Source organism: Notechis scutatus, chromosome 1 (genome assembly GCF_049901735.1).
Source record: "Notechis scutatus isolate UNSWTSFEM ecotype Mainland chromosome 1, rNotScu1.2, whole genome shotgun sequence".
Classification (NCBI taxonomy): Eukaryota; Metazoa; Chordata; class Lepidosauria; order Squamata; family Elapidae; genus Notechis; species Notechis scutatus.
This window is the reverse complement of record NC_142009.1, coordinates 1,918,425-1,987,164: the sequence shown is the minus strand read 5'-3', so window position 1 is coordinate 1,987,164 and position 68,740 is coordinate 1,918,425. Positions and strand designations below refer to the sequence as shown.

Genomic DNA, 68,740 nt, shown 5'->3' with positions numbered 1-68,740 from the left:
CTGGGATCCAGGCCGGACTGGGGAGGGGGTCCCCATTCCCACAGCCCTCCCCTTGGCAAGCAACTTCCCAACCCACCCCGAAGCAGCGCTGGGGAAGGAAGGGCCTTAGCTGGGGCTGGGAAAACACACCCCTCCCCTAAATCCCTCCGGGGCACATTCCTGCAGTCCGAGGCTCTGCTCTTTCCAGGCCCCACCCAAGAGGGGGCTTCAAAGCTGCTCCCCCAGCCCAAGGAAAAAAAAAACTAAAAAACTCTCTGAGGTTTGCAAACAGCCGTTGTAAGACGCTCCCCCCTCTTCTCCCTCCTTCCGGGATGGTCTTTGTCTTGTGCAGGAGACCTGAGGCCCGCAGGGGCTGGCATCCCACCCACAATGGGGAGAGCCCCCCTCCAGGTCAGGAAAACAGCAGCCCCCCTCCCCAAACCAGGAAATGCAACGTTTTCAAATGAGAGGGGTGGGGAGAGATTAGGGGGTGAGCCCAAGGGGAAAAGCCCCCTCAACTGGCCCTAAAACCCAATGCTCAGAGTTGGGAAGGGTCTCTCCATTGGGCCCCCAACCCCAAGCTACCTGGGCATGTCCAGATACCTGCAAAGGGGGGGGGAGGGGGTTGGGAAGTTGTGGCTCCTGCATTGCACACATAACAACAACAACAACAAGAAGAACTGAAGGACTGGATTTCACCCTGCGAAGCTTATTGTGGTTATTTCAGAGCACAACAAACACAATCCTGTCTGGAAGAGTTTGCCGTCTCGCACACACACACAGGGCTCCTGAGCTGGGAAAAGAGGGGGCACACGGACGTGACCCCCACACCCCCACCGAGATAGCCAGGAAAAACACTGTTTTCACGTGGACCCCAGGCCCTTGTAAGAGTTTGCAACCTCCTAACTTGTTTCCTCCGGCTGTCCGAGAGCCGGTGGCCTCGCCGGCTGATGCAGCGTCCTGTGGCATCCGTAGGTTTGCTCTCCAGCATTGGAGAGTCTCTTGTCCGGAATGGTATAAGGTTAAAGGTGTGCAAACTTGGGAACTTTTTAAGACTTGTGAACTACAACTCCCGGAATTCTGGGAGTTGAAGTCCACAAGTCTTCAAAGTTCCAAAGTTGGACCCTCCGGATGGAGCAGGGGGTTGGACTAGAAGACCTCCAAGGTCCCTTCCAATTCTTGTTCTTCTCTTAAAAAAAAAAACCCCAAAGGATTCCCTCCCTGGGAGGAAACCTCACAATACCTCCAACATTTCCTACCCTGCCCCCCCCGCGACTTTTTCCGACTTCCTAACCCACCTGCACATCTCCTGGTGGTCTCCCATCCCCGGAGCACCCCAATCCAAGGACGACGCCCCCCCCTTCGCTCGCCTGCCCGAAACCGGAGAAAGTCGGCGAGTTTCTGGGCAGGCCGGGACAGCTCCCGCCTGCCAACCAGCCGCTTTCGGGGTTAAATTCCACTTCCCGCCCCGTCTCCGGCTCTCCGGGGACCGGCCGCCCTCCCCTCCCTGGAAACCCGCCCCCCAAAAAAGAGAGGAGGAACCGGGCAGGCAGCATTGCTGGGCGGGGGAACCCCGGGTGAATTCCTCCTTGCTGCCCGGGAGGCGTCCGGACATCGCTCTGCAAACACGGGCGGTCCGCTCGGGGCGGGTGGAAGGCCGTTGCCCGGCCAGCGGGCACCAAACAGGGCAGGGCTGGAGGGGAGGGGGCGGCGGGGTCCCCAGCAGGCAATCGCGGGCTGGGTCCGGCCGGGCAAAGAGGGGAGGCTGACCCCCCCACCCCCAGGGAGCCCCCTCCACCCTCCGGAGGGTCAGGGCAGAGGGGCGAGGAGGAGGAGGAGGAGGGGACCGGATGCCCACCCCCCGACCCCCGACCCCAGCCCGCTTCCCCGCACCGGGCAGGGGTCTCTCTCTCTCTCTCCGCCGGGGGCAGCGCTTGGGGGCGCTCTGCCCATGCCCAGGGGAACCGGGGGCTGGGGGTCCCCTGGTCGGCCGCCCACCTGAGGAACTCCTGGAGGCAGGTGTCGCAGAAGCGGTGCCCACAGGTGGAGACGCGCACGGGCTCCCGCATGGCCTTGGCACACAGCGGGCACAGCAGCCGCCGCTTCGGCTTCTCCAGGAACTTGTAGTCGAAGCCCGGCATGGCTCCGGCGGCTCCTCCTCCTCCTCCTCCGTTGCCAACGATGCGCCCCGCTCGCCCGCAGCCCTGGCCGGCCGTGGGCCCCCAGCCGCCGCCGCCGCCCGCCCAGCGCCGCCGAGCTCCGCGCTCGCCGCTATTGTGTGAGCTGCGGCTCGGGCTGCTGGGGGGAGGAGGACAGGGGGAGGGACAGGCCGGGTCCCGCCCCCGCCCCGCCCCCTGCTGACCCCGCCCCCGCCCAGCCGCGCCTCCCGCCTGCCAGCTTGGAAAGGCGCCCGCGGGCGCCGTGGCTCGCTTCTGCCCAGGCTGCTTGGGGATGCCCGCGTGGAGCCCCCTCCCTGCGGGGGGCAGTCTACCTGGGCAGCCGAGCTCCCAAAGGGAGGAGTCGGGACCCGAGAGACCACCGCCCCCTCCCCGCCCCCGCTGCACTCCGGGCGGGCGTGGAACCTCCCGCGCGGAGGGGGCAGCCTACCTGGGGGGTTTGCCCACCTGGAAAGGCAGCCCCCAGCCTCGCCTCCCCCAAAGGGAGGGGGAGAGCAGCCGGAGCAGGAGAGACCCCGGCCCTCCCCGCTGCGAGACTGGGCGGCAAGGGACGGGCATGCAGGCCAGATCCCAGGGCTGTGGGGGGGATCGTGCCCCCCTGCCCCCCAGGAAAGCAGGCCAGCGAAGGGAAAGCTTCGCCCTTGCAGGCACTAAGTCAGTTGGCAAAAGGAGACTTTTGAACCGAGGTCTCCCCATCCTTGCCAGCTTGAAGAGGTGGGGACTTCAACCCCGCTGGCTGGGGGGATTCTGGGAGTTGGTCCGTTGGTCTTAAAGCATGCTGGTTGGGGGATTTGGGGACTCGAAGCCCACCCCTCTTAAAGCAGAGGAACTCTGGGAGTGGATGAAGTCCACCCCTCTTCAAGCTGCCCAGGTTGACGAAATACTGCCTGGACTCACCCAAAACCTCCATCTGGGTTTAAAAACAGCAAAGTAAAACCACAAGCACAACTAAACCACAAACAGGGCCAGATTGTTTCAAATGCTTCAATCCGCCTCTTCAGACGAATTCATCCCATGCAGTCCTGCTTTTGGGGGGTGGGGGGAGGAAACCCCTTTTCAAAATCTCTTCACCTGAGCAAGGTTTTTCAGGGGGTGGTTTTCATGTGAAGTGGGGGGGGGTCCTTATGATATTCCAGTTTCTGCTAGTTTGCTTTCCAAAGTCTGGCCTTTCTGGGAAGGAGCAGGGAGGGACAGAGGCTGTAGGTCTGGGAGTTGGACCGTTTCCCCCTCCCCACCCACCCGCTTTGCGAAAGCAAACAACCCAGGCCTGGCTGGGCTGTGAGTCCTTGAAATAGGTAACCTGGCAAAAAATATAAACAAGACCTGTTTTAGAGCAGCAGGTTTTTTTTCCCGACTTTTAAGAGGATTGGATTTCAACTCCCAGAATTCCCCAGCCAGGATTCTGGGAATTGAAGTCCACAAGGTTTAAAGCGGGGGGTGGGGGGGTGTCTTCAAACTTGGCCGCTTTAAGACCTCTGGACTTCAACTCCAAGAATTCTTCCTCAGGAATTCTGGGAGTTGAACTCCACAAGTCTATTCTATCTATCTATCCTATCTTCTATCTATCTATTCCACCTCTCTCTTCTCTTTCTTATCTATTCTATCTCTCTCTCTCTCTCTTCTTTCTCTCTTCCCCCTCTATCTATTCTACCTCTCTTTATCTATCTATTCTATTCTCTCTATCTATTCTATCTCTCTCTCTTCTTCCTCTCTTCCCCTCTATCTATCTATCTATCTATCTATCTCTCTCTCTCTCTCTCTCCTCTCTTATCTATCTATCTATCTATCTATCTCTATCTTTCTTTCTTTCTTTCTTTCTTTCTTTCTTTCTTTCTTTCTTTCTTTCTTTCTTTCTTTCTTTCTTTCTTTCTTTCTTTCTTTCTATCTATTCTACCTCTCTTTCTCTGTCTATCTATTCCAGGGGTCTTCCAACTTGACAGCTTTAAGACTTGTGGACTTTAACTCCCAGAATTCTTTCTCCAGTCATGTCAGCTCAGGAATTCTGGGAGTTGAAGCCCATAAGTCTTAAAGCTGTCAAGTTCGAAGACCCCTGCCTTAAACTTTGTGCACTTCAACTCCCAGAATTCCCCACCCAGGCAGGTTGTGCCTAACGGAGGAATTCTGGGAGTTGAAGTCCACAAGTCTTCAACTTGCCAAGTTGGAAGACCCTTGGGCTAAAGCGATGAGGAATGAGAAACTCTGCTTTAGGGAACAATTTTGGGGGTTGGGGTTTTTAATAGGAAGCTCTGTCCAGGGAGTCCTCAACTTACAACCATTTATTCATTGGCCACTTGAAGTTACTAAAAGCACTAAAAAAAAAAGGAAACGTTTTTCACCCAGTTGAGATCACGTGGTCCAAATTCAGAGGCTCGGCAACTGGCGTGTACTTATGTCAGCGTCCCGGAGAGCCACATGGCCACCTTTGGTGACCTTCTGATGAGTAGCCCACGTGGAAGCACTGGTTTCTCTTAACAACCCTGTGACTCACTCAACGACGGTGGTTATTCACAACGGTGGCAGAAAAGAAGTAAAATGGGAGCAAACAAAAGTCAGCAACGGGAATGTTGGGCTCCCTTAACGGTCGTAAGTGCAGGACCAAAAGGGTTTGAGGTTTTGCTCTGCGAGGGGCTTAAATCATCCCTCTCCCCAAATTTAAAACTGAACTCATTTGAAGGTTGTTTGGCTGAAGCTGGAACCTATAGCATAGCTGGGAGGTTGGGCGTTGGTGGGGACACAGACCCCTCCTCTCCAATGGAGGACATCACAGAGCTAGTCTGGGAGGGGGGGGGTCTCCTTGAGTCCAGAGACCTACCCCTCAAATGGTAGAGGGCTGGATTCCTCCCGGGTGGGAATAGCAGCAGGGAAACCTTTTGCCCAATAATGGGTGGGGGGTCTTCTTGGTCAGATTCCAGTCTCCTGTCTCTGTTCTGGGCAGGGGGCATCTCGGAGATATCCTGAGGAGGGGGCAGCCATTTTCAGCCACAGGGATGCTGAAGCCCCCCCAGCCCAGCTGAAGAAGGAGGGGAGGTTGGAGGGAGAGGGGGCTGCCTTTAGCCCAGGGGGTCCCCAAACTTGACCACTTTTAAGATTGGTGGACTTCAACTCCCAGAATTCCCCAGTCTTAAAGGGGCCAAGGTGGGAGACCCCTGCTTTAGTGGAAGCTGGCTTCTCTCCAACTGATTTTAATTAAAAAAAAATCTATTTTCCCCCCTCCAAGCCTGTTTGGACAAGATATTGGCGTCAAGGTCATCTTCTGCCTTGCCCACAAGGCAGGCGTAGGAGGGAAGGAGTGATCCAGCCAAGGACGTTGCCTTGATGGCATCCGAAGGGCGTATCAGTTGCACTATGAAATCCTTCGCACGGCTTCCCTGTTTCCCTGAATTTCGCGTCTTTTGCCCCGCTCTGGGGAAGCCGAAGCAACTCGCCTGTGGCGTTTGTTGGGTTTATGCCCACCCTTTGCCAGTCACACAACAAGCTGACCACAATCAGACTCATTTTCCTCCTTGGGGACACTAATTTTCCTCACCCGGAGGTCGGATGGGTTGATTAATCTATTTATTAAATTCATTTGCCGCCCATCTCGTTTCAAACAACTCTGGGTGGCATTACAGCACAATAAACATTAGAAAGAAGAAAAACAGTAAAAAGCAAAACATTAAAATCACCAGGGTCATGTGACTCCCCCTTTTGCGGCCTTCTGACAAGCAAGATTCACTGAACAACGGTGTTCCTAACTTAACAACCAATGAAGTTTTACAGATGAACAGAGTTGGAAGGGACCTTGTAGGTCATCTAGTCCAACCCCCGATCCAAGCAGGAGACCCTACACCTACACCATTTTAGACCAGATGGCAGTCCAGTCTCTTCTTGAAGGCTTCCAGGGATGAAGCTTCCGCAACAGTGATTTACTGCAGTGATTCACTTAACAACAGGGGTCAGGAAAGTCGTAAAGTGGGGCAAATCTCATTTAACAACTGTTTCGCCTAGAAATATTGGGCTTCATTGTCATCGTAAGTCGAGGTTTACCTGCACAGCCTCCAGCCAAGAAAGGTGGCCCTTGCCCAGAGAGCTGATGCTCGAGCCACTAGGCTGTGGGGAAAAGCAAGGTTTTACACCTGGGCAGGAGAAGCCAAAGGGAGAAGTCCAGGTGAGGCGAGACCTGGCTCAAAAACAAGAACTGGGACCTCGGCGTCCTAGTGGACGATCCCTTGACTAGAAGCCAGCCAGGTGCAGCAAGCAGCCAAAGAAGCGAATGCGATCCTGGGTTGTATAAACAGAGGCAGAGGATCAAGATCCCATGAAGTGTTAGGACCTCTTTAGAAAGCCTTAGGAGGGCCACACCTGGAATCCTGCAAGCAACTTTGGCCACCACCTTACAAAAAAAGATGTTGAGACTTTGGGAAAAGCGCAGAGAAGAGCAACAACTAAGAGGATCGAAGGCCTGGAGACTAAAACGTATGAAGGACGGTTGCAGGAACTGGGAATGTCTCGTCTGATGGAAAGAAGGACCAGGGGAGACAGGAGAGCATCTTCCAGCATCTCAGGGGCTGCCCCAGAGAAGAGGCAGTCAAGCTCTTCTCCAAGGCACCTGAAGGCAGGACAAGAAGCAACAGATGGAAACTGACCAAGGAGAGAAGCAACCTGGAATTGAGGAGAAACTTCCAAACAGGGAGGACAATTAACCAGTGGAACTGCTGGCCACCAGAAATGGTGGGTGCTTCATCACTGGAGGCTTTTAAGAAGGGACTGGACAGCCACTTGTCTGGAATGGTATCGGTTCTCCTGCTTGAGCAGGGGGGGCTGGACTAGAAGACCTCCAGGGTCCCTTCCAGCTCTATTCTGATTCTCTTTCCCTCCAGGGGATTCATGGATTGTTTGCAAATTCTCCGCTCTGACCCACATCCAAGGCCATCAACGTGTTTGTGTTTCTGGAGCCCGGTGAGGCCCCAGCTGCTCATTAACGTCCCTTTTTCTTATCTCGACTCCCCTGATTTGCGGGCTGCCAATACTTCCCACATTCCTCTGCCAAGGGAAGGGAGATGCCCAGTGCCAACCATTGCAAGCCCCCTCGGGGGGGGGGCCCTCCCTGCTTGGGCTTTTTGGTGTGAAATGCTGCTGGGGTTAGAACTCAGAAACATCCGGCTGATAGAATGCAGGTCATTCTCAACTTGCGACCAGAGTTGAGCCCAATATTGTCAGTGGTCAAGCACCCAAAAAAAATTAAAATAAAAAATTTTATTAAGATACAATCTTTAAAAACATTGAACGTGATTATATGGATATTCACTTGGAGTAAAATTAGAAGAACAAGTTAAAGAAACAATGATTGCTTGGGGAAATTTTGGATATGGGATAGATTTAGAAAAATGGCAGAAATTAGGGTCTCAAAACTATAAAATGACAATGTCAACAGCATATAAAGAGAATTTGCATAAGATGTTTTACAGGTGGCATCGACCCCCAGCAAGACTAGCAAGGATGTTCAAGGATAAATCGGAGAAATGTTGGAAGTGTCATCAGATACCCGGATCATATTATCACGGGGTGGATGTGTGTGGAAGCCAAAAGATACTGGACTAAAATTCATACTTGACTGGAAAAAATGACAAAACAGCATCTAGATTTGAAACCAGAAATATTTTTATTAGGTATCTTACCGGAAGATACAGTAGAGAATTGACATATTGGATTATAAATGTTTTAACAGCAGCTAGAATTGTAGCTAAATTGTAGAATTGTAAAAATTGTAGAATTTGCTAAAAATTGGAAAGGGGAAAAAAATTCCAATAGAAGAGGAAGTGATTAAAAAGTAATGGAATGTGCAAAAATGAGTAAATTGACATTAGAAATTAGAGAGCAAGAAGATAAACAATATTATAAAATGTGGTCGTAAGTGTGAAAAACAGACGCAAGTCCCGTTTTTCCCGCACTGCCGTAATTTCAAAACAAACAGTTGTAAATCAAGGAGTATTTGTGATGTCATAAGCCATTTTTCTGATTCCAATTCCCCCAAAATCCTGTAGCAGCGATTGTCCTGGCCTGCCTTGCAGGGTTGTTGTCGGTTTGAGCCCCCAAATCAGAAAGTTGGCTATTCTGCTAACATAGGATCTGTTGTCTTAGTTGTTTCTGACCCTTAAAAGAGGGTCTCCAACTTTGGCAACGTTAGGACTTTGGACTTCAATTCCCAGAATTCCCCAGCCAGCAAAGCTGGCTGGGGAATTCTGGGAATTAAAGTCCACAAGTCCTAACGCTCAAAGTTGGAGACCCCTGTAGACTCAGTGAACATCCTCAACTCTGGCGACCAGAAGGGGATTCAGGACTGGGCCCATCACAGAATAACAGAGTTGGAAGGGACCTTGGAGGTCATCTAGTCCAGGGGTCGCCAACCTTTGGGACCTCAGGGACCACCAAACTCATCATTTTAAATCCTGCAGACCAGAGACCCTGGGAAAATCCCCCAAAAAAGTCTGCAGGGAAATCCCCCCCCGTTTTCCTACCGATCAATTGTTCTTTATTTGGGATCGCAGGATACTGTCTCTAGCTCCGTTCTCAGGGGGAGAGGGAGAGAGAGAGAGAGGAGAGACTTTTGGCTTCGTGCAAGGAAAGCAGCAGAAGCCGCAGAAGTCTTTCTTTCTCTCCCCCAAACTCCGCCAGAAATGAGTCTTTGTGAGCCTCTTGGAGCAGGAGGCCTTGCAGGGTCCCAAAGACTCATTTCTGGCGGAGTTTGGAGGAGAGAAAGAAAGACTTTGGCTGCTTTCCTTGCGTGCAGCCAAAAGCAGAAGAAGAAAGAAAGAAGCGGAAAGAAGCAGCCGCTGGCCAGGCCAGGTGTGGGGGGTGAGTGGGGCAAGTTCTCCCCCTCCACCCTTTTCCCCCTCCCCTCCCTACCTCATGTTGTCCGCAATGCAAGCGATCCAAGCCTTGTGTTCCCGCGCAGCCTGGATCAATTGCTTTGGGGGGGGGGACATTTCTCTGCGGACCAGCAAAATTTTCTCACGGACCATGGCGACCCCTGTTTTATACCATGTCAGACCTGTAATGGGGTGTGTGTGTGTGTGTGTGTGTGTGTGTGTTGATGAGTTCCTTTTGAACGTGTGCTCCCACCTGTCTGCTTTCTGGAGGGTGAGATGCCCGTGGCTGGACAGGGCAGCGGTCAAGGTGGACAGGGGAAGCCCATGTTGGCCCTCGGCCTCCGCAGGACTCTCAAAGGGGAAGGAGGAGACCGGCCCTCTGTTATTGGGGGCGGGGGGTCACCCTCCAAGACTCGGGGCACAGGCAGATCACTAACGTTTCCGATGCGGCCTGGCTGAGCTCCCCCCTTGGCTGGCTGCAGATCAAATGGAGCCTGGCTGGATCTGGACTCCTTCACTTCTCCCGGGAGAAATTAAAAGTACAAAGCCAGCTGCTTCCTCTGGGCTGGGATCCAAATTAAGGCACCTCCCCCCCCCACCTGGACAAAGGGGGGGGTGTTTCCAGGAGCCCCCCCCACCCCCTTGGACCCTGCCAGAAAAAAGGAAGTCCACCCACATCCGGGGTCTCTGGTTCACTCTAACTTTAAGGAAAAAATTTCCTAATCCATTCCTCCCTCCCCCAAAAAAAGGCAATGACATTTTTTGTTATTGTTATTTTTTTCTTTGAAAACATTTCGCTTCCTCATCCAAGAAGCTTCTTCCGCTCTGACCAGATTGACATTAGAATGGAAGGAGCTTCTTGGATGTGAAGCGAAATGTTTTCAAGGAAAAAAACAACAAGGAAGGTCCAGTTGCCTTTTTGGGGGAAATGTGGGATAACTGTGAGAGCTGGAAGACGGAGAATCACCATAAACACACGACTTTCTTGATTTCTGGATCTGGCTCTGCCTTCCCGTTTTCCCCTTTTGAAGGTGGAGCTGTCGCTGTTTCTACTTTCTGAGCCCTTCCCTGCCAATCATCATCATCTTCACTTAATGGCCCCATAATCCCTTGCAAGGGGGAGTCTGGGCAACTGAGTGTTGGAATGGCCGGATGCTCTTCCTGTCACCGATACGGAGTTTTGTTCGGCAGATACATTCTCAGTGTGCCCAGAGAGAGAAATAACTGCCCCCTACCTAGGATCGAACTCACAGCCTCCTGATTGTGACCTCTAAGCCACCTCACCACTCCTCAGCCCTCCCCTGCCAATAGTAACCATTAATTGGACATGCTACAGGTAGTCCTCGACTTACGACTTACAATGGAGCCCCAAATTTATGTTGCTAAGCGAGAAATTAGTTAAGTCAGTTTTGCCCCATTTGACGACTTTTCTTGGCCACTGCTGTTGAGTGAGTTCAGTTGTTAAGTGAGTCACGTGGTTGTTAATTGAATCTGGCTTCCCCATGGGAGGCCGCAAAAGGGGATCGCATCACCCTGGGAACCTGCAACGGTCGTAAGTACATGCCGGTTGCCAAGCGTCTTAATTTTGACCACGTGACCAAAGGGGGGGAGGCTGCAACTGTCCTTTGTGTGAAAATGGTCCAATAAAGTCACTTTTTTCCCCAGTCTCTCTGTAACTTCGAACGGCCACTGAATGAATGGCTATACGTCGAGGACTACCTGAATCCAAGATGGCCACCGACCAAGGCAGAAGAAAACCAGAACTATTATTTCTTTTGTCATTTGGAAACTTTTGTTCATGCACCATAAAGCTGCACCTGCCTTTTTGTAGAAGTGCCTTGCTGTTAACTTGTATGCAGTTTGCACACCTGTTCCACAGTGTGACAGCCCAAAGGGGCGTGGCACAAAGGCAACACAGTCACATAAGTAAGAAAAGTCCCTTTAGTACCTCCAACTTTGCCCTCAATGTCCAGGTAACTTTCGGCTGGAGAAAAATTCTCCCAGGAACAGCCTTTAAGTGGAGGAAATTCAGTCCGAAAACAAAATTACATACAAACTGCAACTAAAAATCCACACAACCCACAAGCTGCAGCAATTAACTTGACAGGGCAGGAGAAGGATTTGCAGACTTCAAAGGCTAACAAAACACACACAGTTGGGAAGATGCCAGGAACCCAGATAAGCCACGACAATAACAGATAACTCACAATTTGCTCCTAACAACTTGCTGCGCGCAGCTTCCCTTTTCAAACACTGTTCCCAGCTGCAGCTAATGAAGGGAATCAAGGCCCTTTCCTCCCCCGTAAGCCACGCAACCCATGTTGCTCCCTTCCCCGTTCCTCCCTGCGTGCCCTAGGATGAAGAGGGGGGTGGGCCTGGGTCTCCCTCTGAACTCCCTCTCCCTTGTTCTACCTCTCCCCTGCTCTGCCCAGCCGGACTTTGCCCTTCCCCAGTTTCCTCCACAGCCAAACGGAGCCACACTCCCGCTCCCTTGTCAGCTGCTCAGCTTCCTCCTCCGAATCAGATTCCGACAGGGGCATGACACACAGGTACAAAGCCAGGTGGGCTCCGATTCTATGTCGGAGGTGCCTCACCTAGGTGCAGTTGCCTGCTCCACCTCATTCTGTTATTTTCAGCCTGTTTTTCCAGACTGACATGATCCTGAACGGTTATTTCTCTGCCCTGAGACATTATTCTACCTAATTTGGGGGTCCTCTGCAGATTGTTCTCCACGGCTTCATCTGAGCCATAAATAAAATTTGGAATTTGGAAGCTAGAATTGACACCTGCCATGACGACGCTCTCGTTACCAACCGAAGGATCAGGAAGGACTCTGCAATTAAGACCCCCAAGCCAGCTCTGGATCCAATGAACAGTCAGGCCCACCCAGCAGAGATTTAACTAAACTGTTGATCAGAACAGTATGCTACATTTTTGCCAAGTAGCTTCCTAAAAACCTTCTTTAGCAGCCGTGCAATTTACCAAGCATGCAGCGGGGGAAACACAAACACACACACACCCAGATTTGCATTGAATCTGAGCTAGAAAAGAATCACTGGGGGTCTCTGAGCTTGGTTGTTTTTCACGCAAGACGTTTCGTTACCCAAACTAGGTAACATCATCAGGGCTATAATGTGTTCACAGGGTTTGCAGAGGCCTCCCTCCCAGAATTGATGGTGTTATAATAAACTATAAAAAAGATGTTGAGACTCTGGAAAAAGTGCAGAGAAGAGCAACCAGGAGGATGAGGGGACTGGAGGCTAAAACATACGATGGAGGGTTGCAGGAACTGGGCCTGGCTAGTCCAGGGAAGAGAAGGATCAGGGGAGACATGATAGTGGTCTTCCAATATTTGAGGGAGGGGCTGCCCCAGAGAGGAGGAGGAAGGGGTCAAACTATTTTCTAAAGCACCTGTAGGCCAAGCAAGGAATCATGGATGGAAACTGAACAAGGAGAGATTCAACCTGAAAATAAGGAGAAACTTTCTGACAGTGAGAAACATCAACCCATGGAACAGAAGTTGCCTTTGGAAGTTGTGGGAGCTTCATCCCTTGAGACCTTCAAGAAGAGACTGGACTACCATTGGTCAGAAATGGTGTAGGGTCTACCGCTTAGGCCGGGGGGGGGGTCGGGCTAGATGACCTAAAAGGTCCCTTCCAACTCAGATGATCTGTTACCCGTTACCTAGTTTGGTAGTGAACCGTCTGCAAGAAAACCACCAAGCTCAGAGAGAACCAAGGAGCCAAGTTGGACTAGATCAGGGATGGCCCTCCTTGGCCTCTTTAAGCCTGGAGAACTTCAACTCCCAGAATTCCCGGCCAGCAAAGTCTGTCTATTATCTCTCCACCCGCCCATCTTAGCTCTATATCAGGGTGTCCAACCTTGGCAACTTTAAGACTTGTGGACTTCAACTCCCAGGAATTCCTCAGCCAGCTTTGCTGGCTGAGGAATTCTGGGAGTTGAAGTCCTAAGTCTAAACTTGCCAGGTTGGACACCTGCTCTTCAAGAGCCGTGGTGGTGCAGCGGTTAAGAACGCAGGACTGCAGGGCTAACTCACTGCTCACCCCAAGAGTTCGATTCTCACCAGGCTCAGCCTTCCGTCCCCTGTGAAGCGGTATAGAAGTCTTAAATGCTATTGCTATTATGGGATGGAGCCTGGGATGGCTTTGGCCGACAGCCTCATTCCCCCTTGTTTGGTTTTTTTCTTGTCATTTGACTATTTACCATTGAGAATAGAGCTGGAAGGGGCCTTGGAGGTCATTTAGCCCAACCCCCCTGCTCAAGCAGATACTGAAATGCTGCTATCCTGTCCCGTCCCCCCCCCATGTCCTTCTTTTCTCTAGACTAGCCAAACCCAAATCCTGCAGCCATTCATATGTTTTTGTCTCCAGGCCTTTGATCATCTTAGTTGCTCTTCTCTGCACTTTTCCCAAAGACTCGACATCTTTTCTGTAATGCAGTGACCAAAACTATTTTGGGCGAGTGCAGCTGCCTGTGTGCTGCCATTTAATTTTTCTCACTGTCATAACTCAGGGTCCCCAAAAACTTGGCCCCTTTAAGACTGGTGGACTTCAACTCCCAGCACAGCTGGCTGGAGAATTCTGGGAGTTGAAGTCCACCAGTCTTAAAGGGGCCAAGTTTTTGGGGACCTTTGGTTAGTCACAACGATGCCTCTGCTTACAAGCACCGTTTGGAAATCCAATCCTATTTCCAGGCTCAATGAGGGTTGGTGAGTTGAGGAACACCTATCATCCTTTTCTTTCCAGTCTTTGTTAGTTGGAAGGGGCTTCTGAGGTCATCCAGTCCAACCCACCGGGTCCAAATTAAACTACAGGTAGCTCTCAACTTACAACAGTTCATTTAGTGACCATTCAAAGTTACAACAGCATTGGAAAAAAGTGACTTAGGATTGTTGTTTTTTTTTTTTCCAGTTATCACTGTTGAATCGCGTGATCAAAATTCAGGCACTTGGCAACCGACTCACATTTACGACTGTCTCAGTGTCACGTGATCCACTCTTGCAACCTTCCGAGACAAAGAAAGTCCACAGGGAAGCCAGATTCACTTAACAACTGATCAACTGCAGTGATTCACTTAACAACTGAGGTGAGAAAACGGGACAAAACTCACTAACCGATGTCGCACTTAACAACAGGAATTTGGGGCTCAACTGCGGCTGTAAGCCGAGGACTCCCCGTCCCTTTGCTCGGGGGCTGTCCTGCCTCTCCTTCAACCCAGAGAACCCACCACCCCATCTCCAGCCATCCATTTCCATGATCAATCTGGGTTGTTTGTTTTTTTCCTGGCTTGTTCATTTGCAACCTCCTTTCCTGAAACTTACGCCCAGCCACAAAACAGGCCCCCAAATGTCTCCTGACATCGTCCAGCTGCCCGATAAGCCCTCTCTCTCCCCGCCCCACATCCTTCCTCGAAGCACTACAGCCGCTTTCATCGCTCTGCTCCATCTTGCCTTTTCGGTTACCCCGCAATCCTCGTTCTCTGAACGGCTTCCAAGTGAACCGAAGCCTTTTTAAAAAACTAACCCTCTTGCTCCGTTTAAAAAAAGAAATAAAAATAAATGGAAATTGGCCAAGCTCATTCGAAGGACAGAGGGATCTCCCCCCCCACACACACACACTTCCCCGAAGACAAAAGTTATAAATTTTAATCTTTCATCTGGAACAGGGAATCTCCAGCTTTAAGACTCGGCCCCTTTAAGACTCGGGGACTCCGACTCCCAGAATTCCCCCAGCCAGCAAACCAGGGGACTTGGGAGACTTTGCTAGCTGAGGAATTCTGGGAGTTGAAGTCCACCCCAGTCTTAAAATGACCAAGGTGGGAGACCCCTGAACTCTGGACAAACTCCTGTTGAAGTCTTGCAACGACTGGATCGTATCCAAGATGTTTCTACAAGCCAGTTCCTTGACGAGTTGCTCTGGGAATCTCTTGATGGTTTCCAGTTTCCCACATTTCTCTCTCTCTCTCTGTCCCTTCCAATTTCTCCAGCTCCAGTTCTCTGGCACTCTGCCAGTTTTCCAGGATATTTTTTTTTTCCAACGGGAGACCGGAGGGTTCAGCCAGACTGTCAGCTTCCTTTCTCTAGCATCCGAGGATGCAATTCATCTGGAGCGCCGCCGTTTCCATCTTTCATCCTGCCTCTTCGTCCTGTTCTTTGAAGTTCCTTTGTGGCTTTCAATCCATCAGAATAGAGCTGGGAGGGAACTTGGAGGTCTTCTAGTCCAACCCCCTGCTCAACCTATAATATTTCAGATCAGACAGAGTCTAGACTCGTCTTAAAAACCTCCAGTGTTGGACAGGGGTGGGATTCTACAGGTTCGCACCTACTCGCTAGAACCGGTTGTTAACCTTCTAAGGCAGTTTGGAGAACCGGTTGTTAGAAGAAATTCCTGGGCTAATCCTGTAAGGAAGGCAGGAAGGAAACATTCTGGTGTTGCTTACAGAAACTGCCTCTCCGTTAAGCCTTATTACATTCTTGGCAGGACTAGACTTCCTGTCTCAGGAACGTCTCTGGAGTTTTTTTCCCCCTCCTTTGCTGGTCCTTTGCTTGTGTGGAGTCACCATTCAAAGTTACAATGGCACAGAAAAAAGTGACTTATGACCCTTTTCCACACTTACGACGGTTGCAGCATCCCCACAGTCACGAGAGGCCAGGCGAGGAGATGCGTGCCTCGATGTGAGTGATGTTGAGTTGGCCACGCCCAGCCAATAACATGACCACCAAGTCACACGACCACCAAGCCACGCCCACCACCTAAGCCACACCCACAGAACCGGTTGTTAAAATTTTTGAATCCTACCCCTGGTGTTGGAGCATTTACAACTTCTGGTGGCAAACTGTTCCAGTGGTTAATTGTCCTCCCTGTTAGGAAATTTCTCCTCAATTCCAGGTTGCTTCTCTCCTTGATGAGTTTTGTGTGTGTGTGTGTGTGTGTGTGTTTCATTGTTTCTTTTCCTGCTTTCAGGGGCTTTGGAGAATAATCTTACTCCCCTCCTCTTTGGGGCAGCCCCTCAAACACTGGAATCCTGCCATCAGGCCACTTGAGACTTTCAAGAAGAGACTGGACGGCCATCTGTCAGAAATGAAGCAGGGTCTCCTGCTTGGCCAGGGCGTTGGACTAGATGACCTCCAAGGTCCCTTCCAACTCTCTTTATCTGTTATCTAATTCTTCTTTTCTCAGATTAGCCAAACCCAAATCCTGCAGCTGTTCTTCGTATGCTTTTAATCTCCAGCCCTCTGACCATCTTAGCTGCTTTTCTTGGCGCTTTTTCCCAAGTCTCAACCTCTTTTTTGTCATGTGTGAACCAAATTTGGGTGCAGCAAGTGTGGCCTTACTAAAGATTCATAGAATATAGAAGCACAAGAGTTGGAAGGGACCTTGGAGGTCTTCTAGTCCAACCCCACACCCCTTCAAACAAAGGGCTGTCCAATCTCTTCCACTCCGTTATTCTACATATTCTATATTCTTAAAAACTTCCGGTGTCGGAGCATTCTGGAGGCCAGTAGTTCCACGGAGTGTTTATAAAGCAGTACTTTATAAAGGGCTACTAATAGCCATAGCACTTGAGACTTATATGCCGCTTTACAGGCCTCTCTAAGCGGTTTACAGAGTCAGCATTCCTTACAGGCAGTCCTCGATTTACGACCATTCATTCAGTGACCGTTCAAAGTTGCTGTCAACTCATCAAACATTCCTAGGCCTGTTTTAGTCGTTGCCATAAAAAAAAAAGGGGGGGGAGGAGGAAGGCAATCTGGAAGAGCGGCGCAGCAGTTTGGAAGCGGAAGTACATTCCAACTCTTTATCTTTAAAAGATTGTAGCTAAACTACCGGAGCTTTTGCCTGGGAATATATTCAATTGGAGAATGTGATTGATGACACCATCTGGGGGGGACAGGGTCGCAGGGGACTGGAAATGACGTAGGCCAGAGTTGGCTTCCTATACAGGGCCTGGCCAGCCTGTCGCCTCTAATGAATCCTTTGAAGTTTTTTTTGAAGTTTGGCTCAAGAATCATGATTTAATTAGGGTGACTGCTGGAATCCTGACAGTTGCAGTGGGTGCTCAAGGTCATTTTCCACACACTTTAATAACTGTTGCAATATTATGGTCACATGATCAAAATTCGAACATTTGGCAACTGGCTCACATTTATGACGGTCGCCATGTCCCCGGGGGGGGGGGAGTTCATCACATGACCTCCTTTTGCAACCTCCTGACAAGCGAACGCAATGGGGAAGCCGGATTGGCTTCACAACCGTGTGACTCATTTAACGACGGCAGGGGGTTCCCTTAAGAAACGAGAAAAGTCGTAAAATGGGGCCAAACTGGCTTCGCCAATGTACTCGGTCGGCCACATCAATTCTGGGCTGAACTGTAGTCTGTATTCCAGACTCAGCAATTGCAAATTTATAACAGATAACAGATAACCAGAGTTGGAAGGGACCTTATAGGTCATCTAGTCCAACTCCCTTATTGATTGGTTGGTTTGTTTTTGTTTCATTTAGAAAATTTACACCTACTCGCTCACAGCGGCTTACAAGGAATTAAAAAACAGGATATTTTTTTTTTTTAAAAAAAAAGTTTTCAAAGTGAAACGTTTGAAGAAACAAAAAACAAGGAAGCCCACTTGCCTTTTGGAAAAACACTTTTGGGACCATCCATGAACTTGGATGATTGAAACTCTCCATGGACAGACATATTTAGTCCAGATACGAGCAAAAATCTTGGCTGGACCTGGACTGGGAAAAAAATAAATCTGCATTTTCAAGTATTTAATAAAACAGGAAGTTTGCTGAGTGACTTTGTCTATCTGTCATATATATCTACTGCAGAGGTCTCCAAACTTGGCCACTTTTAAGACTGGTGGACGTCCAACGACCAGAATGCTCCAGCCAGCTATGCACAGGATCTCCTGCTTCAGCAGGGGGTTGGACTAATTGACCTCCAAGGCCCCTAGGCTCTGCTGGCCAGAGAATTCTGGGAGTTGGAAGTCCACCAGTCTTAAAGTGGCCACGTTTGGAGACCCCCCTGGTCTAACTGTCATCTCACAATGGGCAGAAAATGTTTTTAACAATGCAGGAGGCTGTGCCTGGGTTTCGAAGAGAAAGACAGTATTAAAAAACCACATCAAATAAAAATTTATTCTTAAAAAAAGAAAATAGAAAACAATAGCCCCCCCACCCAGCCTCCCCCTGGCGACTCACCCACCCTCAAAGGAGCCGTGGGATGGGGCCCAGACCACTCGGGGTCCCCCAGGCCCGCTGGAAAAACGGGGGTGGGGGAAGGCCGGTGTGATTTGTGGGTTGGTGAAGTCAGAATGTGCCCTGTCGGAAGACACACACACTGCACTACTCGGAAGAGTAACAACACAACAACTAGAGAGGCTCAGGGCCGTCTTACTCACAGGCAGTGAAACGGGGGGTCCGGATGGAAACCTGGCTTTCAGGTGGGCTGATCCCGCCCCTCCCCTCCCTGGCTGAACTTGGGGGTTCAATAGAGACAGACCCCTTCCTGCCCCCAACTGGCCACGACTGAGAATTGGAGCTCCGTTCAGTCTGGGACGGGGCCACGAAAACTACAGGTAGTCCTTGACTTACGACGCTTCACTGAGTGACTGTTTGGGAGTTACGGCAGCACTGGAAAAAAAGGGACTTATGACCAATTTTTTTTTCACACTTACAACCGTTGCGGCCTCTCATTCAGACGCTTGGCCACTGACTCGTATTTACAACGGAGGCAGTGCCGTCTGGGGGGGGGAGGTGGTTTCACGCCATCCCCCTCTTGAGACCTTCTGACCGGCCAAGATTCACTTAAGGACCTCGTGACTAGCTTATCAATGGCGGCGATTCACTTAACAACGGCGGCAAGCGAGGCCGCGCCACGGGGCAAAACGCACTCCGGGTCTTGTTCCGCCGTGGAAAGGTGGGGCTCCGCTGCGGCCGTTAAGTCGAGGACTCCCTGTCACGCCTCCAGAAGGCTCCCGCGTTGATGGGGGAGGGGGGTCCTCGGGGGCTGGAGCGAGTTCAAATCCCACCATCCAACAGGCCCGCCCGGGACAGAGCCCGAAAGGAGGCTGTGGGGTGAGTCACTCCCGGTCTTGCTGGGGTTCCCCCCACGGAGAACCTTCGTCGGTTCCGCATCGGTCAACGGGAGGCTGGCCCCACCGATCCCCTGCGCGCCCCCAGGGAAGAGTCGAGCCTGACCAATGGACGGCCATCGGTCAGAAACGGTGTAGGGTCTCCCGTTCGGGCAGGGAGGGATTGGACTAGATCAGTGGTCACCAACCAGGTGGGCCGGGGACCCCTGGTGGTTCGTGAGAAAATTTTGGTGGTCCGCAGAGAAATGTCCCCCCCAAAGCAATTAAAACAGGCTGCGCGGGAACACAAGGCTTGCATCGCTTGCATTGCGGACAACATGAGGTAGTGAGGGGAGGGGGGAAAGGGTGGAGAGGGGATCTTGCCCCACTTGCCCCACGCGCCTGGCCTGACCACTGAGCTGCTTCTTTCCGCTTCTTTCTTCTGCTGCTTTTGGCTGCACGCAAGGAAAGCAGCCAAAGTCTTCCTTTCTCTCCCCCAAACTCCGCCAGAAATGAGTCTTTGGGACCCTGCAAGGCCTCCTGCCCCAAGAGGCTGCACTGGCCCAACAAGTCTCACAAAGACTCCTTTTTGGCAGAGTCTGGGGGAGAGAAAGAAAGACTTCTGCTGCTTCTGCTGCTTTCCTTGCATGGAGCCAAAAGTCTCTCTCTCTCTCTCTCTCTCTGAGAACGGAGCTGGAGACGGGATCCTGCGATCCCAAATAAAGAAGGAAGGATCAGTAGGAAAACGGGGTGAGGGATTTTCCTGCAGACTTTTTGGGGGGATTTTCCCAGGGTCTCCGGTCCGCGGGATTTAAAAGTATGAGTTTGGTAGTCCCTGAGGTCCAAAGGTGGGCGACCCCAGGACTAGATGACCTCTGTTAACCTGTAATTTGCTGCAGGAGATGCTGCCCTCCGCCTTCTCACCCCGGGAAGCTTCAGAGAGGTTGGGGGGAGGGCAACCTTGCATCATCTCCCTCCGGCTTGGTGGGTCAGCTTCAGCCTCTCCCGGGTGAGGTGGGGAGGGGGCCAGGATTCCCTGCAAAGGAGGGGTGGTTTTCCTTTCCCCTGTTTGCTCCTCTCCCATTCACTGCGGGCTGGGCTCTTCCACCGAAGCTGAAAGGCGAAACACACACACACACACACACAGGAAAAACAAAATTCACCCAGCCTGCAAGGAAAGGGGGCGGGGAGGGGCAGGAAGAGGGGGTTAGTTCACCTCCCTCCCCCCCAGCATGGGGGTGAGGGGGGTGGGGATAAACAACGGAGCTGGCAAACCCTGGAGCAGAGGCCTCTCATCTTGGCTCCTTTAAGACTGGTGGACTTCAACTCCCAGAATTCTCCAGCCAGTCCTCCAGTCTTAAAGGGGCCAAGGTTGGAGGCCTCTGGAGGATTCTGGGAGTTGAAGTCCTCCAGTCTTAAAGGGGCCAAGTTTGGAGGCCTCTGGGGAATTCTGGGAGTTGAAGTCCTCCAGTCTTAAAGGGGCCAAGTTTGGAGGCCTCTGGAGGATTCTGGGAGTTGAAGTCCTCCAGTCTTAAAGGGGCCAAGGTTGGAGGCCTCTGGAGGATTCTGGGAGTTGAAGTCCTCCAGTCTTAAAGGGGCCAAGTTTGGAGGCCTCTGGAGAATTCTGGGAGTTGAAGTCCTCCGGTCTTAAAGGGTCCAAGTTTGGAGGCCTCTGGAGAATTCTGGGAGTTGAAGTCCTCCAGTCTTAAAGGGGCCAAGGTTGGAGGCCTCTGGGGAATTCTGGGAGTTGAAGTCCTCCAGTCTTAAAGGGGCCAAGTTTGGAGGCCTCTGGAGGATTCTGGGAGTTGAAGTCCTCCGGTCTTAAAGGGGCCAAGTTTGGAGGCCTCTGGAGAATTCTGGGAGTTGAAGTCCTCCGGTCTTAAAGGGGTCAAGTTTGGAGGCCTCTGGGGAATTCTGGGAGTTGAAGTCCTCCAGTCTTAAAGGGGCCAAGGTTGGGCGCCTCTGGACAGGAGCATCTTGCACAGAGGCGCTTTGTCTGGGGGCTGAATCCACAAGACCGCCCCTCTTCCCTTCCATCTTCAGAGCCTCCCATTCATCGCCTGCACCCCGCCACCTCGTGCCCCCCCCTCCCCACTAGGTCTTGGCAGGCAGCCTGGCTGATTCACCCTTTCCTGGGGCCGCCTTGAGCCGAAAAGCTATTTCTGGATTTCCTGCCCAGGAGAGGAATTTTGGAAACCGCTGAGGCGGCTTGCAGGCTGCTGGCCTCCTCTTGGTGCCCAGATGTTTGTGCTTTGCATCTGGGGGTGGGTGGGTGGGGTGCTATTCTGGGGGGCCCTCCTCTCCCTGCCACCCCAAGTGCTGCAGGGCTGTCCTCCTATTTGTGGAGAAGCGCTGGCAGCAGCCACAGAATCCGCCTTAGGGGGAACGAGCCCCGAAGGGACGGGGCTGGCTCCACACCCGGCCCACTTTAAAGAGGGCTGGGACTTCAACTCCCAGAATCCCTCAGCCAGCTCTGTAGCTCTGAGGGAGGGGCCGGCCACCCCCCACAGACGGGGCGCAGGCAAAGGCAAGGAAAGGGACCTTGAGGGACCAAAGTTCACCAAAGGCTCTTTGCGAGTCTGGGCACTGATGGCGTTCCCTAGTGGGGTCCTGAAACGCCTGCAAGGAAACCACCCGGCTCAGAGAGCACCAAGGACACCCCCCCACCCAGTTTTTAAGAAGAGATTGGATAACCAATCTAAGCAGGGGGTTGGACTAGAAGACCTCCAAGGTTCCACCCAACTCTTATCTTCTCTATTCCATTCCATTCCATAATTTCTATTGTATTCTATTCTCAATAAAGATTCTATCCTATCCCTTATTCTATTCTATTCTATTCTATTCTATTCTATTCTATTCTATTCTAAATTCTATTCTAAATTCTATTCTATTCTATTCTATTCTATTCTATTCTATATTCTGTTCTATTCTATTCTATTCTATTCTATTCTATTCTAAATTCTATTCTAAATTCTATTCTATTCTAAATTCTATTCTATTCTATTTCTCAAAATAGATAGAATAGAATAGAATTCTTTTATTGGCCAAGTGTGATTGGACACCCAAGGAATTTGTCTTGGTGCAAATGCTCTGTGTACATAAAAGAAAAGAGACATTTGTCAAGAGTCAAAAGGTACAACACTTAATAGTCATGGGGTACAATAGAATAGAAGGATATAGGAATAGAATTTAAATAGAATGGGATGGAACGGGATAGAGAATAGAATAGAATAGAATAGAATAGAATAGAATAGAATAGAATAGAATAGAATAGAATAGAATAGAAAATGAATAGAAAATGAATTGAATAGAATAGAATAGAATAGAATAGAATAGAATAGAATAGAATAGAAAATGAATAGAAAATGAATTGAATAGAATAGAATAGAATAGAATAGAATAGAATAGAATAGAATAGAATAGAATAGAAAATGAATTGAATAGAAATTAGAATAGAATAGAATATAATATAATTCTTTTTTTGGCCAAGAGTGATTGGACACACAAGGAATTTGTCTTTGGTGCAAATGCTCTCAGTGTACATAAAAGAAAAGAGACATTTGTCAAAAAGAGTCCAGAATCATCAGGTCCAACACTTAATGATAGTCACAGGGCACAATAAGCCACCAAATCCTACTAGGAAAGAGTCCGTATAAATCGTAAGGATACAAGCGACATTGTATTCTATTCCATTCCATTCCAATCCAATCTGTTCCTTATTCTAATTTCTATTCTAATTTCTATTCTATTCTTATTTTCTATTCTATCCTCCTCCTCCCCCTCCTCCTCACAACCCCCCTCCCTTTCTAAAACCGGTGCCGTTCTCTAGCTGGGTCAGGACACACTGGCAACAAACGCCCCCTCCACAGCTCGGAGAGCCCCAGGGACCCCCAAATCCAACCCTGAGCCGCCGAGATTCTCGGCCGCCAGCCCTGTGGCTGACCCTCTGAGCGTGCACACACACCCCCTGTGAACACAACGGCCACCTTCCACCGCTGGGGGTGGGGGGGTGGGGGGAGCTTTGTGGAGCTTCCCAACCCCTGGGGGAGCCCAGCCCCTCCCTTGGAAAGCCCCCTCCCCACTTCAGAAACCGTGGGTTGCAGCCGCCCTGGGGTTGGTGGGGGGAATGGGGTGGAGGGAAAGCCAAGAACGTTGCTTCTCACACACCGCCTGCCAGCTGGCAGCGGATGCCCAGGTCCCGTCCCCCCGCCCCTCCTTGGCAGCTGTGCCCGCTTACTCACGCTTGGCAGTCAGCAGGGTGGTGCCATGGCAACAGGAGACGGAGACCACCAGGCTGGGGGGCGCCTCTTCCAGCTGCACGGGGCGGGGGCTGCTCGGCTCCTCCTCCTTCCGGCCCAGGCGGCCCCGGGCGCTCTTGCCCCAGGTGTAGACCTCGCCATCTGGGGAGGGGGAGGCACCGGGCGGCAGGGTGACGGGGCTGCCACCCCCACCCACCCGGCCCCAAGTGGTACCCAAAGGCCGAGGAGGCTGAGGGGCCGCTCACCTGCTCCCACTGCCAAGGTGAAGGCGTCCCCGCAGCCCACCAGGGTGACTCGGGTGGCCTGGAGCCCCTCCACCAGGTACGGGGCCCGGCTGGCCCGGCAGGAGACGGGGCCCAACTGGCCGTGCTGGTTGCTACCGATGGTGTAGCACTGGCCGGAGGCTGCCGAGGGAAAAGAAGGATAGCGCGCTGGGCGGTGGGGGGTTCGTTGGCCCTCCTCCCCTTCTTTCGGGGTGGGTGGGGGTTCCTGGCCTCAGCCTGCTAACGATGGCCGGGCAAGGAAGGGGACAGACACTAAGACCAGCATCCTGGCCTGGTTTCAGAAGTGATGCTGGTCGAGGGCAAGGGGAGAAAGCGGCAACTGATGGCATTCCCTAGTTAGGTCGTGAAACGTCTGCAAGGAAAGAACCAAGCTCAGAGGGCCCCAAGGACCCCCCAGTCTTTTTCCCCTTCTCTTCTCCTCCTCCTCCTTCCTCCTTCCTCCTCCTTTTCACAACCCTCCTTCCTTCTAGCACTGATGATGTTCCCTAGTTGGGTTGTGAAACGTCTGTAGGAAAACCACCCAGCTCAGAGAGCACCAAGGACCCAACTATCTTCCTATTCTTCCTTCCTTCCTTCCTTCCAGCCCTGATGATGTTCCCTAGTTGGGTTGTGAAACGTCTGTAGGAAAACAACTCAGCTCAGAGAGCACCAAGGAGCCCACAGTCCTTCCTCCTCTTCTTCCTCCTCCTCTTCCCCCTCCCCCTTCTTCTTCTCTTCCTCCTCCTTTTCACAACCCTCCTTCCTTCTAGCACTGATGGCATTCCCTACTTGGGTCGTGAAATGTCTTCAAGAATAGAACCCAGCTCAGAGAGCACCCAGGACCCTACAGTCCTTTTCTCCTTCTTCTTCCTCCTCCTCTTCCTCCTCCTCTACTCCACAACTACCCCACCTCCCTTCTACAACTGATGGTGTTACTTAGTTGGGTCATGAAACATTTGCAAGGAAACCACCAAGCTCAGAGAGCACCAGGGACCCCACAGTCCTTCCTCCTCCTCTTCCTCCTCCTTTCCCCTCCTCGTCCTCTCCTACTTCTTCCTCCTCCTTTTCTACACACCCCCTTCTAGCACTGATGTTGTTCCCTAGTTGGGTCATGAAATGTCTGCAAGAACCCAGCTCGGAGAGCACCCACGGTCCTTTCCCTCTTCTCTCCTCCTCCTCCTCCTCCTCCCCTCCTCCTCTACTCCCACCCCTGGTCCTAAGTTGGAGAAACGCTCATAATTCACTTTTTTTCGGTGCTGTTGGAACTGAGAACGGTCACTAAACGAACCGCTGTATGGCGAGTCCACCAGGACGGCCATTCAGGGCTCCCCTGAGGCTCTCACCGTTGATGGCTGCGGAGTGGGCCGTTCCGATGTCCGCGCCCACAATGACCTCTTGGCTCAGAGGGGCCGAGCAGGCAGGGCTGAAGGTCAGCACTTCCTCCACCTGGTCAGCAGCAGGGAGGGGCTCCCCTTGGGACACAATCCTGTCCTGGCAAAGCTTATTGTACCTGGGGAAAGTGGGGGTGGGGGAGAGTCAGCATCTCTTGCGGTCCTGGCAGCAGAGTCGGACAGTAGCGAGGAGGTTGGGGAGGGACCTGGGCCGGTCCTGGAATCTGGGGGAGGCTCTGCATCGGAGGCAGAGATGGAGCCAGGGCTGTCCGACCGTTATTGGCTGCCTTCGGAGTCAGAGATCAGTGGGGCAGAAGAACAGCTGGAGCCTGTTCCCAGTGTGCGCATGCACAGAGCTGTCCGAAGAAGGGAACAGCTCAGGAACAAGGGTCGACTTGGGAGTAAGGGCACAGGGGGACGGTGAACGGCCCCTCCCATCAGGATTAAGAGAGGAGCAAAAGGGGAGGGGGGCTTTTGCAGGAAACAATCCGCTCGTGAAGGTTTGTCTGTGTAACCCAGCCCTTCCCTGCCAGCACTGAGCGTGGGACTATTTACCGGGCAGCGTTCCAGGATTGCTAAAGGTCTGAGCTCATTAGTCTACCTTCGCAAGACTGTTGGCCAAGCCGTTGGCTGAATGTGGAGTGCATTAAATTCACATTCATTTAATGAAAAGGGGTTTTGACAGGACTCAAGAGCTGATGTAGTGCTTTTTGGGGAAAGCCTAGGACAGGGCAGTGTCCAGCTGCAACCGCTTACCTTGAACCCCCTCTGGCCAGCTTGGCTCTCAGCTGCCAGTTCAGCCTCTGGTCCCCCAACCAAGATGGGGTGGGTGGGGTTTCTATCCTCTGGGGAGAGTGGGGGGCACAAAACTTGAGTCCTAGTGCGATCCCCATCCCTTCCTGGACAGGGGACCCTCGCCAGATAACAGATCATCAGAGTTGGAAGGGACCTTGCAGGTCATCTAGTCCAACCCCCGCCCAAGCAGGAGACCCGACACCATTTCTGACAGAACGGCGGTCCAATCTCTTCTTGAAAGCCTGCAGGGTCGCCCTACCTGTTGCTGCCACAGGCCAGAATCTGGTGGTTGGAGGTGAGGACCATGGAGGCATCGATGCCACACAGCACCTTCTGGGCTTCGTAGCCGGAGGGGAGGGCCACCAGCTGTGGGGAGTTGTGGGACTCCTGGTTCCCCAGCCCCAGGCGCCCTAGGGAGATGGAAGACGGGGGGGCTGCTAGAGGGGGGGCTCTCACAGGCTCCCCCGCAGGGGGGCTCCCCGAGCAGGGGGGAGGAGGAGGGCCACTTACCACTGTCCCCTCTGCCCCAGGCGAAGACCTCCCCTTCGCTGGAGAGGGCCAGGACGTGGGAGGCCCCGCAGGCGGCCTGGGTGATCTCGTATCCCAGCAGGGCCTCCACGATCTTCGGCTGCAAAGAGCGGGGGGTCAGGAGAGCTGACGCCAAGGCCGTCCCGCCCCACACACACCCTCCATTCTCTCCCACCCCTTCCTTGCACCCCTGGGGAGGCCAGGCCGGGTTGGTCTTGGGGCAGGAGAAGACAATACGGCCACCGAATAGAGAATAGAATAGAATAGAATAGAATAGAATAGAATAGAATAGAATAGAATAGAATAGAATAGAATAGAATAGAATAGAATAGAATAGAATATGGAAAGAATAGAATAGAATAGAATAGAATAGAATAGAATAGAATAGAATAGAATAGAATAAATAGAATAGAATAGAATAGAATAGAATAGAATAGAATAGAATATGGAAAGAATAGAATAGAATAGAATAGAATAGAATAGAATAGAATAGAATAAAATAGAATAGAATAGAATAGAATAGAATAGAATAATAGAAAATAGGAATAGAATAGAATGAAGAAAGAAGAATAGAATAGAATAAAATAGAACAGAAAATAGGACCAGAATAGAGTAGAATATGGAAAGAATGCAATGGAATAGAAATAGAATTGAATAGAAAATAAGAATAGAATAGAAATTAGAATAGAATAGAATAGAAATTAGAATAGAATAGAATGAAGAAAGGAGAATAGAATAGAATAGAACAGAAAATAGGACTAGAATAGAATAGAATATGGAAAGAATGGAATGGAATAGAAATAGAATTGAATAGAAAATAAGAATAGAATAGAAATTAGAATAGAATAGAATAGAAATTAGAATAGAATAGAATAGAATGAAGAAAGGAGAATAGAATAGAATAGAACAGAAAATAGGAACAGAATAGAATAGAATATGGAATGGAATGGAATGGAATAGAAATAGAATTGAATAGAAAAGAATAGAATAGAATAGAATAGAATAGAATAGAAAAAGGAGAATAGAATAGAATAGAAAATAGGAATAGAATAGAATGAAGAAAGAAGGAAGGAGAATAGAATTAAAATAGAACAGAACAGAAAATAGGAACAGAATAGAATAGAATATGGAATGGAATAGAACGGAATAGAATATTCTTGATTGCCCAAGTGTGATTCCAACACACGAGGAATTTGGTGCATAAGCTCTCAATGCACATACAACAATAGTGATAAGCAACCAAGTCATAGTCACAAGAAGAGGAGGAGGATAGGGGGACAGGGAAGAGGAGAACAAGGACGGCAATGCTGCCTTTTCAGAGAGTGTGACAGTGTTGTGGCACATCCCAGCCGCCCTCTTGTGCAGTTTTCCTCCTTTTGCAGACGGAGGGCAGGGAGGACAAAATGAGAACATGAGGCTCGCCCATCAGCCCCAAGCCCACCCTGCATACCTCTCGGGTCTGGCACCCCCCGTTCATCCATAGGCAGAACCCACCTGGGTGACATCCACAAAGGCCCCGTGTCCTAAGCAGCCACTGCTGCCACTGCCGAAGGTCAGGACGATCCCTCTGTCTGCGGGGAGGAAATATTCGACGTATTGATGGAATCACACTGACCCAGCTCCCCCACCCACCCACCCACCCAAACTCTGGCCTTGCAAGTGGAGGAGTCAGGCCAGAGCAGCGGGGAAGAAAGCCAGCAGGCCAGGCTGGATGCACAAGAGGGAGAGGGGAGAGGGGGGGCTGAGGTCTGCTGGACCACCCCAAAGGCCAGGGAAAGGACCAACCCAGGACAGAGAGAGTCCGGGTGGACGTAGGCAGGCACTGGGGCAAAAGGTCTTTTGAGAGGGCGATGTCCAGAAGCAGAAAAAATAAATAAATGGTTGGATTATCCAAAGGAGAATTAGATGTGCAGGATTTAAATAGTATAGCTCCAAGCACGGCCCCTTTAAAGCCCGTGGACTTCAACTCCCAGAATTCACCAGCCAGCAGAGCTCTGGGGAATTCTGGGAGTTGAAGTCCACGGGTCTTAAAGGGGCCACATTTGGACAGCCAGGGAATTCTGGGAGTTGAAGTCCACCAGTCGTAGAGAGACCACGTTTGGACTGTTGGAAGTCCACCGGTCATAAAGGGGCCACAGTTAGACAACTGAGGGGTTCTGGGAGTTGAAGTCCACGGGTCATAAAGGGGCCACAGTTAGACAACTGAGGGGTTCTGGGAGTTGAAGTCCACTGGTCATAAAGGGGCCACAGTTAGACAACTGAGGGGCTCTGGGAGTTGAAGTCCACGGTCATAAAGGGGCCACAGTTAGACAACTGAGGGTTCTGGGAGTTGAAGTCCACTGGTCATAAAGGGGCCACAGTTAGACAACTGAGGGGCTCTGGGAGTTGAAGTCCACGGTCATAAAGGGGCCACAGTTAGACAACTGAGGGGTTCTGGGAGTTGAAGTCCACCGGTCATAAAGGGGCCACAGTTAGACAACTGAGGGGCTCTGGGAGTTGAAGTCCACTGGTCATAAAGGGGCCACAGTTAGACAACTGAGGGGCTCTGGGAGTTGAAGTCCACCGGTCATAAAGAGACCACGTTTGGACGGCCGGGGAATTCTGGGTGTTGGAAGTCCACCGGTCATAAAGGGGCCACAGTTAGACAACTGAGGGGTTCTGGGAGTTGAAGTCCACTGGTCATAAAGGGGCCACAGTTAGACAACTGAGGGGTTCTGGGAGTTGAAGTCCACTGGTCATAAAGGGGCCACAGTTAGACAACTGAGGGGCTCTGGGAGTTGAAGTCCACGGGTCTTAAAGGGGACACATTTGGGAGACCCCTGTCCTGGTGGAACCACCCTAATTCAGCCTGAAAAAACGCTTCTGCAGCGGAGGGAAGACCCCTCTTGCCATTGTGAAAACGGAATTTATTCCCTCTCTCCAGTCCGTCGCAGGGGTCCAGGGGGAGAAAAGATCTGCCATCCCACCCACCGTGCTCTATTTTTCAGGACCCCCCCTGGCAAGGACCTCCCCCTCCCCGCTCGCCTCTTCCCCTCCTACCTGTCAGGCAGGCGGTGAAGAGATCCCCGCAGGCCACGTGCTTGATGGTCACGCCGGACTGGCCCTCCAGGAAGCGGCACACAAACTGGGGCTGCAGCTGCTCCGTGGCCCCTGGGAGCGAGGGCCCGCCGGCCGTGCCGAAGGGAGGCGGCTGTGGAAGCAGCGACAGCGAGACCAGGTCAAGCACGGAGGCTCGGCTTCGAAATCCAGGCTTGAATAGCCACGGGGAAGGAGCCCCCCTGGGCATGTGCAGAGGTCCTCCTGCTCTCCCAGCAGGAGAGAACCGGGTCGCAAGGGGAAGGTGCCCTGGGGTGGGGGTGGGGTGGGGGGCTTGGGTGAGCCCCAATATCTCCTGGCTGGCTTTCTCATGTATGGAGGGAAGACCTGCCTCCCTCTCACTCTTCCTCCTCCCTGCAAACCCCGCTCCCTTCTAGCACTGATGATGCTACCTAGTTGGGTCATGAAAGGTCCTCCTCTTCGTCTCTCTCCCTTTCCTCCTCCTCCTCCTCCTCTTCATCTCCCCCCCCTTCATTCCTTCCTTTTCCCCTCCTTCTCTTCCTCCTCTCCACAGACCCCACTCCTTTCTAGCGCTGATGAGGTGACCTAGTTTGGGTCATTAAATATCTGCAAGGAAACCACCAAGTTCAGAGGCCACCCTAATTCTCCACTTCCACCTCCTCTTCCTCCCCCTCTGCTTCCTCTTTCTTTACTTCCTCTTCCTCCTCTCCACAAACCCCACTCCCTTCCAGCACTGATGATGTTACCTAGTTGGGTCATGAGACGTCTGCAAGAAAACAACCAGGTTCAGAGGAGCACCAAGGACTCCACCGTATTCTTCTTCTTCCTCCTCCTCTTCCTCCTCTCCACAAACCCCACGCCCTTCTAGTATTGATAATGTTCCCTAGTCGGGTCGTGAAAGGCCTACAAGAAAACCACCCAACTCGGAGAGCACCAAGGACCCCACAGTCCTCCTTCTCCCCCAAGAGTCTGGCTGCCCCCATCCGCTTCCCAGATCCTTCATTCCTCCTCTCCCCCACCGACTGGGAGCTGAACTGTTCGTGGTTATTCGACGTATTCTGATCTAATTGGCAGGATAGTGGGGGGGCAACTCTTTCCCCTTTTCTACCTCGGCCATGCCAGCCCTTCTGGTGCCCACCTGAAGCTGCCATCTTGACCCCACTTGGACCTGCCGACTGTCTCCCCACTCTGGGGGTCTCTTCTTTAAAAAAAAGAAAAACACGGAGCAAACAGGGAGTAGGTAGAACCGGGGAGGTGGGGGTTTCGCCTTGCCTCCCTATCAGAGCTGAGGGAGGGGGGTGTCCTCCACCCCTGGCAGAAGCTGACAAGGGAGTGCGAGTGTGGCTCCGTTGGCTGTGGAGGAAACTGGGGGAGGGCAAAAGTCCGGCTGGGCAGAGCAAGGGGAGGGGTAGAACAAGGGAGAGGGAATTTGGAGGAAGACCCAGGCCCACCCCCTCTTCATCCTAGGGCACGCAGGGAGGAACGAAAAAGGGAGCAACATGAGTTGCATGGCTTACGGGGGAGGAAAGGGCCCTGATTCCCTTCATTAGCTGCAGCTGGCAATGAGAGTTTAAAAGAGATGCAAGCGGAGTGTGGCAGCTGCTGGGAACAAATGTGAGTTTATCTTGTGTTGACTGTGGTTATCTGCGTTCCTGGCATCCTCCCAACTGGGTTGAATTCCTGCCGGTCATTCACATCTGGAATTCCTTCTCCTGCCCTGCTGGACTAATGACCTCCTTTTGCCTTGTTTGGACTTATAGTTACAGTTTTTCTTTGATAACGTTTTGGACTTGATTCCCTGCAGCCCAAGGCTCTTCCTGGGAGAGTTTTTCTCCAGCCCAGAAGGTAACCAGGACGTTGGGGGCAAAGTTGGGGCTAATAAAGGGACTCCCTACGGATTATCTGACTGGGTTGCCTTTGTGCCACGCCACTTCGGGTCATCACATGAAGAGGCCTCTCACCTCCCACATGACCAGCCGCCCGGATTTGGTCACGCCAGCCTTCTGCGTGCGGCCCGTGGACACCTGCACCACCTCCGTGTTCAGCACGGGCAGGCGGAGGGGCCTGGGGATGCCAGAGCCCCAGGTATAGGTGGAGGACAAGGCCGGGGGGAGGCTGGGCCTGGGGGGTCCCGTGTGGCAACCTGCGTCCAAGAGAAGGAGGTCAGTGATAACAGGTAACAACAGATCATCAGGGTTGGAAGGGACCCTGTAGGTCATCTAGTCCAACCCCCACCCCCACCCAAGCAGGAGACACTATGTCATTTCTGACAGGTGGCAGTCCACTCTCTTCTTGAAAGCCTCCGGGGATGAAGCTCCCACAACTTCTGAATAAAAGAGTAATAACAGAATAACAGAGGTTGGAAGGGACCTTGGAGGTCATCTAGCCCAACCCCCCCACCCCACAACTTCTGAAGGCAACTTCTGTTCCATGGGTTGATTGTTCTGTCAGGGAGAATAATGGGATGCCGGAAGGGCCGGGTGGGGGTGGGGGTCATGCTCTAGCCGCCCCCAGACCCAATAAGAACCGCCCCTCCAAGCCTGCCCCTCCCCGTGGGGCAAAATTCCAGGCGACCTTTTGGGGGACCCCTGCCACTCTTACCCCTCACTCTGGCCGCCACAGTCACACCCCCAGCTCTGCTCTGGGCCACGGAGGGCACCGCCGTCCACGACTTCTCCGGTCTGCCAAGATGTAGTTTTAGTTTTGGTTTTGGTGGTTTTGGTTTTAGTTTTTGGTTTAAGGGTTAGTTTCAGTTTCAGTTTACTTGATTGTCATTGCACATCGTGCAATGAAATTAAATACCATTACGACTATGAAAATAAACACAAAATCACATCCTTCACATTCTATGCCAGGGTGTCCAACCTTGGCTACTTTAAGACTTGTGGACTTCAACTCCCAGAATTCCTCAGCCAGCTTTGCTGGCTGAGGAATTCTGGGAGTTGAAGTCCACAAGTCTTAAAGTTGCCAAGGTTGGACACCCTGTTCTATGCCATTGAATTGAAAACCCGCAACACCCCACCAACCTTGCACCATACAGCAGAATCCAACAGAGCTCCTGCCCTGCGATGAAAAGCTGTTTTTCAGGCTGTTTGTCCTTGTTTTTATTAGTGTCCTGTACCGTCGGCCGGATGGTAATAGTTTAAAAAAAAAGGGGGTCCCAGGATGAGGTGGATCTTGAAGGATGTTTGGAGCAGGAGACCATACAGGTAGTCCTTGACTTACGGCTGCAATTCACCCCAAAGATTTCCCGTGGCTAAGCAAGGTGGCCCAATGCCCCATTTTACGACCTTTCTAGCTGCCGTTGTTAAGTGAATCACTGCCGTGATGTTGGGGGAACACACCGCTTGCGAAAGGGAATTGGGCTTTCTCCCTTATGTTACTGGGGATCCCTGCGAGTCAGTTGTCCACACATTTTGACCGGGTGACGGTCGGGATGCAGCAACGGTCGTTAAGAGTGAAAAAAGAGCCCCCCGTCTCTTTTTGCAGTGCCGCTGTAACTTGGAAAGGTCACTAAATGAACCGTCGTAAGTCGAGGACTCCCTGGGTTTGTCAGGCGGGGGAGGGGGAGAAGCAGGGGGAGGGGTCTGGCGGGCACCCACTTGCCTCCTCATCCGGACGCTGCCCACGTCGGTGTAGAGGTTGAGCAGGGGCCGGACACACAGGGCCTCCGCCATGATCTCGTCTAGCTGCGGCCGCTTGCAGGGCTCCAGGTTCAGCAGGCTGAGGATCAACTGGCGAAGCTCCGGGCTGTAGCGGTCGGAGATGGGCGCAAAGGTGCCACTCATAATCTTCAACACCAAAGCGGGCAGGTTCTGCAGGAGAGGAGGGGAGGCGTCCGGGAGTCATGGGAGGGGCAGTCGGGACCTCCCCCAACATGCCCCAGGAGGGCGGGGGGAACGACAACAGCCCTGTGAGGGGGTTGGGCTGAGAGACAGCTTTCGTGGCTGAGGCGGGACTAGAACTCCCAGCCTCCTGGTGATTGGCCCAAAGTCACCCAGCCGGCTTTAATGGCTGAGGCGGGACTAGAATTCCCAGCCTCCTGGTGATTGGCCCCAAGTCACCCAGCCGGCTTTCGTGGCTGAGGCGGGACTAGAACTCCCAGCCTCCTGGTGATTGGCCCAAAGTCCCCCAGCCGGCTTTCGTGGCTGAGGCGGGACTAGAACTCCCAGCCTCCTGGTGATTGGCCCAAAGTCACCCAGCCGGCTTTCGTGGCTGAGGCGGGACTAGAACTCCCAGCCTCCTGGTGATTGGCCCAAAGTTACCCAGCCGGCTTTCGTGGCTGAGGCGGGACTAGAACTCCCAGCCTCCTGGGGATTGGCCCAAAGTCACCCAGCCGGCTTTCGTGGCTGAGGCGGGACTAGAACTCCCAGCCTCCTGGTGATTGGCCCAAAGTCCCCCAGCCGGCTTTCGTGGCTGAGGCGGGACTAGAACTCCCAGCCTCCTGGGGATTGGCCCAAAGTCACCCAGCCGGCTTTCGTGGCTGAGGCGGGACTAGAACTCCCAGCCTCCTGGGGATTGGCCCAAAGTCCCCCAGCCGGCTTTCGTGGCTGAGGCGGGACTAGAACTCCCAGCCTCCTGGTGATTGGCCCAAAGTCACCCTATACAGCCAAATGTAAGCGGCCAGCTCTTCCGGGGCATATAGAACATGGAATCACAGAGTGGGAAGGGACCTTGGAGGTCTTCTAGTCCAACCCCGCACCTCAGGCAGGAAACCGCACCCCCCTTCAGACAAATGGCTCTCCGATCTGTGTTGTGGGGCCGGGTGCGCTGGGCGTTCAGGCGTCCCAGGGGTCCAGGGCAGCAGTCCTCCCCCCCAGCCACCCTCCCTCCCGGGGCCCGGCGTCTTACGGCTGCCTCGAAGGCCCTCTTCAGGCTGGCCAGTTCGTAGAGGACGCAGCCCAGGGCCCAGATGTCGCTCTTCTGGTTGTAGGGCTTCCCTTCACACAGCTCCGGGGAGATGTAGCACGGGGTGCCCACCACCTGAGGAGGAAGAGGACGCCCGTCAGCAAATCCAGACCCCTGCCACCCCACCCCGCTCCAGCTCAGTCCCATACAGGGGGTCCTCGGCTTACGACCGCCCCTGAGCCCCCAATTTCCCTTGCTCGTCAGAAGGACACCAAAGGGGGAACACGGGGCTCCCCCTCCCCCAGGGACACTGCGGCCGTCCTAAACACGAGTCAAGTCGCCTGAATGAGGACCACGGGAATGCTGCAATGGTCGTAAGTGTGAAAAACAGTCCTAAGGCTCCTGCAGGGCCCCTTTTCGCTGGCAGAGGGCTATCGAAACCAACGCAAAAAAGAAAACCCCGAGGGAGAAATGTTTCCCCTTGTGCATTTGAGCCTGCAAGAAAGGAGAAAGGAGAAGAGGAAGGAAAGAGGGGAAGGGAGAAGAAAAGGAGAAGGGAGAGGGAGGGAGGGGAAGGCCCAGGAACCGCCCGGCAGGGGGGGAGGAACCCTCACGGTGTAGGCCTTGCTCTTGCTGCTCAGGATCTTGGAGATGCCGAAGTCCCCGATCTTGAGGGTGGTGTGGTGCTTGTCCAGCAGGATGTTCTGGGTCTTGAGGTCCCGGTGCAGGATCTGCTTGGCGTGGACGTGGTGCAGGGCCAGCAGGATCTGCACGAAGAAGTGCAGGATGGTCTCCTCGTCCAGGAGGGAGTTGCCCCGCTTGTGGATGAACTCGGCCAAGGTGCCACCTGGGCAGAAGGGGGGAGGCAGCCTCAGGCCCCGTGCCCACGGAGCCCGTCCCCCCCACCCCCCGGATGGAGGGTTTCCTCCAGAGGTGGCACTCAGCTGGTTCAGACCGGTGCTGGAGAACCGGGAGTGGAAACGTCGAGGGGTTGGGAGAACCGGCCAACCCTATCAAATCTTCCCTGCCTCCCGTTGAGTTGCCCTGCACGGGAGAACGGAGCTGGAAAGCAGGTCAGGGGGGTGGGGAGGGAAGAGGGATTGGGCAGTATATCCCACCCCTGCCACGCCCACCAAGCCACGCCCACAGGACCGGTAGTAAAAAAAGTGGGAATCCCACCACTGGTTTCCCCCACCGAAAACCCTCTGCCTTTTGGCCTCTGGACATGGCTGCCAGCAAGTCCCGTCTTCGTTTTAAAATAGGAGCATCCAACCCGGGCCCCTTTAAGACTTGTGGACTTCAACTCCCAGAATTCTGCTGGCTGAGGGATTCTGGGAGTTGAAGTCCCTGAGCCTGAAAGTGGCCAAGGTTGAACAGGTCCATTTTTGTTCATGGGGTACCAGCGATTATGAGAACAGAAGGACAACTGGACGGCCGTGGCCTTTGACGGCCATCGTCCAGATAACAGGTAGTCCTCGGCTTAGGACCACAATTGAGCCCAGAATTTATGCGGCTAAAGCAAGGTGTTTGTTAAGTGAGGTTGGCCCCACTTTATGGCTTTTCCTGCCACGTTTGTTAAGCGAATCCCTGCAGTTGCTAAGCTAGTAACAGGGCGGTTCAGTGAATATGACTTCCGCATTGACTTGGTTTATCGGAAGGTCGCAAAAGGGGATCAAGTGATCTCTGGATACGGCGACCGTCACAAGTATGAGCCTGCTGTCAAACATCCACGGTGGCGGCAGTGGTGAGAGTGCAGTGTTACAGGCTGCTTCTGCTGCCTGCCGGCTGCCTGCAATTGGGCAGTCCGAGTCCCACCAGGCTCCAGGCTGACTCAGCCTCCCGTCCGTCCGAGGTGGGTCAAAGGAGGACCCAGATGGTTGGGGGCCAGAGGCTGGCTCTGTAAACCGCTTAGAGAGGCCTGTAAAAACCCTGTGGAAGTGGCATAGAAGTCTAAGGGCCGTGGCTATCGCTATCCGAATGTAAATCGTGTGAGCCTAGGGATGCTGCAACGCTGAGAAATGGTCTAGAAGACCTCCAGGGTCCCTCCCAATTCTGCTATTCTGCATTCCGAGACCTGCAGCTGGTTCCCCCTTTGGGGAGAAGGTTGGGGTGTGTGTGGTGGTGGTGGTGGGGAAACATGGGGAGGTGGGAAGGGGTTGCACTTCCCAGGCTTCTCAAAATCAGAACCATGTGCCGGCTGCAGAGAGCAAGGCAGGGCTGGGAAACGGGTTCGGCGGCCGTGGGGTAAGCGTCCCATCCAAAACCAAACCCTTCGAATTCCAGGCCCCTGGGCCAAGAGGAGGGGGAAAGGGGTGTGCGGAGCCCCCCCCCCCCAGGGCCTGGGAATCATCATCAGAAACACACACACACACACACACACACACACACACACACATAGAGGAGCCCTTGGGCAAAAGGAAGGAAGGAGACCCACCAAGGGTTAAGGTAGCCCTTGAAGAAGAAGAAAGAAGAAAGCTGCAAAAAAACAACAACAACCCACACAAACTTCTTTTCCAAGGGCAGAACCAGCCCAACCTGTTTGGCAGCTCTGCCAGGGGGCTCTGGATAAGCAGCAGGCACACAAAACAGGCCTTTGTTGGCAAAACCTTCGGTGGGGGGGGAGGCTGACTCTTGCAGGGAGGGCCTCCCTTCCCCTCCCCCCCCCACCCTCCCCCACCAAGGCTCTGAAATCTGACACACACCACACGTAGGCTCACGCACAAAGACAGGCTTGCTTCACACACACATACAGCAGCCCAGGTGTTAGCAGGAAGCCAGCAGCCCGTCAGTTGCATCCCCACTTTTGGAGCCTGGGGCTGGAGGAGGAGGAGGAGGGAGTAAGGTGGGGGTCTTCCTTGTGGCATGGAGTGGGGGGTGGAAGGCAGAGGCTGCTTCCTGGAGTCCCCCGTCCCCCCAATATCACACTATTGTGCAAATATCCCTGTCGCCAGCACAAACGCACGGGTGGCTGGACACGGACACACGCACACACCCCGGAGATCCGGGGGGGGGGGTCTTCTGGGAGGGAGGGAGAAAGCAGAGGGTTTTCACTGAGGCTGGGAATGGATAGAGCAGGGGTCCCCCAAACTTGGCCACTTTAAGACTTTTGTGGACTTCCAACTTCCAAAATTCCTCAGCCAACTACAACGACTGCACACTTTGCTTAACGCGGTGAGTGGTTTGCTTAACCACCGTGGCAAAAAAAAAGGCTGGTAAAACGGGGCATGGAGGACCCCGTGAAGAAGCGCCTCGCTTGGCAACAGGGATTCTTGTGGTCGTAAGCCAAGGAGTCCCTGTGCACCGAGTTCCTCGTGCTTGTGGTCAAGGCTATAATTCTGGCCAATAAATTCAGGCCGCTGAACTTGAACAGGGCTGATGAATCAGAGGTAAGAAATGCTGCTTATTTTAGAAATCTGCTTGAAATAACCGGTCCGTTGTCTTATTCCATGCCCATCGAACGCAGACAGAGAGGTTTTCTCAGCGCTCCGGAGCCTCCCCCCAAGGACTGTTGGCCTTGTTCGTTTGTTTAATATATTTATTCATGCAAAACATTTATACAGCTACCCGTTTTACAATCCAGCTCTGGGCAAAGTGAAACCCCATAAAAACTGTAATAAAAGCATAAAACGAAGCGCACGACAAACATTTAAGCACGACAAAAACCTGGCACCAAGTCACACTTTTCGTGTTCAGTTTATCCAATCTGACCCCAGCCGTTTTCGGGGAGGGGGTCTTCCAAGCCTTATGGGAAGGGGGGTGAGGAGGGTTGAGGCCTGCCAGATTTTGGGAGTGGGGGGGCTTCCAAGGGGCGAGGGCTGCAAGGGAAGAGACAAATTCCCTAGGTCCCATCAGATAGCAACATTCATTCACGCATTCATTTATTCATTCATGCAATCAATCAATCAATCAATTAGTCAATCAATCAGAATAGAGCTGGGAGGGACCTTGGAGGTCTTCTAGTCAAACCCCCTGCTCAAGCAGGAGACCCCAGGCCACTTCAGACAAGCCTGGTTTCTTCTTAAAGACCCCCAGTGATGAAGCCCCCACAACTTCTGAAGGTGTGGGGCTCAGGGAAAATTCAGGGGAAGGGGCGAGGGGCCTGCCCACTGATCTGACCTCGTAGGACTTCAACTCCCAGAATTCCTCTCGGTCTCCCATCCCAAATACCATCCAGCTCTGCCTGGGCTGAGCTAATCAGAGAGTCTGCCCAGGGTGCCCACCTTCAAACTGAACGGTTGCAGGAACTGGGCCTGGCTGGTCTAGGGAAGAGAAGGACAAGGGGAGACAGGAGAGCAGTGAGCCAATATTTGAGGGGCTGCCCCAGAGAGGAGGAGGAAGGGGGTCAAGCTATTCTCCAAGGCACCTTTGAAGGCCAAACAAGGAACAATGGATGGAAACTGAACAAGGAGAGATTCAACCTGGAAATAAGGAGGAATTTTCTGACAGTGAGAACAATCCACCGATGGAACAGCTTGTCCTCGGAAGTTGTGGGAGCGCCATCAGTTTTGACTTTCAAGAAAAGATTGGACTGCCATCTGTCAGAAATGGTGTAGGGTCTGCCGCTTGGGTGGGCGGTTGGACTAGATGACCTACAAGGCCCCTTCCAACTCTGATGATCTGTTATCATTACCCAACTCTTTAGTCGGCAAAGCTTCCCCTTTTGAAGCCACTGGCACCTGCCTATTTGACCCAAGGTTCAACGCTATGGCAGGCAAAGCTTCAAGGCCAGGAGGTGCCCAGTACTGCCCATTAGAACCAGGGTTCAACCCTTTGACGGGCAAGGTTCCCCTTCCCTTTCAAGGCCAGGAGGCACCCGGGCCCGCCCCTTGGCATATGCCCACTGGACCCAGGGTTCACCCCTTTGGTGGGCACGGCTTCTTCGAGGCCAGGCGGCTTCTGGGATAGACCCTGGCACCTGCCCACTAGACCTAGGGTTCAATTCTACAGCACAGGGGTCTCCAGCCTTAGCCTCTTTAAGCCTGGTGGACTTCAACTCCCAGAATTCCCAGCCAGCAAAGCTGGCTGGGGAATTCTGGGAGTTGAAGTCCACCAGGCTTAAAGCGGCTAAGGCTGGAGACCCTGCTATAGCAGGCCTTCCATTTCAAGGCCAGGGGGTGCCTGGTGCCAGCCATTTGACCAAGGGTTGGAATGTCAACTAAAAAGATTCTCCTGTGGTCTTTTTCACTGCCAGCAGAAAGGGAGTGTGGGGGGGAAGCAGTGCATTCCTTAAATGCCTCAGATAACCGCCTTGGCAGCCGAAGCTGTTGGCACGCAAGATTATTACTGGAGAGCATGATAGATGACTCTTGGCTATGGATGTGTCCCATTGGAGAAGATACATCCAGGGGGTGGCGGGGAAGACCAGGGTCAAGGGGGAGATGAACGATGGGTGTCTCGGAGTCAGCTGCACCCAGGTAATGCCGACATGGTCACTCCTAAATCATTTTTTTCCCCCTCTGAGAGATGTGACTAGAGACTCACGATTCAAACGGGGGTGGATTTGTCGGAGTCCTGACAGCGACTCTTTTGACGGGCAGAGCTCCCCTTACCCTTCGAGGCCGGGAGGGGCCCGGTGGTGCCTGTGGGCGCCCTTACCTGGCGCGTACTCCATGGCGATCATCAGGGCCTTGTCCTCCAGGAAGTTCTCGTAGTATTCGATGATGTGTGGGTGGTGCAGCAGCTTCAGCACCTGGCACTCGTTCTGGGCCGCCAGGCGCTCGTCCTTGGTCATCTGCTCCACCGGGATCTGCTTCAGGATGACCAACTTCTGGTCCAGCCGGCGCAGGCACAGGTGGACGATCCTGCGGGCAGCCGGGCACGTCAAGGGGCAGGAGACGGGCACCGAGGGTGGGTACAAGAGGCGGGGGCATGGGGAGTATTGGGGGCTTCTCCCTCAAGGGGGCCGGGAGAGCAGCTGGACCCCTCCCACTCCCTGAGCCCCTTTGGCGGGGCAGCCGGGATTATCAAGGGGGTCGTGGAGAGGGCATGGGGGAATTGCCCCACGGGGAGGGGGAACCAGCTTGTCTCTTTTCCATTTAGCAGCTGGGCATATCAAGAGGTGGGGGCCAATGGGGCACATACGGGGGGCTCTCCCTCATGGGGGGACAGCTGGGCCCCCTTCCACTCCCTGAGCCCCCTTTTGTGGGGCAACTGGGTAGGTCAAGAGGGGGCAATAGGGGGCTTCTCCTTTATGGGGGACAGCTGGGCCCCCTCCGAGCCCCCTTGTGGGGCAACTGGGTAGGTCAAGAGGTGGGGGCAATGGGGGCTTCTCCTTCATGGGGGACAGCTGGGCCCCCTCCGAGCCCCCTTTGTGGGGCAACTGGGTAGGTCAAGAGGTGGGGAGCAATGGGGGGGCTTCTCCTTCATGGGGGGACAGCTGGGCCCCCTCCGAGCCCCCTTTTGTGGGGCAACTGGGTAGGTCAAGAGGTGGGGGCAATGGGGGCTTCTCCTTCATGGGGGACAGCTGGGCCCCTCCGAGCCCCCTTTTGTGGGGCAACTGGGTAGGTCAAGAGGTGGGGAGCAATGGGGGCTTCTCCTTCATGGGGGACAGCTGGGCCCCCTCCGAGCCCCCTTTGTGGGGCAACTGGGTAGGTCAAGAGGTGGGGGCAATGGGGGCTTCTCCTTCATGGGGGACAGCTGGGCCCCTCCGAGCCCCCTTGTGGGGCAACTGGGTAGGTCAAGAGGTGGGGGCAATGGGGGCTTCTCCTTCATGGGGGACAGCTGGGCCCCCTCCGAGCCCCCTTTGTGGGGCAACTGGGTAGGTCAAGAGGTGGGGAGCAATGGGGGCTTCTCCTTCATGGGGGACAGCTGGGGCCCCCTCCCATTCCGAGCCCCCTGTGGCAGGGCAGTTAAGGCATGTTAAGGGGAGAGATGGGGGGTCATGGGGGACTTTTCCCACATGGGCGAGGGGTCAGCTTGGAATGGGACCCTCCATGGGGAGCCCAGCCGACCTAAGAGATGCCTGTGCCTCAGTTTCCCCATGGGTAAAGAGGCTGCAAAGGGGAGGAAGGGCCGGGGGTGGGTGGGGGCTTCCTCTGGGGCCTCCCTGTGGGGTTTTCTTTAGCAGGGCTGAATGCTGACGGCGGCCCCCGATCCACGGAGGGGGGAGGGACTACAAAGCCCATAAGGGGAGAAGACCCTCCTCTTGGAAGGGGCGGTGAACTAAAGACCTTTGGCTTGCCGGCTGTGGACGATGGGCGTCGTAGTCCCACACGTCCACCTTGACGTCAACTCCCCCCCTCTCCGCCCCCTCCCCCTTATAAAGAACCGCCTTTCGAGACGGGAGGCTCCCACTGGCTGGGGGGACGGGGGAGGTTCTCCCTTCGTTCCCGCGTCGTCACGGCTACCGCCCGTCCTCACCCGAACGCCCCCCGCCCGACCACACGGATCCGCTCGTATTTCTCCATAGGGCGCCGCCGAGGAGTAGGAGTAGTAGGCCGCGGCCAGCGGGCCTCACGTTACCATGGCGACCCTGCCGGGCGCGGCGGCCTACGGTGGCCGGCGGGGGTCAAGCCTCTCCGTTCTCGCGCCGTAAGTCCAGAATAGACTATAGAATAACAGAATAATAGAGTGGGCAGCTGGCTGGGGGATTCTGGGAGTTGAAGTCCACCAGTCTTAAAGTTCCCAAGGTTGGAGACCATTAAGCTACACCATTCTGGTCAAATGGCTTTCCAGTCTCTTCTTAAAAACCTCCTTGGATGGGGCATCCGCAACCAGCAGAGGACTACAATAACAACACCCACCATGTGGCCCTTCCCCACAGGACGCCTTGCATCCCACATCCCCTTCAGGCAGGAGTATTGAGGGACCGCGGACCTCCCTTGCCCATTTGGCAGGGGAGGATGGGGTTTGACCTTGCTTGTCCCCCCCCCACTCCGTTCTTCCAGGAGGGTAGATGCAAAAAAAATACTTAAGATCTCCTGTGGCTCAGGACTTCCGTTCCTATCATCTCCCGCCAGCAGGCCCAAACGTTTGTGGGGTGCCCACGACTTTAGGCTGATGTGGGCATTTTGTGGCTGTTCCCAAGCTGGGGAAGGGGAGGCACCCCTCTGCAGGGGATGATGGTGGAAGATGGTCTCTGGAGTTCTTCTCCATTGGTGAGGAGGGTTCAGTTCTGGGGGGCGGGGTGTCTGGCTCCCCCATCCCTCCCACTGTGTCCCACCCCAAAACCATTGTCCCCCTCCTCATCAACGGTGGGGCAGGTGCAAAGAAGTCCCATGCCAGCTGGGGAATTCTGGGGGTTGTAGTCCACAAGCCCTAAACCTCCCCAATTGAGCAGTGGGCTGGACTAGAAGACCTCCAGGGTCCTTTCCGTTATTCTGCATCCTGCAAACATAAGGAACGATGTGGCATAAGCTTTGAGGTTCCATGTGGCTTTGCCTGGACCTGCTAAGCTGCCCTGGGCTGCCCTGAGGGACGAGGAAAAGACCAGGAGAGGGTCCTCCTGTCCGTCCCCCTCCCCCAGATAAGGGTCTCCAAAGAAGCTTAACAAAAAAAGGGGCAAAGCAGGCTCCATCTCAACTGTTCTAGAAATCGCCGAGATGTGGTAGACATGCGTAGAAGCTATAAGATATTGGACAAAAATACACCCATGGCTGGAAAAAAATGATAAAGCAACACCTAGATTTGAAGCCTGAAATATTTTGTATTAGGGATGAAGGTACCTGAATGTTACAGCAAAGAAAAAAAACATATTTGATTATTCATGTCTTAACAGCAGCGAGGATTGTATTTGCTCAGAATTGCAAAAGCGATAAAGTTCCAGCAGAGCGAAAAGTGATTGAGAAAATATTTGAATGTGCAGAGATGAATAAATTAACATGGGCAATTAAAGAAAAAGAAGAAACGGAATACTATAAAGATACGGGATACATTTTACCAATGGTTGGAAAATAAAACAAATTAAAACTGAGCGGATGAGTATATAGAGAAATAAGTGAATACGGATATAGAGGAGATAAATGTAAGACGTTACGATTTATAAAGGAAATGTGATTATTGTTATCTTGGTAAGAAAAAATACTAAATTGCAACTGTTAGCACAAGATATATGTACCCAGTCGACACACTCTTTGAAGGAAAGATGGATTTATTGTAAATATAAAATAAAAAAACTTTTTGGGGAAAAAAAATAATAGCTCAGAATTGCTTCACTGAGATGGCTGGTTCGAAAAAGGGAAGAAATAAATTAAATTCCCTGGGCAGAGGAGAGCCAGAAGCAGGGCAAGGCTGCACGAGAGAAAGAAAGAGTTAAAAAAAAAAACAACTCAGAATGGAAGAAAAGGCTGCCTGACGTGGCACCTTCCAGTGCCCACAGCTGGTTGTAGGAGGAGCCGGAAGCAGTCTGGGTGGGCAGAACTGCCAGGAAGTTGGGCTTTAATTGATACCCTGCAGCCTTCCGAGGCCTGCCCTTCTCCCGGTGCAGGTCTAAATTCCCTCTAAAGAGGTCAGGGCAGCTTCTTCTAACCATTCCCCCTGATATTATGGTAAAAAACTCACCATGTTAAGTTTGGGGCTGGACTTCTGGCAAGCAGCAATTAATAGAATTCTTTATTTGGCCAAGTGTGATTTGTCTCCGTTGCATAAGCTCTCAGTGTACATACAAGCAATAAGTAATAATTTTTTTCCCCCCAAATTTTGTTCCTATTGTACTTTATTAATTTATTTGATTCTTTTTTTGTTAGTTTTTATTGGTTGTTTTTTTTAAATATGGTTTTACATTGTGTAAGCTGTCTCGAGTCGCCATGGGCGAATAGGCAGCAAAATAAAAAAATTAATAAATAAATTAAAATAAAATAAATAAGTGATAGATCATGATCCTAGTCATTGTAAAAATACATTCATCATAAAACATTAGATACCACACTTAACGATAGTCATAGGATACCAAGTAAGCAATCAACATAAATACTACTGGGATGCTAATGAAATAATTTAAATTGTAGGATACAAGCAATGAAGTTATAGTCATAAGAAGATACGGTGATAGATAAAATACAGACATTGCCTCTTTTATAATAAGTATATTTTATAGGCATACCTCTTTTCATTTCTGACTTTTTATTGTTGTGAGCTGCCTAGAGTAGTTCCCAACCCTGTTGGCATGATAAGCATCAAACTACTTTAACAAATAAATAAATGATCTGGGAACTTTGGCCTTTCTTTCCTTGGTGCACAGACAGAAGCACGAGGGTTTATTACGGTCAAAACCTCCAAATTTTCTGTGGGAAATACAGGTTGACTTATGACAGGGTCTCCAAACTTGGCAACTTGTGGAGTTCAACTCCCAGAATCCAACAGGCAATTTTAAAGACTTGTAGACTTCAACTCCCAGAATTCATAGCTTTCATAGAATTCAGCATAGCTGGCTGGTGAATTCTGGGAATTGAAGTCCACAAGTCTTAAAGTTGCCAAGTTTGAGGACCCCTGAGTCTTACGACTACAATGGAGCCCAAAACTTTTTCATTTATCGACCGTGTCACGATGCAGCAATTCATGTAACAACCGCGGCAAGAAAGGTCATAAAACGGAGCAAAACAAAAGTGACTCAGGACTGTTCTTCACCCTTACGACCGTTTTGCAGCATCTGTCTGACGGTCACAGGATCAAAATTCGGATGCTTGGCAACTGACGCAAGATCCCAGGGTCCCCTGATCCCCTTTTGCGACCTTCTGACAAGCAACAATCCAACGGGGGGGAAGCCAGATTCCCTTAACAACCCTGTGACTCACTTAACGACGGCAAGGATTTCCCTTCACAAGAAGGTCGTAAAACAAGGCAAAACCTCAAGCCCGGCCACCCTTCGCAAACTCCATGAAACCATTTTTCTTGCTTGGCCACAAACCCCGGATTTGGAAGGAAGTTGGGTTGGAGACGACAAGCGGGAATGGCATCCCGGGCGCACAAGCGAGCCAGGATCGCCCTGCAGCGCCCACCCTCCCTCCCTGGATCCCGCGCAGCCTGCCCGTCCGGGGTCCGTCGGAGAAAGGCCGGCGCTGCGCTGCGCTCGACGGCTGCAACGGCTCACCTGCGCTGCCCCGGGGCACGGGCCAGCCGGGCACGGGCCCCGCCCACCTCCCCTGGGGGGGGAACCACCCTCCCGGGGGCGTGGTCGGGGCGGGGCGTCGGCTCCTCCCCGCGGGAGTGCACGTGGGCCGGAGCGGAGGGCGAGGCGGCGGCGGCGGCGGCGGCGGCGATGGCCCCGTGGCTGCGCTCGGCCGGGCTGGTGGCCGGCTCGACGCTGGCCTTCGCGGCCCTCCGGTGGGCGCTGAGCCGCTGCCCGCTGCCCGCCCACGTCCGCCGCGAGGCCACGCGCACCTGGCGCTGGAGGAACCTGCTCGTCTCCTTCGCCCACTCCGTGGTGGCCGGGCTCTGGGCCGTCGTCGGGTGAGCGGGGCCCCGAGGGCGCCTCTGGGCATGGGCAGAGCGCCGCCGGGCAAGCGGCTGCCCACCCCCACCCCCCACCCGGCTGGGCGCGCGGCGGAGCAACGATCGCCCAGGCTTCGAAGCGGGACCCCCGTCGCCCCTTCACCCAAGGGGGGCAGGGCTGGCATCGGCTTGTCTGACGGTTGCCCAGGACCCCCAAAGGAGCTTAATTTGGGGTGGGGGGCGATCTTAGCTCTTCTTCCCAGCTGGGCTCACTTTCTAGAGATGCCTCTTTGCGGGAGTGGGGGGGCGGGAATGCGAAACTCCGGTTTAAGGTGTGTTGGGAAACCTGGCTAAGAGGGTGGTGTTTTTTTTTTTTTTTTTTACTTTCTTCCCCTCCCCTCCCTCAAGGGAGGGGTCTTCTCCTCTTTTCTGCTGACACTGTGCTGCTCCCCCTCCCCCCCTCCAGGTTGTGGCAGCTGCCAGGGGCCTTCGATGACCTGGTGGAGACAACCTCCCCTTCGGTTCACCTGTTGCTGTGCTTTTCCACAGGTAAGAAGCCTCTTCAATGGAGGGGGAGGGGGTGTCTCCAAGGGGGGTGGGGTTTCCTAGAAACTCTGTTCGGAGATCTGTCAGAAATAGGGTCTTCCCGCTTGGGCAGGGGTTGGACTAGATGACCTATAAGGTCCCTTCCAATCTCTGATGGTCTGTTATCTGTTTACGGAATGTATCGGCTGCCAAGGGGGCCTGCATAAGCCCACTGACACGCCCACCGTCCCCATTTAATCGTACTCAATTATTATGTATACACTTATACCTGTTTATACTTATATATTTATATATTTGTTTTCTCACACATCCTTGACAAACTGAACTAAATAAACTAAATAGAGGTACTTGTTGCCTTTCACAGCTTTTAATACAGAGGCCTCCAACCTTGGCCACTTTAAGACTGGTGGACTCCCAGCATCCCCCAGCCAGCATAGCATGGGGACCTTGGAGGTCAACTAGTCCAACCCCCTGCTGAAGCAGAAAATCCTGTGCCAGGAGGGTCCAACTTTGGAACTTTAAGACTGGTGAACTTCAACTCCCAGGGAGTTGAAGTCCACGGTGAGTTGGCAGTGTTAAAGTTACCAAATTTGGGGACCCCTCTTTTAGTACTTAAGCCCACCAACCCACTGAAGCCCACCAACTTGTCGTGGCGCCACTAAGAAAACCTGCTTTTTGGCAAAAGGGGTTTTTGGGACCTAGGAGGACCCAAAGTGGGCTGGGGGGGCAAAAGTCCCCCACCCTATACACCCTTCTAGCGTGGCCTTGAAAAGGCAGCGGGGTCTGGGGGGTTTGCTGTGAAAGGCCCACATACGATCTGCTGTTCCGGGCACAAAATGTTGTTTTAGCTTTGGAAAGTTGCTGTGGAGCAGAACACAATGGGGGCATTAAAAGCTTTTGTACAGTTGCGTTGTTCGTCCCACTCCCCTCCAGAGAGCTGCCCTATTCCTCCCTCTGCCCCCCCCCCAAGCTTCACTTTTTACAATGGCAATGCGAATTCCTGGGTATTTTGGGGGGGGGCTACGTGGGGGGGGGCTTTTAGCACAGCTGGGAGATCAGGCTGGACCGAATTCTGTGCGGAAGATGGAGAGGGAGGGGGAAGTGGACTTCCTTGTCCTCCCCTGGGTGCAGCCAGGTGAAAGCGGGGGGGTTTGAGACACGGGCTTGGAGGAATGGCTGGAGACCCTCAGCTAAGAAGTAGGTACAGGGACCCCCAGCTTGACAACTTTAAGACTTGTGGACTTCAACTCCCAGAATTCACCAGTCAACTATGCTGAAGTCTATGAAATGTTATGAAAGCTATGAATTCTGGGAGTTGAAGTCCACAAGTCTTAAAAGTCGCCTGTTGGATTCTGGGAGTTGAAGTCCAGAAGTCTTAAAAATTGGCTGGTGGATTCTGGGATTTGAAGTCCATAAGTCTTAAAAATTGGCTGGTGGATTCTGGGAGTTGAAGTCCACAAGTCTTAAAAGTCGCGTGTTGGATTCTGGGAGTTGAAGTCCAGAAGTCTTAAAAGTTGCCGAGGTTGGGGACCCCTGAAGTAGGAGACCCGAGTTCGAGCCAAGTGGTGATTTAGGGGCCCCTGCCTCTTGTGTAACCCAGGAAGAAGGGAGAGTAAATCATTTCTGAAAAACACAGTCAAGAAAACTTCATGGACTTATTCTTGAGGCACTGGCCCTGAGTTCGGATTGCGACAGATGAAAAGAGAGAGAGAGGGAGGGAGAGGGAGAAGAATGCCCGAAGGGGAAGGCAAGGAAACAGGTTCCTGGTTGAACGACACTTGAGTGACAGGCGATTTGGGGATGGCTGGCTGGGCCCCAGCTGGTTCTACTGGTTCTGTACCAGAAGCTGCCCTGCAGTTTGTTAAAAAGCTATTGATTTCTTAATCCCAATTTCTATGCAGGTGGTCCTCGACTTACGACCACCACTGAGCCCAGAATTTCCATTCCCAAGCAAGACAGTTAAATGAGTCTTGCCACACTGTACGACCCTTCTTGCCACTGACATTAAGTGAATCACTGCAGTTAAGTCCTCAATTTACAGCTGTCCGTTTAATGACCGTTCAAAGGTACAGTGGCACCGGGAGGGGGGGGGCAAAAAAGCCACTCAGGACTATTTTTCATGCTTTGCTACCGTCGCAGCATCCCCCGTGGTCATGTGATGCTAGGCGAGTGACTCATATGTATGACGGTCCCTGGGGGGGCGGCGGGGTGTCACGTGATCCACTTGAGCGACCCCCTGACAAAGCCAGATTCACTTAATGACAGGGACAGGAAAGGTGGTAAAAACAGGGAGAAACTCGCCTCACGCCACTCCCTCGCCCGTCAACGGAGACTTTAGGCATGGTTGTGGTCATAACATGAGGACCGTCTGTATCTCCTGCTCTCCCCATAAGCCAGACCGAGCTGAGCTCCAACCCAAACTGACCAAAGACTTCTTGGAAAAAGCAGATGTACCTTGAAAAATAATAATAATGAATGGATGATGGAACCTCCATGTTCAGGAGCAATCTACCAGGCTCTACCCAATTTTGCTGCTTTTTTTGGTGGGGGTGCTGCCAGCGGCCTCTGTCCTGTTCTCACAAGAGAGGGGTGTGTGTCCCCCCCCCTCCAGATCCATGTATAAACGCGGGGCTGCCTCTCCTCTGCTTCCTCCTAGGGTATTTCATCCACGACTCTCTGGACATCATCATCTGCCGCCAGTCGAGGGCATCCTGGGAGTACCTGGTCCACCACGCCGTGGCAAGTACTGGGGGGGGGGTGGCTGTGGGGCAGGAGGAGGGGCTGGCCAGCTTGCATGCCAGAGAGTCCTCGACTTGCAACTGTCATTGAGGTCGTAAGACGCGATGGTCGTTAAGCAGGTCATCCCATGATTGCAAGCAATTTTTGGAGTGGGGGGTGGGGGGAGGGTGTCAAGGCTCCGGCATCCACCCCCATTCGAATCATGAGTCTCTAGCCCAGGGTTGGCTAACCTTTTTGGCCGAAAATGGCACGCGCGCTCGCATGCCAGCACCCAGAAGGAAATGCGCGTGCCCGCCCCCCCCTATGTCCCCTGTGCATGAACGTGCGATCCCCCCTGCCGCCCCCTTACCTGCACTGCACATGCGCGCGCCTCCCAGCTGGTTTTCAGGCCTTTTTCGGCCTCCCAGAGGCTCGGGGAAGCCTCTGTGGCCTTTAGAGGCCGAGAAACGGGCCCGTTTTGTCACTTCCTGTATTTCCATTCCTCCCCACTGGCGCCATGTCTTTTCCTCCTCCTAATCAGGCGGATCAAGGAGAGGAGAAACCTGGAATGAAGGAGAAACTTTCTGACAGGGAGGACAATTAACCAGGGGAACTGCTGGCCACCAGAAGTCGTGGGGGGGCTCCATCCCTGGAGGTTTTAAGGAAGAGACCGGACAGTCAGCTGTCTGATATTGGTATAGAGATTTCTGCTTGAGCAGGGGACTGGACTAGAAGACCTCCAAGGTCCCTTCCAGCTAATTCTATTCTATTCTATTCCATTCCATTCCATTTCATTTAAATTCTGTTCTATTCTATTCTCCTTTCTTCCTTCTTCTCTTCTCTTTTCTTCTCCTTTCTTTCTTTTTTCTATTCTATTCTATTTTCCTTCTGTCCTTCTTCAATTTTATTCTATTCTCTATTCCATTCCATTCTAACAATTCTAATCTATTCTATTCTTTTGTATTGTATTCTATTCTATATCCCATTCATCCATTCTAAATTCCTATTTAAATTCTTGATCCCTATATCCTATTCCTGTTCTATTCTATTCTATATTCTATTCTATTCTATTCTATTCTATTCTATTCTATTCTATTCCATTCCATTCTATTCCATTCCATTTCAATTCTGTTCTATTCTAAATTCTCCTTTCCTTCTTTCTATTCTATTCTATTCTATTCTACTTAATTTCTTTCTTTCTTTCCATTCCATTCCATTTCTATTCTGTTCTATTTTATTCTCCTTCTTCTTCTTCTTTCTTCCTTCTATTTTTTCTATTCTATTCCTTCCTTCCTTCTATTTTATTCTATTCTCTCTCTTTCTCTTCCTTCCTTCCCTTCCCTTCCCTTCCCTTCCCATCCTTCTTTCTTCCTTCTATTTTATTCTATTCTCTATTCCGTTCTATTCCTATTCTCTATTCTATTCTTACTATGGGATACATCTGATTCGACTTGATTGGATTCTCATTCTTCCTTGGTTATCGTGTCAGAAACTCAAAGTGTCAAAGCATATCTAAACCTCTTTCCTCCTCCTCCTACTTTCCCACAACAACCACCCTGGGAGGTAGGATGGGCTGAGAGAGAATCATGAAAGTCCCCCAGTTGGCTTTCATGACTAGGGCAGGACTAGAACTCACCATCTCCCAGTGATTGTCCAAAATTCACCCAGCTGGCCTTGATGCCCTAAGGAGGAAGTAGAATTCACGGTCTCCTGGCGACTGGCCCAAAGTCACCCAGCCGGCCTCCGTGCCTAAGGCAGGACTAGAACTCGCCACCCGCTGCTTCCTAGCCTGGGGCCTCCAGCACGAGGCCAACTCCCTTCTGTGCTTCTGTCTGCCAGAGGAGCCACCTGTCAAGAGAACCAGGCCCAAAGGCCCTCAAAGAGGAAGCGGTTTCCCCTGCCTGGAGATGCTAGAGAGGCCTCGGAGGGCCTTGAAATATGCCAGCCACGGAACAGGCCGTGGCCTCCGCAGCTCCAGAGGGAGGCAGGAAGGGCAGGGAAGCAGATTCGGGAGGGGGAAAAAAACCAAGAGAGAGAGATCAGAATAATGGGAGGGGCCCTGGGAGGTCTTCTAGCCCAGCCCCTCTTCTCAAGTAGAAAACCCTATACGCCCCTTCAGACAAACGGCTGTCCAGTCTCTCCTTAAAAGCTTCCACCCACAATGTCTGGTGGCAGGCTGTTCCACCGGTTCATTGGAGGAGGATGACTGTGGGGTCCTTGGTGCTCTCTTGCATATGTTCCATGACCCAGCTAGGGAACATCATCAGGGTTAGAAGGGAGGGGGGGGTTGTAGAGAGGAGGAGGAGGAACAGAATAACAAAGCAACAGAGTAGGAAGGGACTTTGAAGATCTTCTAGTCCAACCCCCTAATCAAGCAGAAGACCCTATATACCATCCCAGACAAATGGCTGTCCAGTCTTTTCTTAAAACGCCTCCAGTTGGAGCACCCACAACTTCTAGTGGCAGGCTGTTCCACTGGTTAATTATTGCTCTGTCAGGAAATTCCTCCTTAATTCCAGGTTGCCTTTCTCCTCAATGACTTTCCATCCGTTGGAGAATAGGTGGACCCCCCCCTTCAAAAAAATGGGGGGGAGGTCTTCTCTTTCCTGGAAGCGCCTGAGCCAGTGGTGGGGTTCAAATTTTGTTACTACCGCTTCTGTGGGCGTGGCTTGGTGGGCGCGGCAGGGGAAGGATATACTGCCAAATCCCCCTTCCCTCCCCACCCCACTGACCTGCTTTCCAGCTCCATTCTCCTGTACAGGGCAACTCAATGGGAGGCAGAGAATAGTGGGGGTTGGTGGGGCCAGTCAGAGGAGGCATTGGCCAGTTCTCCCAACCCCTCAACATGTCCAGTACTGGTTCTCGAGAACCGGTCTAAACCGGCTGAATCCCAGCTCTGGCTTGAGCCAAGGCTAGTGAGGGGGAGGGGGCTCGCCGGTCCCGGGCTTAGCGGGGGTCAGCCTTGACCGATCTAGAGGCATCCGCAGGGCTCCGATCCCTGGACTCTTCTGACCCCCCAAAATTTGGTCCCCTTGCAGGCCGCCTCTGGTTTACTGTCCGGCGTCTTCCTGAACCGCTTCGTGGCGGCCGGGCTGCTCTCCATGTTCGTGGAGGTGAGCAACATCTTCCTGACCCTGCGCATGATGATGCGGCTGGGCAAGCTGCCCCTCCCGATCTTCTACGAGGTCAACAAGTACCTCAACCTGGCCGCCTACTTCCTCTTCCGCCTGGCCCCGCAGGCCTACCTGACCTGGTTCTTCGTGCGCCACGTGGAGATGCGCGGCCAGGGGGCCTTCCTGATGGTCAACCTGGTCCTGCTGGACGCCATGATCCTGATGTACTTCTCGCGCCTGCTGCGCTCCGACTTCTGTCCGGGCGGCCACCGGCCGGGCTTGGACGATGAGAAGAAGTACCTGATCGACTGAAGGAGAGAGGATGGAGAGGACGGGAGCCGAGGTCCTCGGTCCGGCTGTCGTCGCGGCGTCATGTGCCTTAAACTGCTGAGGACTAGAGACTTTTGTCGGGCGGCCGGAGGAACTGGACCCACAGCTAGACCCGGTTCCAAAGGAAGGGTCAAGGAGCCCAGCCTGGCCCAAGCCAGGCAGGAGATGACCGCAAAGAAACAGGGAGGAAGAGGAAGGTGTTGGAGTCTGGGGGTTGGTTCTGGCAGGTTTTTGGGGGCAGGAAAGGATTATTTTGTGCATTAAATCTATTTGTAAATCTGATCCCACTTAGTTGAGGTACTCCTTGGAGGGGGGGGGAGAGGATCTGGCGGGGGGGGTGCAGCAAGAGGAGATCCGGTCTTTCGGGTGGGGTGGGGCATGCTCGGGTGGGATTCTACCGGTTCAGAACGGTTTGGGCGAACTGGGTGTTACAGCTGGTTCACCAAACCAGTATTTCAACCGACCGACTGGCCCCGCCCTCCCTTCCCCCAGGAGTCTCCACGTGGCCCATTTTTGATGGAGGCAAGTACAGGGTTCGCCCAGAGGCTCTGGGAGGGGAGGAAAACGGGCCTTCTGGAAGCCTCCAGAGCCCGGGTGGTCTGACCCGAGCCTGGTTCAAATCAAACCAACAGATTGTTCATAAAAACAAACCTCTTTTACTGCGGCACTGTGAATTCTGTGCATTCACAGCCAAGAGTCATTCCAAACTAATTGTCCCAGATAAGAACAGGCCCTTCCAAGGTTGCGAGAGGCTGCCAAGAACAAAAGACTTAATTGCAGGTAAATATCCCAAAGCCAGAAGTTTCCAAAAACAAACCAGAGGATTAGAACTCTTGAGCATGAAGAACTTGTTTGCTTCCTGCAAAGAAGCCAACCCCGAAGGCTGGCTTTTATCCCTTAAGGGAGGGGCCATGACCTTGCAGCCTTACTCCCGAGTCGCCCGTGCTGCTGCAGCTGCTCTTCCCTTCGAGCAGCCCTGCGCGCACACGCACTGGGCACAGGCTCCTCGGGGGCCTCTTCCTCACTGCTGCCAGCTTCCACAAGCTCCGAAGGCAGCACTCCACCCCGATGGTCCTGGCCCCATCCCTGCCTCACACGCAGGCCCCTCACCTGAGTCCGAGGCCTCAGCCGTCCACACCTGCTGCCGGTGAACCACAACACTGGGGGAGGGTTCAGAGGTCTCCCCCTGGTCCTCTGGGAGGGCAAAAACAGGCTCTGGAGGCCCACCGGAAGCCAGGAACAGGAGGTTCTGGTAGTCCATGCCCCACCCTTCCTGCAGCCAGGCAGCGAAGCAGTTGCTGGGAATTTTGGAATCCCACCCCTGGGAATACTGGAAGCCAGGAAAGCAGATCCCGGTTTGTTTGGTTGTTTCACACTTTTTATTATTTTTACAAACACCTCAAGACAGCGGTGAATGTACATAACCCTCCTCCTAATTTCCCCACAACAACCCTGCAAGGTGGGTTGCGGTTGGGGGGGAGGCTGGCTTGAAATCACAGAGATGGTATTTTGTGCTAAGGCGGACTAGAACTCCCATCTCCCAGTGATTGGCCCAAAGCCACCCAGCTGGCTGTCCTATCGGGGACTAGAACTCCCCATCTCCGGTGATTGGCCCAAAGCCACCCAGCTGGCTGATTGGCCCATCTCCGGTGATTGGCCCAAGCCACCCAGCTGGCTGTCCTATCTAAGGCGGGACTAGAACTCCCGTCTCCCAGTGATTGGCCCAAAGCCACCCAGCTGGCTGTCCTATCTAAGGCGGGACTAGAACTCCCCATCTCCTGGTGATTGGCCCAAAGCCACCCAGCTGGCTGTCCTATCTAAGGCGGGACTAGAACTCCCCATCTCCTGGTGATTGGCCCAAAGCCACCCAGCTGGCTGTCATATCTAAGGCGGGACTAGAACTCACCGTCTCCCGGTGATTGGCCCAAAGCCACCCAGCTGGCTGTCCTATCTAAGGCGGGACTAGAACTCCCATCTCCTGGTGATTGGCCCAAAGCCACCCAGCTGGCTGTCTATCCGGACTATCCCAGTGATTGCCAGGCGGGGCGTCCTATCTAAGGCGGGACTAGAACTCCTCATCTCCTGGTGATTGGCCCAAAGCCACCCAGCTGACTATCCTATCTAAGGCGGGACTAGAACTCACCGTCTCCAGGTCAGGGATGTGATTCAAGCAGCGTAATAACCAGTTTGAGTGCTTCGCGCATGCGCAGAGTGCTTGCTACCGGCCCTCTCCAGCAATCTCTGTGCGTTAAACAGCTGGCGCAATCCATTGTGCTACGCAAGTCAGCTGAGCTTGAAAACCAGGATATAAAAATCGTCGGAGCGAAGCTGCTGGTTGGGCAGAACCGAGCCAAACCGGTCAAATCCCACCCCTGCTCCTGGCGATTGGCCCAGTCAGTTTTCGTATCTAAGGCGACACTGCAACTCACAGCCCCCCAGTGTTCCCAGGGATTCTGGGAGTTGAAGTCCACAAGTCTTAAAAGTTTGCCAAATTTGGGAGTCTGGGAGTTGAAGTCTTAAAAGTGGCCAAGTTTGGAGACCTCTGCTCAAGATTTAGTCAGGAATCAGTCATGCAAATTCCCCCCACAAGCAGGAGGTTGTTTACAGGGTGTTGTGTGTGTGTGTGTGTGTGTTTAAGATTCAATTAACTGCCTTTTTCCATCCAGGAAGTAGATGGAAGATAAAACACCGAAACCCTTCAGGCATAGTATCGATGGCTGACATAAGATTAACTCAATATGTCAACGAGGCAATAACATTAGTCAGGATGACCTTGGGGCTTCCTTGTCTGTTGGAGGCATCGGATTCGAACCCTTTGCCCAAGAGGTGGGTGGGTGGGTGGGCAGGGCTGAGAGGGGGCACAAGCCATCCAGCAAGCTTGTCTCTCTATGGCAGCGGATGGGCCCTGAAAGGAAACGGGCAAGCTTTTATTAAAAATTTGCTACAGGGTAATAATACAAATGTAAAAAAAACCTTAACCAAGGTAAAGAGAGAAGGAAAAGGAGGAAGGAAGAAAAGAAAGGGAGGGAGAAAGGAATGAGAAAGAAAAAGAAAGGGAGGGAGGAAAAGAAAGAAAAGAAAAAGGAAGGAAGGAAAGAAAGGTAAGAGGAAAAGAAAGGAAGGAAAGAAAGGGAAGGAAGGAGAAATGGAGGGAAGGAATGAAATAAAGAGAAAGGATGGAAGGAAGGAAGAAGAAAGGTGGAGAGAAAGGAATGAGAAAGAAAAAAAAGGGAGGAAAAGAAAAAGGAAGGAAGGAAAAGGGTAAGAGAAAAAGAAAGGAAAGAGAGAGAAGGAAGGAAGAAATGGAGGGAAGGAATGAAAAAGAAAGGATGGAAGGAAGGAAAGAAAGGTAGAGAGAAAGGAATGAGAAAGAAAAAGAAAGGAGGGGAGGAAAGAGAAAGAAAGGGAAGGAAAGAAAGAAGAGTAAGAAAAAGAGGGAAGGAATGGAGGAAGGAATGAAAAAGAGAAAGGATGGAAGGGAGGAAAGAAAGGCAGAGAGAAAGGAACGAGAAAGAAAGGAGGGGGAAAGAAAAGAAAAGGGAAGGAAGGAAAGAAGAGTAAGAAAGAGAAGAAAGGAAGAAACAGAGGGAAGGAAGGAAAGAAGAAGGGGAAAATGCAACTGCACATGAAACAAATTCAATATTGGTCAGAAAACAACCCACAGCCCGCTGTGCATTTTGACCCCCCGCTGCTTCTGTGCCAGACCCAGGTCGCCCCCGGGGCCCCCAGCCTGCAGAGGCGAGCCGGGGAAGGGCGCCTTTGGCCAAGCCTGGGCCGCGGGAGGGTCTCCCGGAGAGAAGCCAGGAGCCCAGGCAGAGACCGGGGGGCAGCCCCGCCCGTCCTCCAGGGGGCCCAGGAGGGATTTCAGCTGCGCCCCCAAACCCAGCAGCGTTGGAGGGTCCGAGAGGAGGCGCGGGTGGGAGGGATGGAGGGGGGGGGTCTCCCCAGAAGGCAGGAAGGCGCGGGGCTCTCCCGCATCGGGAGAAAGCGAAGGTGGGGGGGCGCGGGTGTCGTGGCCGGCCCGGGTCTCCTTCGCCCGACCGGTTCAGCCGGTCCTCCCAGCCCGCCTCCCCGCTCCGCCTGCCCCCAGCCCGGCCCGGTGGGCTCCCCACTGTGTGGACTGGCTGCAAGGGAGCAAACGCAGGATGGGAAAGCCTCAAAAGAGGGCAACTACTCCACACACACACACACACACACACACACACCCCCCCCATATCCCATCGGAAAAGGTGGGGCCTGTAAGGAAGGGAACCAGAATTGCTTTGCATAGTGAGATGGGAGGGAGGGAGGGAGGGAGGGAGGAGAGAGAGAGAGAGAGAGAGAAAGAAAGAAAGAAAGAAAGAAAGAAAGAAAGAAAGAAAGAAAGAAAGAAAGAAAGAAAGAAAGAAAATTTTGAAAAGAGAAGAGAGAAAGAGAGAAAAGAGAGAAAATTTTGAAAGAAAAGAAAATTTTGAAAAGAAAGAAAGAAAGAAAGAAAGAAAGAAAGAAAAAAGAAAATTTTGAAAAGAGAAAGAAAAGAAAATTTTGAAAGAGAAGGAAAGAGAAAAGAAAAGAAAGAAAAGAAAGAAAGAAAGAAAGAAAGAAAGAAAGAAAGAAAGAAAAAATTTTGAAAAGAGAAGGAAAATTTTGAAAAGAGAAGGAAAGAGAGAAAGAAAGAAAGAAAAAGAAAAAGAAAGAAAGAAAAAGAAAATTTTGAAAAGAGAAGAGAGAAAGAAAGAAAAAGAGAGAAAATTTTGAAAAGAAAAAAAAAATTTTGAAAAGAGAAGGAAAGAGAGAGAGAAAGAAAGAAAGAAAGAAAGCAAGAAAGAAAAGAAAATTTTAAAAGAGAAGGAAAGAAAGAAAGAAAAGAAAATTTTGAAAAGAGAAGGAAAGAGAGAGAGAAAGAAAGAAAAGAAAGAAAGAAAGAAAGAAAGAAAGAAAGAAAGAATTTTGAAAAGAGAAGGAAAGAGAGAGAGAAAGAAAGAAAGAAAGAAAGAAAGAAAAGAAAATTTTAAAAGAGAAGGAAAGAAAGAAAGAAAAAAAATTTTGAAAAGAGAAGGAAAGAGAGAAAGAAAGAAAGAAAGAAAGAAAGAAAGAAAGAAAGAAAGAAAGAAAAGAAAATTTTAAAAGAGAAGGAAAGAAAGAAAGAAAAGAAAATTTTGAAAGAGAAAGGAAAGAAAGAAAGAAAGAAAGAAAGAAAGAAAGAAAGAAAGACCCCCTTCCCTCCTGCTGGAGCCCAGTCTGCTGGGGGTGGGATTGGCTGCCAGCCCTCAGCCTCTTTGCCAAAGGCCAAGACCCCCCATTCCAGAACCCGAAGGGGGCAGAGCCGGAGCCCCTGCCTGTGAGTGGGGCTGGCGCCACCAGAGCGGCTCCTTTTGCCCGCCCGGCTCTCCTCCCCCCAGTCAGGTCTGCCAGGGCCTGGCTGCCTCCAGGGCTGGGTGCCCAGCTCCAGTGGGGGGCGGCCCTGGAGAGGCTTTGCACTTGCCTGATGCCAAGCTGGGCAGGGGGCCCTGCAGAGGAGCCGCCCTGGGGGCTTTCACCCTTCCAGCCAAGTGGGTGAAGAACGGGCAGGCAAAGGGAGGGAGGGAGAGGGAAGGCACGGGGGGGCGCTAAAATCCTTGGGGGCCAAGGGAGGGCACGGGGGAGGGTCTCTTTGGAGGCAGGGAAAGTGCCCCCAGTTGCACCCACCGGAGGGAGGGGGGGAAGGCAGGAGCCTCAAAGTGGGGGGAGGAGAGGGAGCTGCAGTTGGAGAGACGCCCCTGGCATCTAAATTTGGGGGTCGCCTCCCGGCTGCCATCTGGGCTCTTCCTGAAGGCGCCCCTGACAGCAACCCAAGGGGCTGGTTTTGCTCTTTAAGTAGCATTTGTTTCCTTCCTTCCTTTTCTTTCCTTCCTTCCTTCTTTCTTTCCCTTCCTTCCTTTTTGCTTCCCCCTTTTTCTCTTCTTTTCCTTTCTTTCTTTTCTTTCCTCCCTCCCTCCCTTCCTCTTTCTTTCTTTTTCTTTCTTTACCTTCCTTGTTTTCTATTCTTTCCTTCCTTTCTTTTTGCTTTCCCTTTAACTTTTTTCTCTTCCTTTTCTTTCTTATTTTTTTCTTTTATTTTTCTCATCCTTTCCTTTACTTCCTTTCCTTTCTTTTCCTCCCTCCCTCCCTTTTTATTTCTTTCTTTCTTTCTTTACTTTGCTTCCTTGTTTCTTTCTATTCTTTCCATCCTTCCTTTCTTTACCTTCCTTCTTTTTCTTTCCTTTTCTCTTTCCTTTCTTATTTTTTCTTTCTCTTCCTTTCTTTCTTTCCTTTCCTTCCCTTCCTTCTTTACATTCCTCTCTTCCTCCCTTCTCCTTCCCTTCCCTTTCTCTATGTTGCTTGGCATTTTACCTTGATAAGAAAACTGTAATAAAAAAAACTATTCCCCAGCTGCTGCACTCCTTTCATTACTAAATTAGGGATGGGAATAGCTTTGATTTGGTTTACGGCTATTTATTTGCCACCCAAAGTCGTTTGTCGAGACGGGCAGACATATTGAATAAACATCGACTGAAATGAACAGGGCGGTTAATTCAGAGGGTTATTCCACGCAATCATTGACTCAATAAACGTGGCACCACGTCCGCCAGTCCTGACAGGTTCCAGGGGAGGCGGCGGCAGGGGAGCCGGCCCAGGGGGAAAACAACGGGGGCTCGGCCTGCGCAGACAAAACCCCGCGGCTTTCTTCAAACATGCTCGAGCAGCTGGTTGGGGGAGGGAAAAGGGGGTGGGGTGGGGGTTTGCTGGCCCTTTGCTGCCCCCCAGGCCGATTCAATCTCTTTGCAAGAAAATCATTCAGGTGAGCAGACTTGATAAAGACGCGGTTCGTCTTTTGGGGAAAAAAACAAAACTGCTTGGGACGGTTTTATGCCACCCCCACACCTGGCACGCCTCGCTGCTCAGCGGGGAAAATAATTGAGGGTGAAGCACGGGGCAGCCTCGGTTTCTGTCGTCAGAGGAGAGAGAAGATAACGTCTATTTTCTGCCTCTCTGAAGCTATACAGAATTATAGAGTAACAAGAGTTGGAAGGGACCTGGGAGATCTTCTAGCCCAACCCTGTTTGAACAGAAAGCCCTAGGCCAGGGGTGTCCGACATCGGAACTTTGTGGACTTCAACTCCCAGAATCCCCCATAGCATAGCTGGCTGGGGAATTCTGGGAGTTCAAGTCCACAAGTCTTAAAAGGTCCCAAAGACGCCATCGTTTCTCTATGCCATTCCCAACAAACGGATGTCCAGTCAAAACCTCCATTGATGGAGCAACCACAACTTCTGTTCCACTGGTTGATTGTCCTTATCACCTTCTGGTAAACTGTCTTATCTTCTTGAAAACTTCCAGTGATGGAGCCCCCACAACTTCTGGTGGCCAGCTGTTCCACTGGTTAATTGTCCTCCCCTGTTAGGAAATTCCTCCTTATTTCCAGGTTAAATCTCTCCTTGTTCAGTTTCCATCCATTATTCCTTGTCTGCCCTACAGGAGCTTTAGAAAATAGCTTGACCCCCTTCCTCCTCTCTGGGGCAGCCCCTCAAATATTGGAAGGCTGCTATCATGTCTCCCCTGGTCCTTCTCTTCCCTAGACAAGCCAGGCCCAGTTCCTGCAATTGTTCATTGCATGTTTTAGTCTCCGGTCCCCTCATCATCCTGGTTGCTCTTCTCTGCACTTTTTCTAGAGCCTCAACACCTTTTTTTTATAGTGTGGTCACCAAACCTGGATGCGGGACTCTAGGTGTGGCCTTACTAAGGCTTTACACAGTGGCGTTACTACCTCCCTTGATCTGGATTGCATCCCTCTGCTAATGCAACTATCGCCCTTTTCATTAAACTACTAGATGTATCCAATCCCTGCAAACATTCATTCTGCCCTGCAGCTATTTTTTTTCCTTCCCCCCAAATCTGAAAATCCATTTCCTTGGCGCCTTCACCAGCAACAGCAGCTTCCAACCTGCCCAGCTGCTGGGCGTAGTGCCCAATTTTAAGAACCTGCCTCGTCTGCAAAAGATCCGTCCGCCCCTTCCTGGCATTTTGAGCTCCCTCCATTGCTTGTTTACTGTCTCTCTCTCTCTCTCTCTCTCTTTTTAATCTCTCTGCCACTTGGAGCTCAACACTCCTCCTGGCTACGCTTTGCTCAAACAAGGCAAGAATTCCCAGGTGGGTCTTGGCGAGCGGCGGTGGCGGCAGCCTGGAGACAGGCCTGGCAACACAGGAGCCCCTGCCCCTTCGCTTCTCCAGTGGGGGGACGTGGCCAACGCCAGGCGGCCCTGCGATTGGAGCGCTCCCAACCCCCAGGGCAGAAACCATGGCTAGCTACGGCTTCATTGGCAGACCCAGGCTCCTTAGGGAGTGACGTCACCAGGGTGCAAGGAGGACGTTTGCCCACAAGAGGGCGGCAGCAGCAGCAGCAGCTCCAGTCGCTTGCTGAGACTTCAACTCCCATAAACCCCTGGGCTGACCTGACCATTGGCTAAGCTGGCAGGGGCTTATGGGAAGCCCAACCCCGGTAGAGAAGGCAAGAGGGGGGGGGGAAACGGGCTTGGAGGTGGGCAGCCCTTCAACTTACGACCACACTGGAGCCCAAGGCCCTGTTTTTAACCTTTCCTGCCACCGTCATTAAGTGAATCACTGCTGCTGCTAAGTCAGCAACACTGTCGTTGAGTGAATCTGGCTTCCTCCAGTGACTTTGCTGGTCAGGCCACACGCAAAGGGATTGCAGCAACCGTTGTAAGTACAAGTCAGTCGCCAGGCACCTGGATTTCGATCACAGGACGGGGAAGGCAGCCATGGGTCGCGGAGTGTGACAAACAGTCCCAGGTCTGCTGTTGTTGTAACTTTGGCCACTAAACAAACCATTGTTAAGGTGGAAGACGTGTAAAGGAGACCCTCAGCTCCAGGAACTAAGATCTGTGTGGAGCCTCCATATGCAGAGGCAGCCTACCTCACAAGTATAGTAGCTGGAAGCGGTGAACAAGTGGTGCTTTATTTGGTTTGGCCTTGGGGGAAATTGTTTGCAAGTCCTCGGCTTACGACAGAGACCAACATTTCTGTCATTAAGCGAGGTATTTGTTGAGTTTCGCCCCATTTTACGACCTTTTTTTGCCCAGAGCTTTTTTAAGCCAATCGCTGCAGTTGATAAATGAGCCACCTTGGTTGTTAGGGGAATCTGGCTTCCCGAAGGTCACAAAAGGGACCCTACAACAGTCGTAAGTATGAACCAGTGGCCAAAGCGCCTGGGTTTCGATCATGGAGAGGCTGGAAAGGGGGTGACTGTGAAAAATGGTCGCAGGTCACTTTTTTCAGTGCCTTGGTAACCTCGAATGCATCGTGGCTTGACTGCAGTTTGCAGTAATCGGATCTTCTGACCCCTTGGCTTTAGCCGCCCCCCTCCCCCCCACCCCGTAGGTGAGGGGGACAGGAGGGTCCAGGCCACTTTAAAGACTTGGGGACTCCCAGAATTCCCCATTCAGCCATGCCTGGTCTTTTTTTCTCCTACTCCCTAGAGTGGAGAGATTGCAGAGGAAGGGATGACAAGAGAGTAAGCAGGCAGAGAGAGAGAGTTGAAGTCTAGCGAAGCTGGCTGGGGAATTCTGGGAGTCGAAGTCCAGTGGCCAGGTGGGAGACCCCTGGGGTCCAGGGCTCTCTGGGATCAAGCAGGAGGCGGCCCTGGGGACACCACCTTGTTAAACTTCCTGGCCTTTGGATTTTTCTAAGTTTTTACCTGCAGGCTTGAACCCTGAGGATTGGATGCGTGTGTCTAGGGACGGGGTTCTCTTAGGAGGCCGTCAATCAGCCAGGTGGTTCAGGTGAGATGGACCAAAGCGGAAGTGTAATTCAGAGGGCAGCTCAGAGACAGGTGAGGACACCTGGTGGTGGCTGGCGGCAGCAGTGGCGGCACAGCCGGCGGGGAGCTGCCTGGTTTGGGAAGGGCAGGAGGACAGGAATAGGACTGAACAGAAACAGGACTGGAATATAGAATAGAATATGGACTAGTTGTTAGTTGCAGAGTTGTGTCCTGCCCATCGCGACCCCAGGGACAACCAGGCCTTCCTCCTTCTAGTCTAATATAGACTTGACTAGAATATAAATAGAATATGGACTAGACTTGTGGAATAGAATATAGTAGAATGAATACAGACTAGGCTAGAATATACTGTAGAATAAACAGAGTGGGAAGGGACTTTGGAGGTCTTCTAGTCCAACCCCTGCTTAGGCAGGAAACCCTGTGCCACTTCAGACAAATGGTTATATCCAATCTCTTCTTAAGAACTCCCAGTGTTGGAGCATTCACAATTTCCGGAGGCCAGTGGTTCCATTAATGATCCTACCAGGAAATTCCTCCTCAGTTCTTGGCTGCTTCTCTCCTTGATCTCTTGCTTCTTGTCTGGCCTTCTGGGGGGGCTTTGGGGCATGAGGGGGGGTCAAGCTATTCTCCAAAATGCCCCCCCCTCCCCAAAGGCCAGAGAAAGAAACTGAACCAGGAGAGATTCAACCTGGAAATCCGGAGAACATTTCCTGACGGTGAGAACCATCCACCCCCAATCTGGGCTCCGTTGTGGCCGTTAAGTCAGGGACGACCTGGAATGGGGACAACCACCCTTTAGGAGAGGGGATGCGGCACACGGCCTCCCTCCACCAACTCTTCTCTTACAAGACTGGAAAGCAAAGGGTGGAAACCGTTCAGGGTGTTCAGGGTCATTTATTGTAAATCTTAGCTTGGTTTTGAAGAACAGTTTGTAAACCACTTGGACAAATGCTGGGTGTCTGAGCCGCTCTGGCCGGCCTTCGCTCAGATGATCCCAATCTGAAAAAGAGCCAGAAACTCTGGTCAGCCGCCTCCTTTTCTCGCTTGTCTCGGGGGATCCAAGCCTCCCCCAAAAGCAGACCTTCTTCCCCCCTTCCTAAAAGAGAGCCCCCCACCCCACCCCCTCATCTCCCACGGAAGCAAGTCCCGTAACACACGAGAGGTCTTACCTTGTTGGCCACATCGAGGGCGTCGTAATCTGGAGCAAGGCGGACGTAAGCTTTCTTTTCCCCGTCGGGCCTGGAAGGAGGCAGGGAGACTTAAGCCCCGGAAAATAAAAGGATCCCCCCTTTCTAGCCATCGAGAGACGGTTCCAATCCCCGGAGGTCTCTGAACGCCCGGGGCTGAAGGCAGGCGGTCCCCTCCACTGACAGCCCTCCACCTAGTCACTAAAGAAAGCCCTAAATCTGCAGAATGAAAAACGGTGCCAGGGACACACAGGGAGTCCCTCCGCTTACGCCTCTTCCTTCAGTCACCTGTATTCATCCCAAAGGTGCTTTTTTTTTTTTTTCCAAGAGGCAACGGGACGTCCTGGTTTTTCTTTGAAGATGTTTCACTTCTTATCCAAGAAGCTTCTTCAGTTCTGACCGGATGGTGGGGAATGGAAGGATTTATCCGCCTGGCAGACAGCTGGTCATTTGCCTCCTTTTTAAAGAGCCTGGAGGTTTATCTGTGTCCTCAGGGGGGGTCAACCTCCAGGTGGCCTCAACGACCCTCTCAAAGGTTGCAAATGACCAGCTGTCTGCAAGGAATATCAATCCTTCCCTACTGTCGGGTCAGAGCTGAAGAAGCTTCTTGGATGAGAAGCAAAAAGTCTTCAAAAGAAAAACCTCATTGCCTCCTGGGAAAAATAAAATAAAAGCACCTTTGGGACAACCTGGATGGCTGGAGAATCTCCGAAGACATTTACAGGTATTAATGCCAATGTTTTTCCTTCTGCTGATCTAGGACTTGACTGGCTTCCTCAGCACAGGAATTGGGGCGCAGTCTGATTCCCCCAGAGCAGAGGCTGCCGACCCAAACGAAACCGATGGAATGCAGCTAGTCCTCGGGTTACAACCATTCCTTTAGTGACCAACATTACAACGCTGCTGATAAAAACTGAATGAGGAGCGTTTTTCACTGATGACCGTTGCAGCCATCCCCGTGGCCACGTGATCAAAATTTGGCCACTTGGCAACTGGTTCCTATTTATGACGGCTGCATTCTCCCGGGGTCATGTGATCCACTTCTGCGACCTTCTGCTAAACCAATAATTCCCTCAACACGGTCCAACTATTTACAAAGTCTGCACTACTATTAATCTTCTCATCACTTCTTATCGCCCATCCCCTCCCACTTGTGACTGTATGACTGTAATTTTGTCACTTGTATCCTTACGATTTATATGGACTGTTTCCCAGTGTGATTTGATGGCTTATTGTCCCCTGTGACTATCACTAAGTGTCGTACCTGATGATTCTTGACTTTTTTTGACTAATGTATCTTTTCTTTTATGTGCACGGAGAGCATTTGCACCAAGACTATCGTGTGATCCTTGTGTGACCAACCACACTTGGCCAATAAAAGAATTCTATTCTATCCTATGTCAGCAGGAAAGTCAGATCCAATTAACAACCATGCTACTAGTTTCAGAACAGCAGTGATTCACTTAACAACATAGATCCTAAAATGGGGCGAAACTCACTTAACTTTCACTTAGCTACGGAAATGTTGGGTTCAATTGTGGTGTAAGTCAAGGAACACCTACCATCTCCTGATTTCATCTGACACAAAATTTACCCACGGATGCTTCTCTTTCCCACATGCCCAGGGTGGGGAAAAGCACTAAGCCACTTGTTGCTAGAGAGTTTACACCAGGGGTGTCCAACCTTGGCAACTTTAAGACTTGTGGACTTCAACTCCCAGAATTCCTCAGCCCCCAAGTCTTAAGTTGCTGGCTGAGTCCCCAAGTCTTAAAGTTGAATTCTGGGAGTTGAGTCCCCAAGTCTGTTGAATTCTGGGAGTTGAAGTCCCCAAGTCTTAAAGTTGAATTCTGGGAGTGGAAAGTCTTAAAGTTGAATTCTGGGAGTTGGAGTCCCAAGTCTTAAGTTGAATTCTGGTTGACCCAAGTTGAATTCTGGGAGTTGGAGTCCCCAAGTCCCCCAAGTCTTAAAGTTGAATTCTGGGAGTGGAAGTCCCAAGTCTTAAAGTTGAATTCTGGGAGTTGGAGTCCCCAAGTCTTAAAGTTGCCATTGGACACTGTTTACAGCTTCAGATCACTGGATTCTGCTCTAAATCTATTTTCGAAGTGCTTCGACTAGAAACGACCCGAACTCCAACGGTTCTGACTTCGGTTCTGCCAGTCAGAATGGCTGTTTTAACAAGAGATGGATCCTTCCCAATAGATTTTAAGCTGGGCTAACTTTATTAAGTTTCATATTAACCACATATTCCCTCCACTCTCTCTAAAACATGGGAGTTCAATCTTAGCCACTTTTAAGTGGACAACTCCCAGAATCCCCCAGCCTGAACTTCCTAGCCAGCTTTAAGGCTGGTGGACTTCAACTCCACTAGTCTTGAAGCTGGCTGGGGAATTCTGGGAGTTGAAGTCCACCAGACACAGTGTGGCCAAGGGTGGAGCCCTGCTGCTCTAAAGGATTCTTCGTGCATCAGAGGTTCCTTTGAAAACATCACTTAGCTCAGTCGGAAAATCCAACCATCATCTGCACGAAATGGCCCCGGGACCCATCCCCGTCACGCTCCCCACCTGCTCTCTTACCTGATCAAGGTGTTGACCTTGGCCACGTCAATGTCATACAGCTTCTTGACCGCCTGTTTGATCTGGTGCTTGTTGGCCTTGACGTCCACGATGAAGACCAGCGTGTTGTTGTCCTCAATTTTCTTCATGGCCGACTCCGTGGTCAGTGGGAACTTGATGATGGCATAATGGTCCAGCCTGGGAAGGGAAGGGGAGGTATTCATTAGCCCTGCCGGGGAACAGGCCAGGGGGAGCCCCAAAAAGTACAAAGCTTTGCCCAGGACTGAGGTGCATCAGCTCTTTGTGGCTACGATCACAGCCATTCAGACTTTGGTCGCTAAAGCTTCATCACGCGCAGCCTCGACCCTGAACAAAGGGGCTTCTTCACCACCTGTGAAGGGCCAACAGGAATAACCTGGTTGAGCAGAAAGGGACATCAAATCAGGCCGCCACCAGGAGGGTAGCACCACAATCCGGGCACCGGATTTGGAGAAGGGCTCTCGGCAAACTGGAACACGTCCAGAGGCCCCAGGAATATAAGGGAAGGCCTGGGAGAACAGATGGGGGCACTGGGGAGGTTTAACCTGGAAAAAAGAACTGGAAGGGGCAGGAGGCAGGGAAGAGAGAGCCCCGAGAAGAGCTGGAGGGCTTCCAGGTAGAGAATAAGATGGTGGGTTTCTGTCCTGTCGTGCAGAACTGCTTTCTCTAAGGCCCCTGCAAATTCAACAGTCCCTAGCATCTTTCTAGCTGTTGTACTTGCTCAAGAAGCCCCATGGTCTCCAGACAAAACAAAATTGGAACTTGCTGCATCCGTGGGGGGGGGGGGGGGGGGGGGGGGGGGGGGGGGGGGGGGGGGGGGGGGGGGGGGGGGGGGGGGGGGGGGGGGGGGGGGGGGGGGGGGGGGGGGGGGGGGGGGGGGGGGGGGGGGGGGGGGGGGGGGGGGGGGGGGGGGGGGGGGGGGGGGGGGGGGGGGGGGGGTGCTTACAATTTACATTCGGATGCTGGACAACTGACTCCTATTTATGACCGTTACAGTGTCCCATGATCCTCTTTTGCGACCTTCTGACAAGCCAATGGGGGAAGCCAGATTCACTTCACAACTGCAGTGACTCCCTTATCAGCTGGTCTCAATTATGGGCATAAAGTGAGGACTATCTGTAATGTTAAGTTTACAATCCTCCCTAGCAGCCCATGGATGGCAGGTTGGACAGGCCTGTTCTAAAGGTTCACTACTGTCAAGGTGGAAGCCCTTTGAGTTTCGGGGGGGGGGGGGAAGGACCCAACCTACTTGTTCCTCCGTGGGGCGCTCTTCCGGGGATACTTGGGCTGCCGCCGTAACCGCAAAGTCTTTGGTCTCCGGAAGGTGGGCGATGTCCGGATTTTCTTCTTCTTGTGACTGTGGACTCCTTTCAAGACGGCTTTCTTGGCTTTGAGTGCTTTGGATTTTGCCTCTGTCTTCGCTGGGACGGCTGCGGGGAGGAGGAGGAAGAAAGGGGTTTAGTACAGAAGACCTCAGGCTTGTAATCTGGGCCATCCATTCCTCTGCTCCCTCCACAAGCCTCCAAGGGGTCTCAAAGATTTGCAGGTCCTCTCCCCCCCACCCAAGAATCATGGCTGCTGATAAAACAGGATGCATCAACAAGGTGGAAGCCCAGCCAAATGTCCATGGAGATTCTCCATCATCCACAGGTCATGGTTGTCCCAAAGGTGCTTTTCCAAAAGGCAAATAATATTTTTTTTAAAGTTTCTCTTCTCATCCAAGAAGCTTCTCCAGCTCTCACTAAGCTAGAACTGAAGAAGCTTCTTGGATGAGAAGAGAAACAGTTTCAAGGAAAAAATCCAAGCAAGTCTAGTTGCCTTTTGGGAAAGCACCTTTGGGACAGTCTAGCCAAAAATACGTTACACGAAATGCAAAGGGCACCAATTATGGTGGGCTTTAAGGATGCAACACAGACTGTGAGAGAATGTGGCCCATTGGTGCTTCTCAACCTCAGCATCTTTAACATGCGTGGACTTCAACCCCCAGAACCCCCTCCGCTGGTGCTTGACTCCTTGCTCAGTGGGAACTTAATGGCATAATGGTCCAGCCTGGGAAGGAAAGGGAGGTCTCCATTAGCCCAGTGGGGAACAGGCAGGGGGGGAGCTCCAAAAGGCACAAAGCTTTGCCCAGGATCAAGGCGCACCAGCTCCACGTGGCTACAATCACAACCATTCACTAAAGCTAAAGCCTCCATCCTGAAAATAGCACATTTTAAGAACACAAATAAAACAGTCAATGCCAGAGGACACCAACCAAGGGAGTAAAAGGCCTGGAAAGAAAGAAAAATCCAAGGGTAACAAACGGCCCGTAGAAGGGGGGGGGACAGCTAACTTAACAAGAGTAGGGTGGGACCCTGGAGGTCTTCTAGTCCAACCCCCTGCTCAGGCAGGAGATCCTATAAAAACCTCCACTGTTGGAGCAACCCTAACATCTGGAGGGAAGTCCTTCCTCTGGTTAATTCAGAGGTCCCCAAACTTGGCCCCTTTAAGACTTGTAGACTTCAACTCCCAGAATACTCAAAGGCCGGGGCTGATGGGCACTGTGATCCCCAATCACAGCTCCCCCAATTAGGCTGAGCCATGACAATCAGAGGCCTCGTCAGGCCGGGGATGATGGGCACTGTTGATCCCAATGACAGCCCCAATCAGGCCCAGCCAATTAATCAAAGGCCTCCTCAGACCACGGATGATGGGCACTGCGATCCCCAGTCACAGTTCCCTCCAATTAGGCTGGGCTATTATAATCAAAGGCCTCGTCAGGCCGGGGACGATGGGCGCGGTAATCCAGCAGCAAGAGAACCGGGAGGCGCGATTAAATGTGGGGGAGGGAGAGAGAGAGAGATGGGAAGGGTCT

The 68,740-nt window shown here is 52.3% G+C and overlaps 4 protein-coding genes and 1 non-coding gene across 5 annotated transcripts in view; 1 reads left to right on the top strand and 4 right to left on the bottom strand.

Moving 5' to 3' along the window:
- TRAF4 (TNF receptor associated factor 4) overlaps positions 1-2,248 on the bottom strand; it is a 14,119-nt gene extending 11,871 nt beyond the window's left edge. Inside the window, 1 exon segment of the mRNA XM_087954581.1 lies at positions 1,978-2,248. Coding sequence (XP_087810707.1) covers positions 1,978-2,120 — 143 coding nt within the window. The 5' untranslated portion in view covers positions 2,121-2,248.
- Positions 2,249-18,143: 15,895 nt separating this feature from the next.
- On the bottom strand, positions 18,144-41,730 carry NEK8 (NIMA related kinase 8). The gene is made up of 15 exons (XM_087955776.1): positions 41,598-41,730; positions 39,834-40,039; positions 34,853-35,085; positions 34,242-34,373; positions 32,997-33,205; positions 31,992-32,071; positions 31,352-31,533; positions 29,373-29,523; positions 27,828-27,904; positions 26,316-26,433; positions 26,065-26,215; positions 24,963-25,129; positions 23,602-23,760; positions 23,339-23,497; positions 18,144-20,210 (listed from the first exon to the last, which is right to left on the bottom strand). The coding sequence occupies exons 1-15, from the start codon at positions 41,642-41,644 to the stop codon at positions 20,182-20,184; spliced, it is 2,100 nt and encodes a 699-aa protein (XP_087811902.1). The 5' UTR covers positions 41,645-41,730; the 3' UTR covers positions 18,144-20,181.
- Positions 41,731-45,220: 3,490 nt separating this feature from the next.
- On the top strand, positions 45,221-52,593 carry TLCD1 (TLC domain containing 1). Its single transcript, XM_087955699.1, has 4 exons — positions 45,221-45,623; positions 46,072-46,154; positions 48,808-48,890; positions 51,908-52,593. The coding sequence occupies exons 1-4, from the start codon at positions 45,433-45,435 to the stop codon at positions 52,292-52,294; spliced, it is 744 nt and encodes a 247-aa protein (XP_087811825.1). The 5' UTR covers positions 45,221-45,432; the 3' UTR covers positions 52,295-52,593.
- A 10,396-nt stretch (positions 52,594-62,989) lies between these two features.
- RPL23A (ribosomal protein L23a) overlaps positions 62,990-68,740 on the bottom strand; it is a 6,006-nt gene continuing 255 nt past the window's right edge. The window contains exons 2-5 of the mRNA XM_026691394.2: positions 67,136-67,316; positions 65,869-66,045; positions 63,278-63,347; positions 62,990-63,107 (exon numbers count right to left, since the gene is read on the bottom strand). Coding sequence (XP_026547179.1) covers positions 63,093-63,107; positions 63,278-63,347; positions 65,869-66,045; positions 67,136-67,316 — 443 coding nt within the window. The 3' untranslated portion in view covers positions 62,990-63,092. The remainder of the gene's footprint in view (positions 63,108-63,277; positions 63,348-65,868; positions 66,046-67,135; positions 67,317-68,740) is intronic.
- On the bottom strand, positions 65,754-65,818 carry LOC113428863 (small nucleolar RNA SNORD42). The gene has a single exon (XR_003373017.1). It is a non-coding gene; the product is annotated as a small nucleolar RNA SNORD42 (small nucleolar RNA).

Coding starts and splice junctions, on each gene's coding strand:
- NEK8 (XM_087955776.1), bottom strand. CDS start 41,644: ATGGAGAAATACGAGCGGATCCGTGTGGTCGGGCGGGGGGCGTTCGG. Junction 34,374..34,852: donor GCAAGAGCAAGGCCTACACC/GTGAGGGTTCCT, acceptor CTTCCTCCTCAG/GTGGTGGGCACCCCGTGCTA. Junction 26,434..27,827: donor CCTTTGTGGATGTCACCCAG/GTGGGTTCTGCC, acceptor CGCTCTTTGCAG/CCGAAGATCGTGGAGGCCCT.
- TLCD1 (XM_087955699.1), top strand. CDS start 45,433: ATGGCCCCGTGGCTGCGCTCGGCCGGGCTGGTGGCCGGCTCGACGCTG. Junction 46,155..48,807: donor GTTGCTGTGCTTTTCCACAG/GTAAGAAGCCTC, acceptor GCTTCCTCCTAG/GGTATTTCATCCACGACTCT. Junction 48,891..51,907: donor ACCTGGTCCACCACGCCGTG/GCAAGTACTGGG, acceptor GTCCCCTTGCAG/GCCGCCTCTGGTTTACTGTC.